At 35.9% G+C, this 72,089-nt stretch overlaps 5 protein-coding genes across 10 annotated transcripts in view; 4 read left to right on the top strand and 1 right to left on the bottom strand.

Moving 5' to 3' along the window:
- Nucleotides 1–17,525: 17,525 nt before the first annotated feature.
- LOC120775576 (hypoxia up-regulated protein 1) lies at nucleotides 17,526–21,741 on the top strand. 2 transcript variants are annotated; one of them, XM_040105810.1, is made up of 3 exons: nucleotides 17,526–17,671; nucleotides 17,797–18,258; nucleotides 18,359–21,741. In XM_040105810.1, exons 2-3 carry the CDS (start codon nucleotides 17,867–17,869, stop codon nucleotides 20,838–20,840), a joined length of 2,874 nt encoding a protein of 957 aa, XP_039961744.1. In that variant the 5' UTR covers nucleotides 17,526–17,671; nucleotides 17,797–17,866; the 3' UTR covers nucleotides 20,841–21,741. The 2 variants fall into 2 exon arrangements, with proteins under 2 accessions (XP_039961744.1, XP_039961742.1); XM_040105808.1 differs by having other exon boundaries at nucleotides 17,793–18,258.
- Nucleotides 21,742–23,041: 1,300 nt separating this feature from the next.
- Nucleotides 23,042–52,760, top strand: LOC120775577 (ubiquitin-conjugating enzyme E2 Q2). Of its 4 annotated transcripts, none has more exons than XM_040105813.1 (9): nucleotides 23,042–23,348; nucleotides 23,502–23,855; nucleotides 45,474–45,590; nucleotides 45,915–46,178; nucleotides 46,246–46,320; nucleotides 49,941–50,232; nucleotides 50,301–50,449; nucleotides 50,529–50,607; nucleotides 50,676–52,760. In XM_040105813.1, the coding sequence occupies exons 2-9, from the start codon at nucleotides 23,694–23,696 to the stop codon at nucleotides 50,705–50,707; spliced, it is 1,170 nt and encodes a 389-aa protein (XP_039961747.1). In that variant the 5' UTR covers nucleotides 23,042–23,348; nucleotides 23,502–23,693; the 3' UTR covers nucleotides 50,708–52,760. The 4 variants fall into 4 exon arrangements, with proteins under 4 accessions (XP_039961747.1, XP_039961746.1, XP_039961748.1 ...); XM_040105812.1 differs by having other exon boundaries at nucleotides 23,042–23,406; XM_040105814.1 differs by having other exon boundaries at nucleotides 23,042–23,855; nucleotides 50,541–50,607.
- A 2,140-nt stretch (nucleotides 52,761–54,900) lies between these two features.
- LOC120775623 (U3 small nucleolar RNA-associated protein 15 homolog) lies at nucleotides 54,901–56,769 on the bottom strand. The gene is made up of 2 exons (XM_040105872.1): nucleotides 56,567–56,769; nucleotides 54,901–56,502 (listed from the first exon to the last, which is right to left on the bottom strand). Exons 1-2 carry the CDS (start codon nucleotides 56,654–56,656, stop codon nucleotides 55,021–55,023), a joined length of 1,572 nt encoding a protein of 523 aa, XP_039961806.1. The 5' UTR covers nucleotides 56,657–56,769; the 3' UTR covers nucleotides 54,901–55,020.
- Nucleotides 56,770–57,928: 1,159 nt separating this feature from the next.
- LOC120775050 (protein kish-A) lies at nucleotides 57,929–58,489 on the top strand. Its single transcript, XM_040105031.1, has 3 exons — nucleotides 57,929–58,042; nucleotides 58,104–58,213; nucleotides 58,275–58,489. Exons 1-3 carry the CDS (start codon nucleotides 58,040–58,042, stop codon nucleotides 58,378–58,380), a joined length of 219 nt encoding a protein of 72 aa, XP_039960965.1. The 5' UTR covers nucleotides 57,929–58,039; the 3' UTR covers nucleotides 58,381–58,489.
- A 9,291-nt stretch (nucleotides 58,490–67,780) lies between these two features.
- LOC120773860 overlaps nucleotides 67,781–72,089 on the top strand; it is a 196,628-nt gene continuing 192,319 nt past the window's right edge. The window contains exons 1-2 of one of the 2 annotated variants that reach the window (XM_040103011.1): nucleotides 67,781–68,247; nucleotides 68,332–68,729. The gene's annotated coding sequence lies outside the window, so the exon portion shown is untranslated. Of the gene's footprint in view, nucleotides 68,248–68,331; nucleotides 68,730–69,391; nucleotides 69,525–72,089 lie in introns of those variants that run through there. The other variant, XM_040103012.1, reaches the window with a different exon arrangement.

Here is a 72,089-nt window from a genome sequence, read left to right as displayed (position 1 = left end):
AGAGGAGACGTAAAATGTCTTGTCACTCCCATGAAGTAATACCTTATCAGGTGGTTCCGTGAGAGTCTTAATTTGGGAGTAGGTTAGGTTTAGCGGATTAAAGTCCCGCACTCCAGCTTTCGATGCTTCCTTCTACTATTAAAAAAAAAAAGCTCTTGTCATTGCTGTTACAGCGGCAAGGGAAGTGGTACCAACAACACAATGCTTTGTCGTCGCGTCAGTCATTTTCTGCGATGAAACACGCTCATCCAAAACATTACCCCAAAAATGTAATGAAATATCGTAAAAAGGACCGCACCGTGAACCTTCTCTATGATATTTATATGTTCTCTGGTTCTAACTTCCAGAAGAAGCTTCCGTGAAAACATATCATCGATACCAGAAGCATCTAGAAGACCCTGGCTTTAAAGCTTGGAGACAACAAATACATAATCAGCTACAGATCGGTACTTTGAGCAATAAACTCCTTTAAGAAATACAATTCGGCCGGAATATATGGATTATGGCCAGCAATCCTTCAAAATAAAGAACAACATTTAATATCCGTTATGGTACACATCATGAGAGAAAGCATGGCATGGGTGAGAGCAAGCGCATCCTCAAACCAGGAAAAAGGACTACACTCCTTATAAGTCCTTCATGTCAATAAGCTTAACATCCTTCAACCTAAAGACGATGGAAAATAGTAATTATATAGATACTCAAAGCAACTAATAGACAACAGCAGAAGATTTACACATATTATTTTCTTTAGCAAAAATAACCTAAGAATATTAACAAGACTTATTACAGGGACTGCGCAAACATGTGCACGGTGTAGAAAAAAGTTCTGAAGAAATATGTGAATTAAAACCCGAGACAACAGTGAATATATTATTGGAATTCGATGCGGTGACTGACTAACTCGGACAAGATGAAGGAGTTTCACCACTGCCGTTAAATTGATTTAAGTTGAGACGACCCCTTCTTTGCTCTGGTCGGCTCTAAACACATAGCCTCATAGGGGGTGCGTCAACCCTCGCCTTGGCCTCGTTACTGAGACTACCTTGGGACCATTAGAGGTCCCACTACCTTTCCGGGGGACGGATAGCAACTCTGAGTGGGGACCCTATCTGCATGGACACCGAAAAAACCACGAACACTGACGGAAAGGTGACGAGGGGAAGTAAAGGGACGTTAAAACCGATATCCAGATCTGTCCCGGGTGGGAGTGCTGCTCCTGAGGCGACGATACAATGGTGTTCCTTCTAGAATGGAAAACTGACAACCCCGCAAACTCGCAAAACACAGAAGAGAGTGACAAAAGGGGGAACATAGCTGACTTATAATATTTGTCAATTTTAAAATATTTTGCCGTGCCGGGCGAAGCTGTTCGAGAGGCTAGGGAAGCGGTGACAATCGGCGATGGTTTGTTAGTTTCTTTCGGCATAGCTCGGATGCACAATGTTGTGATGTTTTGTCGTCGCATCAGTGCGTCGACACATTGACTCTTTGACAAACATGACCACAAGCGCACTTTCAACAGGTAAACTCGCTTCATTCATAAAAGCAAACACCATTACATCTCCCCGAGCATACCTTTGCTTACATTGCGTCTTTTCGCGACGATGACAACAGCTAAAAATCATAAATTGAACAATTTCTGATGTTCGCCTAAAAGGGAAAACCCCCCAAAACCGCAAAGCACAGAATAAAGTGACAAAAGTGGTAACTTACTTCTTGTTAGGGTTACCATATCCGTCTCAGTCAAAATTAGTCCCATTGCGTTGTAATACCGACTCTACTTGAAAACTATCGCTAAGCTGCAACAATCGTCATTCATTAACGTATTTTTTCACAGATTTTTCGGACGCTCCAATTTTTTTTAATAAAAATAAATTTTAACAATATTCTTAACGGTCTCAACTGAGAGGCGGTTGCGCTCGTTACTCCACTGTGTATTGATTAAGGAAAGAATACACTCGCAATTTGCGTTGTGACCAGGGATAGACAACAAATCAGAGATAAAGAGATCCCCAAATCACCTGTCACTGGAAATGTGAGAGCCGCTCACCTACCGAACTTTGACAGTTGACTAGATTTTGTAGGCTTTGACGTTTTGCAATTGGAATGACTGGAATTGCCAGATTGAAATTATACCAAAATATATGTGAACGGAAGGATTTGTTGCCGCCGAAATGCGAAATTTAAATATATTTCATGAAACGTTTTGCAATTTGATGCATAGCATTAATTTCCAGTTACCAATGATTAAAAACATTTGTTAGTTGAGAACTAACAGGCTTAATTCACCTTACTAAGTCTTGAGTCAGTTGTCAGTTGTTTTAATATACTATAAAATCATAAAAAAGGATTTAAGTAGTTTCGCCATATATTAAAAGTCCAATATATAATAATTTACAATCGTAATAAATGTTGGGTATTTTAATTTAAATACCCAAAAATTCTTATTTTGTTCGATCTGGCCCCAATGGAAAATATTATAAAAAACGCTTATTTTGAGGCGCTCTCACACTGGAATTAGTTGGGCATCCCATTATCCCTGCAACAAATACTGAACTATTATCAAGATTTCGGAAAACGACTCAGCGTTCTTATTAGCTTTGAGGAATTGACATCCTACGCGTGGCGCGCAAATTCAAACGCCCAAGTAGACTAAAACGCTGTGATGCTCAGTTTTTTCAAGCACTCACCGATTCAGGAGGAAAGCAGGAAATCAGTGCCGGCTGGAACGCACACAGCCTGTATTGGTCATTATTCTTGACAGAGCATTATAAGTTTTGGTTGCTTTGCTGGAAGAATACTCCAGGTTTAAAACTTTAATTTGGAATCCGATATTACTCCCAGATACTTCAGCTTCCTGGTGCTTATGTGTAAAACTTCTGTTTTTTGCTCCGCCAGTTCCAGACTCACGACAAAAGAACCAATGCCGTAGATCATTTACGCACTGATTACATTGCATATGCTATTAGTTTAACATCTTTTGGTTGCTGTCTTCTTAGCACCCCGTCATACTTGAGGCTCCATAATAGCGGGCCTAATATTGATCCTTGGGGTACTCCACTCGAGAGTAGCTCTTGGCTCCTTCCTCATAAATCAGCTTTTTATTTTTAAAATAACCCGTTATAATGTTTATGACGTATTCTAGGGCGCGAATTTTTTCCAGGGCTTTGATTATGTGTTCCCATTTTGCCGCGTTGAACGCATTCTTGACATCCAGGGTAATCAGCGCGCAGTACTTTATTGTGCCAACCTTCCAACTTTTGCCACTTACAGCACATTTCGCAGTATCGACGACTTCTCGTAGTGCGTCAATAGTGGATCTCTTTTTTATAAAACCGAATTATCTCTTTGATAATCCGCCGGCTTTCTGGATTGCTAACTCCAAGCGGTTTGGTATTATATTTTCGTACACTTTACCCATTGTGTCGAGCATACAAAAAGGTTGGTACGATGCAGGTTCTTCAGGTGGTTTATTTGCTTTTGGGTACTTTCCACGAGTCTGGGAACACCTCTTCCTTTATACAAGCGATGTACATTTTAGCAAACAGTTGAGGTTTTGAGATTATAGCTTCCTTCAGGGCTATTTTAGGGATGCCGTCTAATCCAGACTCTTGGCATTGCTATGGTGACTCTGCCGCTTTGTTTCGTCGCTTGGCATAGGAAATCTGGTCGTGTTTCGGGAATAGTGTTTCGACGTCTTTTCCCATAAAAGATGCCTCTTTAGGTTGCTGCTGCTTATTTTTAAATCAGGACACACAGATTTTGTAAGCGGTTCCCCACGGTTCAATGTTTGCTTCTTCACAGAGCTTCTCAAAACATGATTTTTTTCTCTGGGTAATTGGCAACTTCAGGAGCTTTTTGTAGCTTTTAAATTCTTCTCTAAGTCGATTTTCGTTCGTTTCATTATGGCTACACTGCAGACGACGTCTAGCTGAGTAACAAAGCTTTCTCAGAGAGGCAATTTATTCATTCCACTAATATACCGCCCGCCGCTTGTTGTGATGTCTACACATTGTCGCATCGCATGCTGCGACCAGTTCCTTTCGCACTGTAGATACCAGGTGGGCGGCGTCGTCATCTGATGCTCTTGATGCACTCCAGGCTAGCTCAAACAGGTCTGCATCGAACTCCTGTTGCTTCCATCTTCGCTTTCGGGAAGTGTTTCTGCTGAGGAGTTCCGGCTCTCGGATGCACGAAATTTGAGCTGTAATCGTCATATGATCACTTTTTGTGTATGTATATATTTGACACTGCCCACTTAAAGTGCCTGCTGAGCGAATCACTCGCTAACATAATGTCAATTATGGATCCTTTGTTTCCTTTTCGGTACGTGTTATGCGTTCCACTGTTTATTATTGTTAGGTTTGTTTGACTTAGGCTGCCCCATGCAGTTGACCATGCATTAAAATCACCCGCTACTACAATTGGTGTTTTGCCTCTGATTTCTAAAGTCAGTCTTAAGAGGAAACCTTCTAATTCTGTAATTGCTGCGATGGGACGATGTTGAAATGCAACCCTTTAGCAACTTACATTTTTGAGTAACCCTGATTTTTAGTTTTGTAAGAAACCCAAAAACCAGAACATTCTTTCACTTGCATTTTAACTTTTGAATAAACTACATCTTTTTGTCTTTTTGAGTTGAACATTCCAAAGCGTTTTTCTTGGATTCGTACAGTGCAAAAAGTAAGATATATCCAACAGGTTATGGGCCCAGGTGCAAATTCCTGGGAACCTAGTAAATCGCGTTAAGTAATTAATAAAAGATATGAGTTCGTCGCTTTTTAACATAGAAAAATTGGATGAGTCCAATTATGACTCATGGAACTTGCAGCTACAAAGTGTGCTTGTCCACCAAGAGTTGTGGCCTGTTACGTGCGGAGAATTGCCCGCTCCAAAAGAAGGTGCCGATGAAAAAGCTGTGTTGCTGTGGAAGGCAAAAGATGATAAGGCAAAAGCAACAATAATCCTCAGCATTACGCCTATGCAGATAAGCCACATTAAAAACTGCAAATCGGCGAATGAGGCGTGGAAATGTCTACAAGAAGTGCATAGACCAAAAGGGCCTGTGAGAAAGGTAACTTTGTTCAAGCAGTTACTTGGAATTCGAATGAATGACGGTGAGTGTGTCCAGCAATACGTTTGCAAGTTCACGGCAGTCGTAGAGAAGCTTGCTGAAATTGGAGTGTGTCTCCAGGATGATTTATTCGTTATTATGCTTCTTGCAAGTCTGCCGAAATCATTTGAGAGTTTGGTGGTTGCTTTGGAGTCTCGCGATGAACTACCAAATCTCACTGCTGTTAAAATTAAGTTAATAGAAGAAGGCGAGCGACGTAAAACATGCCAGTCTGAGCATACCGAGAGTAGCGTGCAAGCTTTCGTAGCACACGCAAACACAAACGCAAGAAAAAATATTTTTGAACATACAAAATCGAACGACAGCGCAGGTACCGCAAGCAAACGCAATGACAATAACAAAAAATCAAATTTATAAATGTTAATGTAAAGGGAAAGATCGAGAAAAATCTTCGCATCAAAATGTAACAAGAAACGGACTGTTTGCTGCTGTTAGTAGCAGAATTTTACACAACGATGTTTGGTGCGTTGACAGCGGCGCTTCTTCACACTTATGTTGCAACCGCAACATGTTTGATGAGTTCGAGCCGTGCGAAGAATCAATTATGTTAGCAGCGGAACACAAAATATTAGCAAAAGGCAAAGGTGTTGTTCGATTGAGAACAAACGAGTTTGATGTGACTCTCGTAGATGTTTTGTTCGTGCCGGGTTTACAGTGCAACTTTGTGTCAGTTGCCAGAGCAGTTAACAGTGGCTACACTGTCGAATTCAAGGGAAACACGGCGAAGTTCTTTGACAAGCACGGAGGAATAATATTATGTGCACAAAAGGTCAGAGATTTATATTTACTTGTAATAAATAAAAATAAATTGTTCTTTGCCAAGAAAATTGCTGACGACGTGATGAAGTGGCATAATAGATTTGGCCATCTGAATTTCGCAAGTTTACGGCAGCTTAGTAATAAGCAGATGGTGTTTGGACTTCCGATAAACATACCGACTGATGTCAACTGCGCTTTGTGCATGTCGAGTAAATGCACTCAGCGGCCATATAGTAGCTCACAAAATTATGCAGCCGATGTATTGGGGGTGGTGCATACTGATGTTTGCGGTCCGGTAAATGTTGCATCGATCGGTGGAGCCCGATACTTCTTAACCTTCATGGATGATAAAACGCGCTATATATTCGTGTATTTTTTACGGCACAAAAGCGAGGTGTTCGAAAAATTCAAGGAATTTAAAGCAATGGCAGAGCGTCAAACTGGGGAGAAATTAAAGATATTAAGAAGCGATAATGGGACAGAGTTTGTCAACAATATTTTTGATGAATATTTAAAAGCGAATGGCATTTTACGGCAACTTACGGTCCCGTATACGCCACAGCAAAATGGTGCTGCTGAGAGATTAAATCGCACTCTACTTGAAATGGCAAGGTGTATGTTGCTGGGTGCAGGTCTCGAACAGTCGTTATGGGGTGAAGCGGTATCTACGTCCGCGTATTTGCGGAATCGTTCTCCAACCAAAGCGTTAGATAGTGTAACGCCTTATTAAGCATAGCATGGGCATAAGCCAACGGTGGCGCATTTAAGAGCGTTTGGATCATTTGCAGTGGCACTTGATAAACGGCAGCGAGACAAATTCAAGCCAAAGGGTAAAGAATATGTTATGGTAGGATATTCTGACATTTCAAAGGCGTATAGATTATACGATAAAGAAGCAAAGCATTTAATTGTTAGTAGGGATGTATACTTCATCGAGCAAACGCAACACAAGCAACAGCATGAGGCAATTTTAGACGTATTGAATCCGATACACAATTCCAATGATGAGCAGATGGCTCAGGTACCTGTCATTCAAGTTGATGAGACAAACGATAACGCGAACGCGAACGAAGATGAAGTTCTCGATGATGGTGGCATGAAGCCAGAGAAAAGTGATGACGATTTCAAGTCTGCTGAAGATGAACCAACTCCGCTTAAACGTGGGCCAGGTATACCTAAATTAAGTCGTACTGGTGAATGCGGTAGACCGAAGAACAGTATAATTACTTAAGCTTGTTGACGTATGACGATATTAAAGTACCTGATACAGTAGGTGAGGCGTTATCAAGTGAACTTTCTGGCAATTGGTACAATGCAATGAAAGTTGAATACGAATCGTTGTTGAAGAACAAGACTTGGGAACTTGTGAAGCTACCAAGAGAGCAAAAACCAGTGCGTAATAAATGGGTGTTCGCGGTCCAAAGAAATAAGGATGGAAATGTAGAACGGTTTAAAGCGAGGTTGGTTGCGAAAGGGTGTTCGCAAATTTACGGTGTAAACTATACCGAGACCTTTTCACCCGTCGTACGTTACAATACCATCCGAATGATTTTTGCGATAGCAGCGGAATACCGTTTGCACTTACATCAAATGGATGTATCCACCGCTTATTTGAATAGCGATTTGTCTGAAGATATTTATATGAATCAACCCGAAATGTTTGTGGATAAGCGTTATCCTGATCATTGCTTAAAGTTAAAGAAAGCTTTATATGGCCTTAAGCAATCCGGTCGCCAATGGAATATGAAATTAGATTCCATATTGAAGCAGTTAGGATTCAAACAGTGTGAGTGTGAACCGTGCGTATATGTTATGCACAGGGGCAAGCAGTTGAATATTATAGCCGTTTATGTTGATGACTTACTGATTGCCAGCTCGGATTACAGTCACTTAAAACTTATAAAGAATATGATATCAAATAAAGTTGAAGTTGTGGACAAGGGTCAAGTCCAGCACTTTTTAAGCATGGAGGTTGAGAGAGATGGTGAAACTGGAGCTATTGCCATTAGTCAGAAGGGACATATTAAAAGGTTATTGCGCCAGTACCAAATGGAAAATTGTCGACCGATCGCCATCCCTTTAGATCCAGGACACCAAGTTGAGTGTAATGACCAAAATTGTAAAAAAGCAGATCAGGTGCAGTATCAATCACTCATTGGGTCACTTATGTATCTAGCTGTGTGCACGCGACCTGATATCTTGCACTCGGTTTGTAAGCTAGCACAGCGTAACAATGATCCACATGTAGAACACTTATCAGCAGCAAAGCGCATATTAAGGTTTTTATGCACCACACAAGATATGCAACTGAGGTATAACAAAACCGGTAAACCAATTGAGTGTTTTGTGGATTCCGACTGGGGTGGCGACACGGGTGATCGGAAATCGTATACTGGGTATGCAGTTATGTTAGCCGGAGGAGTGTTTTCATACGAATGTAAAAAGCAGACGACGGTAGCACTTAGCAGCACAGAAGCCGAATACATGGCGCTAGCATGCGTTGTTAAAGAAGCTGTTTACTTGAAGCAGCTATTAACTGAAATGGAACTCGAATGCCCGGATGCGATGATAGTGAACGGAGATAATTTAAGCGCGATGAATTTAGTCAAGAACCCCGTATACCACGCTCGAAGTAAACACATTGATATTAAATATCATTTTATAAGAAATATCTATCGAGGTGGCGAAATCAAACTTAATTACTGCAGCACTAGTAATATGATTGCAGACATATTTACTAAGAACCTAGCCAGACCTAAACATGAAAAATTTACTAAAATGTTGAACTTGAGTTAAATATATTTACTTGTAATGCTCAAATATGTTCGTTGAGGTGGCGTGTTGAAATGCAACCCTTTAGCAACTTACATTTTTGAGTAACCCTGATTTTTAGTTTTGTAAGAAACCCAAAAACCAGAACATTCTTTCACTTGCATTTTAACTTTTGAATAAACTACATCTTTTTGTCTTTTTGAGTTGAACATTCCATAGCGTTTTTTTTTGGATTCGTACAGTGCAAAAAGTAAGATATCCAACAGACGAGCATAGCAATTTACAAAATATATCCTCTGTATATTCGCCCATTTAAAACAGTTTCTCTGGAGCTGGTATTAAAAGGTTGTCCTTTGCAGGACCATTTTGCTGCCTTCCGTTTTTGCCTGTAATCCATGTGCTTTCCGGACGCTGGAGTTGCTCACTTAGTAGGGCGACATCAATGTACTCTTCTGTAATTGTCTGATCTGGCAAATCCTTTGCTGCTGCGCAATGATTTAAGTTTAACTGTTATCCTCATTTTCTTAGAGACTTCATCATCTCCAGGTACTTGGGGCAAGTCATGCTCAATACTGAGTGTTCCCATTGCAGAGCATGCAGCTCGGAACGTTTGTGCATACCTTTGTTAAATGTCCCGCTGCTCCACAACGTGTGCTTTGAGAAGATCTGTCTGTCGAACTTCAGCAATTACGCGCCACGTGACCCAGATGGAAACACTTATAGCATCTGGAAATAGGCGAATATTCTCGAAGGCGACAGATTGACCGCCCAATTTTTATTTTTCCCAGTTTGAGTGCGGCCTTGGCATCTTGTCCTATTTGTGTGCCACTATGAGTTTTTCGCAGACCTTTTACATTACAAGGGAAGCGGTGACAATCGGCGTTCGTTTGTTTGTGTCTTTCGGCACAGCTCGGATTTTCTACCAACAACACAAAGTTGTGACGCTTTGTTGTCGCGTCAGTCCTTTGACACATTGAAGTGCTGAACACATAGAGTGCGACAGACTGCAAGCGACATCTTTCAAATATTAAAATACACATGTTCTTAAGGACATAGTTATTTAGACAGCTGCACGACTACACGACTGCAGGCCGTCAGTTGTCGCTCTCGCTAACTTCAATATATTTTTATATTTGCCGGTGACAGTAGAGACAGTAGAGTTGACAGTAGAGAGGAGTGATGCCACTAATATGTAACATGTAAAATTATTCAAAGCTCTAACAAACCTGACGTTATTTTACAAATAAAAGCATAATATAGCTCTGTTATGTCATTTGTAATAACAATTGATAATTTAAAACAAATAAATTTACCTATTTACTTATTTTTTGCATAAAAAATTTCACTTTGAACAAAATATTAAAATTTCATTCAAGTGAAAGGTATTAGTATGGTCACAACGAAATTGTGTACATGCAAAATGGACAGCTATTACCCGAAACAGCCAAAAACGCTACTCCCTTCCTTCCTTTGCCTTCCTTAGCGAGCCAAATGTGTCAAAAGTTGAGCCCGTGACCCCCTGAAAACAAACTATTAAAAATAGTTTATATTTTTATAAATAATAGCATTCGACTCTGATTTTGAGTCAGTTTAAGAAAATTTCAAACATATTGAAGACAACTTTTATAATTACTACAGTATATCGAAATTGACAACCCTGCGTTGTGAGAGAGCTGACACGTTTCTACGGCAAAAATCCAAATGCCGTGGATTCCTACATTCCTACATTGCACTCCCATAAGATAGGTCGTATCTGCTGACATGGGCCACGGGTTTACGTTTTTGGCTGTTTCGGCTATTATGTCGCTTTACAGTTCACTGTCGTGCTGCCATGTCATGTCGCGCTCTATGTGTTCAGCACTAGACTCTTTGACGAAACGAGAGCTTCGGCCATTGGTTGTCCGTGACAATGGAGATTTCGCATGAAACAATAAAAGTACATGTTTACATACAAAGTTGTGTGTAGACAAATTTACAAACATCATGCGGATCGCTGTTTCAAATTTATTTACAAGCACACACAATTCCATTCAGACGTGAATATGCGTGACAGCTTGGTCTGTTAATATGTTATCAAAATTTTTAATTCCCAGCAAATAAATACATACATATATAAGTATATAACTTATCCAACCTAAATTAATTAATCATTTAGGTAATAATACAAACATGTTTTTATTATATGATTCAAAAGATGTTAAGAAATTCGTCAAGAAATAATTTAATTTGTAGGTATGTATATATGAAGTGCTATCTATAAATTATATGGAGAGTCGTTTGCGCATTTTAAATATAGGAATTTGTAAGCGTACATATCTAAACATTGAAATTAGCATAATCGTTCTCATTTTACACTGAAAATGTTTAATTCCGTTATTTTCGTGCCCCGATGTAAACTTTGGGGAAAGCAGCTAGTAATTTTCTGTGGTGAAACACGCTCATCCAAAACAGTACCCCTTCGAAAAATAAAATATCGTAAAACTGGCCCAGAGAAAGGTTATCATAGAGAAGGTTCACGGCGCGGAGAACGTAAAAATATTTTTGGCTAACTCGGTCGAGATGAGGGAGTTTAACCATTGCCAGCTCAGCAGGAGAAATCTTAACAGTTGCGCTTGAACAGAGCTGAGCATGGAATAAAAATTATGCTCAGAACTATATATTGCTATTACAGTCGTATATTAGCTCTTTTGCTTACATTTTTATACTTTTAATACATTTGAATTAAATTAATTTTCCAAAGCAATATTCGTAGTTAATCTGAACATAAGACCTATTTTTAATTATTTCTTGTATTTGATATATTCATACTTATGTGTATACTTCTTTACATATGTAAAAACTATAATAATATATTAAAGAAATTAAATATATTACAATAGTGATAAATGTACATAAATATGTGCGTATGACATTCGTACACAAATAATGCATACACAACACACAAACTTATATGCGTTCACATGTAGATATGTCACCCGCAAAAATTACAAATATTGTTCTACAAAAACACCAATGGTTTCAAATAGCATCAGCGGCGTCACAAGTCAATAGGCACGGCAGCCAAATAGTCGATGCCAAAATTTGTAGAAAAACACTTAACTTCAACATTTTCATTCCTGAACGCAAGCGCACTTTCAACCGGCAAACTCGCTTCATTCATAAAAGCACATGGTGCCATCTCCCCGAGCATGCCCTTGCCTACAAGTGTCTTTTCGCGACGATGGCAAAGGCTAAAAATCATAAATTGAACAATTTCTGATATTTTTCTGGAAGGGAAAAGTGTCAATCGCGCAAACCCGCAAAACACAGAAGAAGTGACAAAAGTGGCAACATAGCAGTTGTCGATTTATAATATATGTATGCAGGCTCATACGTATATATTCATACATATTTACTCCAGTTTGTTGGCGAAGCTGTTAGAGCAGAGAACTTTAAACATACAGAAGGTGCAAATTGAATCAGAGAACTTAAAGCAGTGGCGTAGCCACTGTCTTATATCTTTCTTAAAAATAGTGATAGAATGCATAAAGATGCAATTTTCTAGCTTTGTCTAGCGACGTGTCACTCTCACAGTTACCCTATGCTTTGAATTTAACAAATACTTTTATTTCTCCAAATTTTCAAAAATGGTATTTAAAAACTCCAATACAGGCAAAAATTCCTGCAAATTGTGTCAAAAATGTACAAGATATAGAGCGAAAATGGGTTTTTTCTATGGCTTTTTATAAGATGTCTTGTATATTTACTATCAATTTCCTCAAAAACCGTATCGTGAGAATTTTAGAACTTCCGAATTTGCGTGGCCTCTAGTTCCTAAATTTTATATACTTAATATCGAAGATATTTTGTAAAAATTCACTTTTGTTAAAGGGGGGCGGCAAAACATCCTTGGCACCGGGCGCCCGAAGTTGTAGCTACGCCACTGACTTAAACCATAGAGAAAGTGCAAATTCAGCAGCTAACAGAGCTGATAGAATTGTAGTTAAGGAATTCACCATTCTCGCTGCTATTTAGCAGAAATGAGCACGTTCAATGGCAAAAATATATGTAAAACGACTGAATTCATGCGAAAATGAGTAAAGAAAAATGCTTTGAAGAAAAATATACAAATTACACAGAGAATGTAAAAAAGCATTATCTGTGTCACATATGCGTGATTATTATGTATCATATGAACCATTTTTTCCGAAAAATGGTATAAATTTTATTTTTTTTTACAAATTCGGGAAAAATTAAATAAAAAATAATTTTAAATAAATTATTATTTCAAAAATTATATTAATTTCGACATTACAAAATGAAGATGTGCCAAATGTACTCAAATGTGCTCATTTAAACACGTCTTGGGTCATTCTTTTTATTTCTTCAAAAAAAATTAATGACCTTCACATATGTCTATTCCCACTATTCCCTTATCATATCTACATTTGTACCAATAGAATTTCTATGGCATATACATATATTATTTCTTTGGCACATTTGTCTGTATGTTTACGAAGCAAATACGAGCCACATATGTACATATGTACAAACATTCATAAGGGAATAACAAATGCCGCACGCATTTCCGTTGTCACGGTCAACCAATGGCCGAAACTGACGTTTTATCAAAGAGTCAATCTGTCGAAGCACTGACGCGACGACAAAGCGTCACAACATTGTGTTGCTGGTAGAAAATCCAAGCTGTGCCGAAAAAAATAAACGAATGGCCGCCGATTGTTACCGCTTCCCTTGCTGCTCGAACAGCTTCGCCTACAAGCTAACGTAAATATGTATGTTTTTGTATGAGCTTGCATACACATCCACGCTGCTTTTTGCGAGCCACGGAAAAATGTTTTAGAATTGACAAATATTATAAATCGACAACAGCTATGTTGCCACTTTTCTCACTTCTTTCTTAGAACAAACACCAGAAAGTTGTTCAATTTATGATTTTTAGCTTTTGCCATCACCGCGAAAAGTCGCTTATAGGCAATTGCATGCTCGGGGAGATGTCACGGCGTCTGTTTTTATGAATGAAGCGCGGTCGCTTGTGGAATATGCGCCTGCGTTTTTGAATGAAATCGTTTTTGTTGCAAAATTTACTATTCGTCAATTTCGCTGCCATATTGACTTGTGATGCTTCTGCTATTTGAGACAATTGTTGTTTTTGTAGAACAATCCTCCAATTTTTGTTGGTGTTAATGTATACAAATATCTTCTTCTTCTTCTTAATTGGCGTAGACACCGCTTACGCGATTATAGCCGAGTTAACAACAGCGCGCCAGTCGTTTCTTCTTTTCGCTACGTGGTGCCAATTGGATATTCCAAGTGAAGCCAGGTCCTTCTCCACTTGGCCCTTCCAACGGAGTGGTGGTCTTCCCTTTAATCTTTCACACAATACGCTCGATAGAACCTTATATGCGATGTTGAGGAAGCTTATCCCACGGTAGTTGGCGCAGATTGTGGGGTCTCCTTTTTTATGGATTAGGCAGAGCACACTTAAATTCCAATCGTTGGGCATGCTTTCGTCCGACCATATTTTACAAAGAAGCTGATGCATACTCCTTATCAGTTCTTCGCCGCCGTGTTTGAATAGCTCGGTCGGTAATCCATCGGCCCCCGCCGCTTTGTTGTTCTTCAGGCGGGTAATTGCTATTCGAACTTCTTCGTGGTCGGGCAATGGAACGTCTGCTCCATCGTCATCGATTGGGGAATCGGGTTCGCCTTCTCCCGGCGTTGTGCGTTCACTGCCATTCAGCAGGCTGGAGAAGTGTTCCCTCCATAATTTAAGTATGCTCTGGGCATCGGTGACTAGATCACCTTTGGGGGTTCTACGTGTCGGGTCCCAAAACCAGCGCACAACCCTATGTAGGGGATGTTTCGCCTTCTCACTTTAGCTCGCCTTCAAACGGATGTTCTTAAGCTACCCAGACGATACTTGGTCAAAGACCGGAAGTTGTGAGCTGCTTGAGCCATGTGCAAAAGAATCGTTTCTGGCCACTCCCAAGTGAATGGCGATTAGAGAACCTTCCTCACTTGCGTGAACTTCTACACATGACTCTATCCTCCTACATATCGTCACCTAAAATGCAAATTAACGTATCATCAAAAAAATCGAAATTGAGTATCCTATTGATTACGATTCACTACTTCAAATTACATACATAATATTACATATGTCCAACATTTTCAGGTTCTGCGGTCATATATGAACCAGTTTAAACCAATATTAAATTTTTTTCACTCTTGTTCCGTTTTGTTTCGTGTTTCATTCACGCCACTGTAAATTTTCGAAAATGTTGTTACGTTATTTTGCATTTTAGGTGACGATATACAAATATATGTACATATAAGTATATATGAATGTATGAACATACAGATCAATGCGCCCACATGTAATACTATGTTCGGACCGACATTGAAAACATTTTGAGAATACATTTGTATGTCGTGGAATCTAAGTCGTTCGGACCGACAATGTGTGTTTTCGATGAGTTTTCACTGACAACTATCAATATCGACATTCTCTTGCTCTTGCAAGATTGCACGATGACACAAAATGCAAAATTCCTATACCGAAATATCCAATGCCAAGAGAGCACCCATTGCAGAATATAGTGATATATGGCGGCACGAAAATAAACGTGGGTTTTGGTCCGACATATTCATAGCCATTGCAAATAATTTTTTGCGTGCGTTTGTTGTTGTGCCGTTGCACCAAGAGGAAAATTCTGCAATTTCTGCACCGTGCAAGGTTTTGCAAGAGCAAGAGAATGCCCCTAATATGAGAATATGAAAGTGTAAACACAATGACTGCGACAGACTGCAGCAGCACGACAGTGAACTGAAAACGTCGTTGTTCATCTTACTACATGTACATTTTGAGAAGCAACAACACAATGGCCGGCATGTACACAAACAACGCAGTTGTCCATTTTGTATGTACACAATTTCGTTGTGGCCATACTAATTCCTTTCACTTCAATGAAATTTTAATATTTTGTTCAAAATGAAATTTTTTATGCAAAAAATAAGTAAATAGGTAAATATTTTTGCTTTAAATTATCAATTGTTATTACAAATGATATAATAGAGCTATAATATAGCTTATTTTATGCTTTTATTTGTAAAATAACGTCAAGTTTGTTAGAGCTGTGAATAACTTTACATTTTACATATTAGTGGCATCACCACTCTACCTCCTCTTTCTATCTTCCATTCTACTGTCAACTCTACTGTCGTCCTACTGTCGGTGGCAAAAATAGGAGGATATTGAAGTTAGCGAGAACGACAACTGTCGGCCTGCAGTCATGTAGTCGTGCAGCTGTCAAAATAACACTGCCCTTAAGAACGTGTGTATTTTAATATTTGACAGATGTAGTTTGCAGTCTGTCGCCCTCTATGTGTTCACCACATCAAGCGACAGCTGTTTTTGTATATGGAATGTAAACAAATATTAAGTGACAATTTAGGGCCGGCAAAATATGTCTTCCAAAAACAGGGCAGGCACCGATTATAATGAGTGGAATGTAAGTTTTCAAGTAGTTTTCAGCGAAAACTGTGTTTTCGTTTGACAGATTTTAGATGGACGAAAACACAAGTTTTCGTGCGAAAACCAGTTTTTCCCACGAAAACATGTTTTCGTTGTCGGTCCGAACATAGTATAGTATATTGATAAGTGATAAAATTGCGATTTGAATTTCTGAACGCGCACATGTTTATACATACATTCATATGAGCAGGTGCAGAGACATAAGATTAATATAATAGAAGATGTACATACATACATGTGTATATATTGTTGTGATAAATTTAATTTATATTAGTAAGAAATATAATACAAAAATGTTTATTAGTATAGTATATTATGTAAAAATCAAATAAAGTTATTAAATATGCAAGTCCAAATTGACTGTAAATATTACTATGCATGCATTCATACACAATTATACTCATATTATAATTATTTTTACATGCCAATATGGAAATGCCGACGGCAAAACGCAAAAGCATACATATTTACTTACATTGCGATTCCCTGGTTGAAAGGAAAAATTTAAGCATGAAAATATCACAATGCTGTTGTTGGGGGTATGTATGTCTCTTCATATTCTTGAGTATGTGAGAGAGCTGTATTTGTACACATTTTTCGCTGTTAAAAATGGAATATCAAAGAACTTATTTTTCTTCAATATTCCCTGATTGCGCATACATGCTATGGCATCATTTACCGTACATAAGTATATTTTCTTTCTCTTCATAGTCACTGGTTGAATATGTCAGAGAACTGTAAACAATGTTAACATTTCACAGCGTGAATTCTGTGATTGTGAGGTGAATTCCTTACTTCAATTCTAACAAATGTTCGCTGTCGAACCTGCACCTTCTCTATGTTTTAAGTTCTCTGCATAAACCTTCTCTATAATACACGTTCTCTCGTGTAAGTGTATAAAAAGTGCATAATGATAATTCTTTCTTTCATAATTACTAGAAATCGAGAATTTTCATAATAAAATTTGCAAAATTTTTAACTTTAAATGAAAATATCTCGAAAATTAAAAGTTTGCGTCGGTTATAATTATATATTTTTTTAATCTCAGCCCTATCTAACCATACCACTTTTAACCCTGAAATCGTGGGATGGTATACTAAAGTTTCCCTAATATTATAATTTTTTTAATTCTCAAATATTTTTTTTACAATAAAAGAAAAAAGTTAAATACTACCTAATCTAATAAACCCAAAGTGAAATGAACAAATTTATTGTGAAAACCCATATTGCCAAATAAACTCTATTATCTGATTAGAAAAAAACGATAGCAACTCTGCTTTTATAGAAAGCGGTAAACTCAGCTGAAAATACAACTGCTTTGGAACACGTCAGATATTTCAGCCGCTGTCATTTTGCTCAGAGATATCAGTTGGTATAAAAGTTGTGAAAGTTCTAGGATTTATTAGTATAAACTTCTTTATTTTGAGATTTTCAGTATTGAATATTTCAATAAAAACAAAAATTAAAAGGTAGCTTCAATAAAACCAATTAAATATTTTATAGTTTTTTTAATCTAACCTTACATGTTTTTTATTTCCTGCTCCTGCCAAAAAAATACTTATTGTAAATTTTGGTAAATCAACGGGATAGTTAGCTGGTGGAGAACTTAAGAATATACAGAATTTTTCCTACTAAGTATACGTAAACACCGGCAAGAAGACAACATGTTAGCCGACACAAGTATCAAAAATGATACTGCAAACCGACAGCGGAGTACCACGTCATTAACATGTATTTTACACTTATTTTTAACCGCCTGCCTGCTGGTATTGGCTAGCAGCCACATATCTGGCATCAATGCTGCGGCTGTAATGTCTGTTGATCTAGGAACAGAATGGATGAAAGTTGGTGTAGTTTCTGCCGGCGTACCAATGGAAATAGCGCTTAATAAGGAATCGAAACGTAAAACACCCGCTTTATTAGCATTTCGTGATGGTGTGCGCACATTTGGTGAAGATGGTATGACTGTCGGCATACGTGAACCTGCTGCAGCTTATGGCTATTTACTCGATTTGTTAGGCAAGACAATAGACAATCCAATTGTTGATTTGTACAGGTGGGTAAATTACGAAGTAAAGTAAATAAAATTATGGATATTCTATTAGAAGATTATTTTAAATTATATTTTTAATATTTCTATTATTATCAATTTATAGGAAACGTTTCCCTTATTATGAAATTCTTGGGGATCCCGAGCGCAACACGGTAATTTTTAGAAAAGGTGATTCGGAGCAATTTTCTGTTGAAGAATTAATTGCGCAAATACTTGTTAAAGCTAAGGAGTTCGCACAGGAATCCACTTCTCAGGTTATAACTGAATGCGTTCTTACGGTTCCCGGGTATTTTGGACAGGCAGAACGTGAAGCTTTGTTGACTGCTGCTGAATTGGCTAATCTAAAAGTTTTGCAACTGATCAATGACTATACTGCAGTAGCCCTTAACTATGGAGTATTTCACCGGACAGAAATTAATGAGACTGCCCAATACTTTATTTTCTACGACATGGGGGCGTACAAAACATCGGCAGCCGTGGTCAGTTATCAGTTAATGAAGGACAAAGTAACAAAAGAAACGAATCCGGTTATACAGGTGTTAGGTGTGGGTTACGATCGCACTTTGGGTGGACTAGAGCTACAACTTCGTCTTCGTGACTATTTAGCTGCTGAATTCAATGCCATGAAGAAAACAGAGACTGATGTAACAACTAGCCCACGTGCACTTGCCAAACTATTCAAAGAGGCGGGCCGTGTTAAGAATGTTCTTTCAGCGAATAATGATCATTTTGCTCAAATAGAGAATTTACTAGAAGATATAGATTTTAAACTGCAAGTAACTCGTGAAAAATTAGAGGAACTCGGTGCAGATTTATGGCCAAGAGTTGTGAAACCACTTGAACAAGCTCTCTCCGCCTCAGGACTTTCCTTGGATACTATTTCTCAAGTTATAATTTTTGGTGGTGGTACACGTGTACCTAAAGTTCAAGAAATCCTAAAGCAAGCCATTAACCAAGATTTGGGTAAGAGCTTGAATGCTGACGAGGCCGCAACAATGGGAGCAGTATACAAAGCAGCAGATTTAGCTACTGGATTCAAAGTAAAAAAATTCATTGTAAAGGACGCTGTCATATTCCCAATTCAAGTTACTTTCGAACGCGATCCTGGTGATGGCAGTGCAGTGCGCCAAGTAAAGCGTGTACTCTTTAGCCAAATGAACTCTTATCCGCAGAAAAAAGTTATTACTTTCAACAAGCATACCGAAGACTTTGACTTTAATGTTCATTATGGCGACTTAAGTCATTTATCTGCCCCAGAAATTTCCTATATTGGTTCATTGAACATATCTCGCGTGGAATTGTTAAAAGTGAAGGAACTGATTGAGAAACACCAAAATGATGTAATTGAATCTAAGGGTATTAAGGCTTACTTTACCTTGGATGATTCAGGCATATTTCATTGTGCTGGTGTGGAATATGTTTATGAAAAACAAAAGGAAGATGAAGGAACATTAGCTAAGCTTGGTAGCACCATAAGCAAACTTTTCTCAAAAGATGATGCAAAAGACACCGAAAATAGTGAGGGCGAAGATGCTGAAAAGCTAGATCCTAAAAAAACTAAAGATGAAACAGCTGAAAAGAAGGATGAAAAAGATTCTAAAAGCGCCAATAAAACTGAGGAAACTAAATCAGACGACGAAAAAGACAAAAGTGTTAAAAATGCCACTATTAAATTAGTTACGATTAAAGAGCCTGTGGAACATAAAATAACACAACTCGTCACCATCCCCCTAACAGGTGACTCATATGAAAAATCTGTAGAAAAATTGTCGTCCATCAATGCTGCTGAATCCATCCGCAACCGCTTAGAGTCGGCTTTGAATGCACTTGAATCACATGTAATTGAAACACAACAAAAATTAGACGAAGAAGAGTATGCTTCTTGTGCTTCGTCAGAAGAAAAAGAAAAAATTCTTGAATTGTGCTCGACAATATCCGATTGGCTTTATGAGGATCATGAAAATCCTACTCCGGAAATGTATGAGGAACGTTTTAAAGAGTTGAAAAAACTTACAAATGTCTTTTTTTCACGTCATTGGGAACACTCGGAACGTCCAGAAGCATTAAAGGCACTGGATGGTATGATTGATGGCGCAAAGAAATTTCTTGACAATGCTAAAAATTTAACCAAAGAATCAAATCCTGAGAAAGATGTATTCACACAAGTCGAAATCGAAACACTCAGCAAAGTGATAGGCGAAACCAGTGACTGGAAGAAGTCTGAAAACAAGGCTCAAGAGCAACTACAACGCCATGATGAAGTTCGCTTGACAGTTAAAGACATTACCGATAAAATGTCACTACTTGACCGCGAGGTAAAATATATGGTTAATAAACTAAAAATCTGGAAGCCGAAAGTAAAGCCAACTAAAAAAACTAAAAAAGACAACAAAACTGAAACCACCGAGAAAAATGGTGAAGAGGAGAGTACGTCTGGTGCCAATAATGAAGAACAAACAAAAGAGGAAGAACCTGAATCTGAAAACACAGTAAATGAGAAAGTAGATCAGACCGGAGATAAGGAAGATAAGACAACAGAAAAACCGCCAAATGCGGAAGAACACACTCCGCGCTCCGATTTGTAAGAGTTTGAGAGCTGAACAGTATGTGATAGTTCATATATATATAGACACCAATTGCAGGTCTAATAGTGCTAAGTGAATGACTGCATCAAACTCAACAACTTTTTAGTATACAGCACTTTACAATTTATTATAAAGAAAACAAAGTAAGCATTTTCCATTCCACCCCAAATCCGTTTAAAATGTCAAAATAGACGTATCTCTACAACTAAGCCAGATTGTTTACGTATTTCTAAAATGTATCTTAAATGTCTTCTTAAACTCACCTGTCACTACAGATAACATTAAAAGATAATTATCTGTGCTATTTTATATACAGAAAGGGTCTGTGCACTATAAAACATAAAAAGCACATTTAGCTTTATTTTTATATTCTCCAATAGACATTGTACGTGCTATGTATCTAATTTATTATAAAATTAATGTTCAGAAAGAGAAAAATATAAGTCTGGATAGTTATGAATACTTTTAGACCATTCTGTAATTTGAATTACAATAATTTATTTTGAATTATATGTTTATAGCAACAAATTTAAAAATATGTGTACATACAAAAAGATAAATCTGCAATTTTAATTGAGTTGGAAGGTCTTAAAATATATAAATATTAAAGTTCAATTTCATACTTGGGATAGAAAAGCTTCCAGGTCAATAGTGACGGATTGTATGTCCCAATATTTATTTATGGAAAACACTTTCAATATATACTTATTACCGAATTTATTATGTATTTAATATTTTCAAAAGTACAATAGATCTTAATTTTTTAATTAAAAATTGTCAGCTTTTGAAATAATTTGGGCGGAATTTAAAAGTTTTTCGCAGTGGTAACCCTATCGGCAGGTTTAAAAATTATATATTAATATAACAATTAAATAAAGTTTCGTGATAATTAAAAGTTTAATCCAGACATGTTAATATAATTTTTTAGTCGCCATTCTATTACACATAATGTTATAAACTATTTATAATGGATTTGTCAGAATTAATAAAATGTAGGTGTTATTCACTGCTTTACATACTTACTTTTATGGAACATTGTTGAAAAAGTCATAAAATATCACCAATGAAAAAATAATTCATCAATGTTGCCGTATTACTAATGCAACATGACTTTCCCAGGAGGCCAATCCATTGAAAAAATAGCACTCGTACACACCGTGCAATTCATAAAACCTTTGGCATAACCGATCGCTCGAACACAAGAGTTTCGTTTATAATTGTCAATTGAACCTTAAGCACCTCATAGAAACTTTAACTGGAATATGTGGTAGAGCTACATGGTGGATCATAGTCATAGCCCTGCAAAATTTTTTTAATTATAATGAACAGTACATCATATAACATATTGATCTAGTAAAAAAATGTTTTATATGTAAAATTATTATAAAAATATAATGTATTTCAAACTATTTTTTTTAGTAATAAGCTTTAAAAGGCGAAAAAACCAATGTACTTTTTCTTTTAAAGAAGGGAAATAGTAACTCTTCAATATGGTAAGGCCGAAGTTGCGTCGCAATTGTCGTCTCCGTATTCTCCTTTTGGTAATTTTTTGTCTTCCTTCTTTCACTTTGCTTCTTGTATTTGTTGGCGAAAGTGATTTTTCGGTTTGGTTAATTTTCACAGCTTTGTGAATCTTATGTGCTCTTATAAATAGAAACTTTGTTTGCGTGTGCGGATAATTGACTATGAAAAGCTTTTTCAGAAAAATATGTTAATTTAATTATAATAGAACTTTGAATTTCAATTGGTGAAGAAATATAGAAAAAAATATATAAAAAAGTGTATGAACAATGGAAATAGGATCCCGTACGATGTGAGGGATAGATGTTGGGAGTCTGGTTAAGAGACATCGTAAGCGGTATTGCAGTGCGAAGGGATTGGTAGACCAATGTGGCCAATTCCAAGTTAATGCTCAGTAATTTCCTTCGATTCACTTCGATTTCTTCATTGCAATTTTCCCCTCTTGTCACCATGTACATTTCATGTCGTCGTTTATCGTTTCTTATACTTTCGTACTCTGGTGGTCGATTTTGAGTTCTTGTTTTATTAAATTCGCTTCATACAATTTTATGGCCAGAAAAAGTCGAATGTGCTTGTATTATCAAAATTACTAAATGGAACTATAAGTGAATTAAAAATTATTCTAGAAAAAGAGGAAAATTTATAATTTACGAAAAGTGTTAAATATTTGTAAATTTTAGTGTTTTCATGTGATTAGAATAAAAAAGTATTGAAAAAAAATTACATTTAAAAGTGAAATCCGCCCCAATTTTACCTGAAACAACGATTTCAAACGACTCTTACTGCGCAGTCGACAGAGATACAAGCGCTAAGGTTGACGCTGACGTTGCTTGTGACGACAGTTACGGTTTTGGTGAAAAAGTGCAGTGTACCTGAATGCCCTTTACACCCGTATTTTCAGTGGATCCCGCTGCTGCGTTCCTTCTTGCTTGAATTTGGCAACAGATTTGTGCTTTCGTTTCGTCGGCGCAAATCGAATCGTCAAAGGTACACTGCGTAATACTCGAGAAGCGAACATACACGAGCTTCCCAGCATCAGTAGTCAGTGCGTTTACAATTTAGAAGAAAATATAAAGCAAACATTAAATTTAAAAACACCAATTAAAAGCGATGAAACAAAAGCAAACTAACTGTCTATAGTTTCAGCATCAGCTGAAATAACATCATCCAGATTCAAGACAACACCAATAAACAGTAGACGAAGAGTTTTAGCGGAAAGGAGTGTCTCCGACACCCCCCTTTGTGGTGTATTTCAAAGTCTATAGTTGGTATATCCAACTGAATTGCACAACGCGAGGTAAACGTGCACACGCTGACGCTGACAGTTTCGAGATGGCTTGTTTGAACACATTAAAATTGGAAATAAAAACACTGGAAAAAATATTTAACAAAAACCACGAACGCTTTCAGATACTGAATTCCAGTGTCGACGAATTGACATGTCGCTTCATTGGCAAAAATGGCAAGCGATATGATATTCACGCAAATATTACGGTAAGTAATGTTCATCAATATAAGAATATACTTGGATAAACATACATACATAAGTGAATAAAAACGGTTGGGTTTTAGAATATGTAGCATCGCTCGGCACAATTCCTATTTCTTTGGCGCCGCGATTTGAAGGTACCGTTGGAAAGAGGAAGTCCTCCTGATTAAAAAATATGGGTTATAAGTACCGCAAACGCTTAGTTTACGAGATATTCGACCTTAAAGTTCGAAAATTCCCAAAATTCGAACATTTCAACAAGCTATTTTACCACATTACACACTTTACTCACGTTTTTCACTTCAAATAAATTAAAATAAACTATAAACTTTTAAATAAATCCACATTTTACACAGTTTTTTTTACCAAAGAAATCTTTATTTTAACAATTACATTTTACACTCGTAGTGAACATCATGTTTGTGCTAAAAATTACGACGAAATGGAGCGCTGCCATGTGATAATAAGGAAATTCGCTGAAATTCCTTTTTTCCCAAAAAATTCCTCTATCCATTCATGTGGATATGTTCTTTATTTAATTTAATAAACAAATAAGTAATATTATATAATAATACTATATATATTGTCACCTAATATACAAAACAACGTATTATCAAAAATAAATGGAAAGCGCTGACAGATATAATCAAAATTTAACCAGTTTATAACGAAAACTCAAATTTTGTTTCAATATCAGTGCAAGATATCCAAAAAATATAACCACTCTATAACGAAACTCAATATATAAAAAAAGTAAAAGTTCAAAAATTTGCACTAATAACACATGGTATTTCTCTATGTTTCACTAATTTTTTTCATCCCTCTGTATATTTAATTATACACTCTAAACATTTCACTTTTATTGATTGTTTACAATTGTGAGGAAAACAAGCCTTGCCACATCTTAAACAGCAAATTTGTAGGATTTTTAACAATTTTTCTTTGTTTGTTTTTTCGCGTGATTCTTTTTTCTATATCAACTATAAAAAAATACTTTCTACATATGTATGTATATGTGTAATATGTGATTTATGTGCCTGAAACTTTCGCGTAGTACTCCTTTCTGCGTTGGCGGCCTTTGGCGAATACCCGGGGTGACTGAAGTACTTTCGCATAGTACTCCTTTCTGCGTTAAAATAAAAAAATATATTGAGTTTTGTTATAAAGTGGTTATATTTTTTGGTTATCTTGAACTGATATTGAAACAAAATTTGAGTTTTCGTTATAAAATGGATAAATTTTGGTTATTATATCTGTCAGCGCTTTCCATTTAGTTTTGATAATACGTTTTTTTGTATATTAGGTGACAATATTCATATATAATATTATTATATAATATTACTATATAATATTACTTATAATTTCGTCGTAATTTTTAGCACACACATGATGTTCACTACGAGAGTAAAATGTTATTTTTAAAATAAAGATTTCTTCGGTAAAAAGACTGTTAAAAGTGTAAAGTGTGGATTTATTTGAAAATTTATAGTTTAATTTAATTAATTTGAAATGAAAAATGTGAGTAAAGTGTGTTTAATGTGGTAAAATAGCTTGTTGAAATGTTCGAATTTTGGGAATTTTTTAACTTTAAGGTCGAATATCTCGTAAACTAAGCGTTTGCGGTACCTATAACCCCATATATTTTTTAATCAGGAGGACTTCCTCTTTCCAACGGTACCTTCAAATCGCGGCGCCAAAGAAATCGGAATTGTGCCGTGAAAACTATTTTTAATTATCGAAACTATGCAAAAACTTTCGAAAATTCATACTCTGTTATTCCAAAGGTTTAACGTGGCGATCATCCCGCTGCTGTAATGGTTTGGTGTGGAGTCTCTTTAAAAGCTCTACATCTTTTCACTTCTGGTTTAGAAGCCGGGGTTAAAGAGTTAAACAATACTTTCTTCGATTGAGAGCATTGAATTTTCCAGCAAGATTCTGCTCCATCACAGTGTCTTCAAAGAAAAATTCCTGGTCTCAAAGCTGTAGATTAGTCGTCTGGAAGACCATATTTTCATCCACCGGATTACAGTTGGGGCCAGAGGCCTCACGAATACCTAACAGAAATTTGCAGAGTCTCAAAAAATGTTTGGATCGAGCAACGGCGTCAATGCTAGTAGAAAATAGACAGTTATGCGGAAGCAAAATAAGAATTTCGAATAAATTTATACATCGCACATTTTACGCATAATTAAATAAAATTAACTCTATTAAAAAATGTATTATATTTTCACTTTTATAACGGCCTGAAATAAGATTTTGCAAAATCTAAAAATATATCCCCGTTTGATCCTTGCAAATTGCAATAACTTGTTATAGCATCAACATCTTGGAATGTTGGAGCTTAAAATTGAATTATTTTTTTTTATATTATTAATTCAGTTTGAACTCATATTATATTGGACTAAAGAGAATTTTCGTATTTAATGAAATAAAAATGAAAATTAGTTGCGTTTTGCTTTAAAATTAATATCACAAATCTTTTCATCGATTTTAAAAAAATTTGCAGACGAATTAGTTAAAAGTATGTGGTGTAATTTTATATTCGAACAAAAACTCCAAATTTAGAACACAACGTTTATTTATTTAATTTTCAACCTAATTTTTAAATTTTCTAATAAGCAAAAATACATTTTTTATAATCTCACCTTTTATTTAAAATTAAATTGTTGAAATAGACTAGTTCCCGAGATATTGCATTTTTAGTAGGAGGGTGTCGCGGAATTATACTCCTCCCGAAGCGGAGAAACATGAAAAAATTTACAAAGGCCATTCAATTAATTTTTAATTTTCACGGGAAAAAGTTAATATGAGAACTGTTATTTGATTGTAATATATTATTCTATATTGCGTCAGCCCTTTTTTCTGTCGGATTGTTACCCTATTGCAAAGTGTTGAATGTTGAAAATATAAATACTGGAATTACGCTGTCGGCGAGACTTGTATTTGTAGTATTTTCTATGTGCTCATACCTGCAAAGAGGTTTAAGAATGGGAGAACCACTGAAGGAGAAAGGAGTGAGCTTTCTTACGGGTAAGCTCACGGAAGTTTGGTGGAGAAGCTATTAAAGTAGCAGTAGAGGCACCTTGATCTTACCTACCGTGCATTCCATATTAGTCTAACCAGACAGATCATGAAATTGTAAGGTTAAAGAGGTTGAAAGGATGGGGTTTTCCGCTTTGCTATCACTAGCATGGAAATATCTCGCAAGAACAGCAGCTCTATCTTCATGCGATTTTTCTCGACTGTCCCGTCATTGCGAAATCAAAGTTAAATACCTTGGGCCAAAAACCACAATCATCTAGGTGTACCAGCCGGAATTCAAATTACAATCTTAGCAGGTTAGTAATGGGTTCAAGGTGTTTTGTCGCAACTAAACTTTAGGGAGTTTTTCTATGTAACACCAGAATATGAAAAATTAGTCTAATTAGCGAAGCGCTGAACTAAATCAAAATGACATTACATTTCCTTCACAGGAGATCAATCAATACCTTATTGGACTTAATTCCACTGAATGGCCTTCTATAAGTTAAACCAATACCAATAGCAGAGAAAAGGTCGAGTTACCTTTATAAAGCTGAATAAAGCTTGGACATTTGTGTTAATTTTAGATGTGTTAAAAAATCGCTTACGTTACCTGTTCTCCACATAGATAACAGGTGTGGGGTAACATAGCCTCAGTTTTTGTGATTGCATCTCATTGTTGCTAAGTTTTTTTACAACAATCATTCTCTTGAGTTCTGAAAAATGAAAATGTCACTGGCGGCCAAATTGAGAGAATACGATGTTTTTGTCGGCAAAAGCCTCCCGGATTTTATCCTGCCAAAGGCTGTTTTTTCGACGATCTAACCGCGTTTGGATAGGTGAGCATTGTTGTTGTTTTAACGGAAATCTAAAAATCTAATCCCCGTTGGGATGGTAAATGTCATTTGTGTTGTCGTCGATGTCATCTAACGGTAGGCCCAAGAAACGTGCTGTTTCGACGGGGTCGGACCAAAGGGAGGAGGGTGTTAGATGGGTGGGGTTTGTGGGGCATGCAAAGAGGTGGTCAGTATCATGCGGAGACTCGTTGCATGCAGGACATACGTCGGGTATGTCAGGATCTATTCTGGATAAGTAGGATTTTAACCTGCTACAGTATCCAGAACGAAGTTGCGTAAGGGTCACACGCGTTTCTCGCGGCAGCTGGAGCTCTTCGTCTGCGATGGGTGGTGGTTTGACTCCAAGAACGCCATTCACGGGAAGGGAGTCGGTGAAGGTGTTGATGGCTCCACTGTGAATGGCGGTCAGTACCTGTCTGAAGTTAGTTGCGTCCGAAGTCCGGTCGGCGTACTGTACGACGTCGTCGACGTAATCCAGGAATGACCTTTTGATGCTCCTAGGAGGCGGTTCCGCTCCAAGCAGATGACTGCAGGGGTGATTTCTAACTTTAACAAAGCTAATTGGGTCGGCTTCACAGAATTTACTGAGAGCACCTTCAAAGCTCTACCCATTCCTATGGACGTATGCGTTGGCGAACGTCAATTCCGCAAGGTAATCGCAGCAGCTACCGCTCGCTTCATCCCGGCTGGAAGAATCGCGGAAATCCGCCCCAATTTCCCAGCCGAAGCAGCCGTTTTAGCTAATGAGCGCGACACCTTACGCCATGCCGATCCCGGGGATCCCCGGGTGAGTATTAAACGTCTTCGGTGGTCATTTCGCTTCGTTCAAATTCAGCAAACCACTTTTCAACGATTGATTTCCCTGGTGCAGAGTTCAAAAAATGTTGATCAACGCAAACCTTGCTTTAACATTATTATTTCCAAAAAAGCAATGCACACTAAATTCCTTTTAACCAAATTTTTGTAAAATAATATAAGTAGCTTCATCTAAAATGCTACATCTCATACTCTAATAGTTCGATAGCTGTCAATTTGTACACGGATTCTTCAAAGGTAGGGGCTGACTAAAAATCTTATGGATTTAATATTAGTAGTACAATCTACAGTCATGGACAGAGAGATAACACACTTTCAAAATAAGTTTTCAGATTTATTAAGTAAGTAAATCGTAACAATTTTTCTCGTTAGTGTATGGCTGACATCACCGCCGTCCAAGAAATGCCATGGACGGGACAAGGACTGAGACGAGTAGGTCCTTGTGGCATTTACTACAGTCGCCATATAAAAGAGCGCAAGTTTGGTGTGGTATTCGTGGTGGGAGAGAGACTCACTCCGGTGAATGAACGTCTAGTCACAATCCGCTTCAAAGCGAGGTTCTTCAACATATCGCTGATTTGCGCCCACGCCCCGACGGAAAAGAAGGATGATGTGACCAAAGATGCCTTCTATGAGCGCTTGGAGCACACCTATAAGCGCTGCCCCCGCCACGGTGTTAAAATCATGCTTGGCGACTTAAACGCCAGGGTGGGCAAAGAAGGTATCTTTGGCATGACGGTCGGTAAATTCAGCCTCCACGAGGAAACATCCCCAAATGGGTTGACGCTGATTGACTTCGCCGGGGCCCGAAATATGGTTATCTGTAGTACTAGATTCCAGCATAATAAGATTCATCAAGCCACCGAGCTGTCTCCGGATCGAAAAACCACCAACCAGACCGATCATGTTGTGATAGACGAAAGACACGTCTACAGTGTTTTAGATGTACGTACGCTCCGCGGTCCTAACAGCGACTCGGACCACTATCTTGTTGCAGCCAAGATTCGCACCCGCCTCTGTCCAGCAAAACACGCACGCCAACAAACACAAGGAAGGTTCGACGTCGAGAAGCTGCAATCACAACAGACAGCCGAACGATTCTCTACTCGTCGTGCACTCCTGGTCTCTGAGAGCACTCGTCAATAACACGGTATAAGAGAACTGTGGGAAGGCATTTCAAGCTCCTTATATAACTTTTGTACAGACTAACAATGTCAAAACCAACAGATCGCAATGCAGTTGCTAATATCTTGAAGTCTTCTGATGAGGGTAAAGACTTTTCGGGCGTGAGTAGTGCTGATAAGCCTACAGATCGTGAGGAGTCTACTACTGAAAGCAGTGATGCTGAGCATATTGATCATCAAGGCGAGGATATAGGAGATAACTTACAAGAATTAAATTCTGCACACAGTTTTCAGAATACCTCAACTATTTGGTCTGCACCCACCCACTGTGAGTTTTGTTCCAAGAAAACCTGTGAGCAGCCTTCGAATTCCAGGTATAGGACAACGTTTTAAAACGATGCGTATTACGCAATGTACCAACGAACGAATAGAAATTTTTCGCAAATCTAAGCCGGTGCATAAAAATACAAAGCTTACTGAAAAGGCAGAGGGACCATCTAAACTATTCTATATTGAAGACGTGTTGGAGTGCCTGAAATCTCGATTTTTTAATTCAAGGGTGGAAAGTGCATACCAGAGTTTTTTATAGACTAGTTATGATGTCTGTTGGAAATTCTTGGATAATTAGTTCTCAACTGGGACGAAGACAAAACCCACTCATTGATTTTATGATAGTTTTGGCTGAAAACATGATTAAAGAGGGAAAGAAGAAGGCATCTGTTCGTCGTAGTAATATATCTGGTAGAAAAAGAAAAATAGTCGCTGGGCACCTACTGGTACAAATTCGCAATCGGAGGCGTTGTGCTAGTTGCGCAGAACAAAAAAAAGGAATATGCGAAGAATGTCAGAATCCTCTCTGCAAGGATTGTTTTGCACCTTATCATAAATAAATACTAATTTTCAAATACATATTTTCGTTCATTTCAAATTTATTTTATTTTATAGTCTAACATGGGATATGTACTTATTTCACTTGTGTTTACCTAAAATGTTCATTGTATTACAAATAAAACTAGCTTTCATATAAAAACCAGTTGAAATAATATGTAAGCCTTGGGAGCATTAAGTACTGATCAGGATAAATATGTCCCAACCAAAAATACTGACGGGATCTATTTGTCCCAACCCCTCCCTCCGCCCCTGATTCATTGAACTCGTTTTTTTAGCGTAAAATACGTTTTTACTAAGCCTGTTATCTCGATTAATTATGCGAAATATGTTTTATTTACTTCAACGGCTTATCGGATCGAAAGGGTTAAAAGTGATCCAAATTTGATCAAAAATAAAAAAATCCGCAAAGCTACTGGAATTGAAAAAACGGAAATTATTTATAGAGTTATCATCAGGCAAAGCAAGGCTGATTCTTTTAAATCATCCCGGAAGATTATGGCGAAAATAAACAACGAATTTGGGCTTAACGTATCCAGTAGACTTGTACGAGGGCCTCTAAATGATGGTTAGTTGTATGGACGAATAATTAAAAAAAAAAACACTCCTGTCCAAAAAAAAACATAAGAGCACGGCTGGACTTCCCTAAAGAACATTTAGAAAAGAACGTCAAATTTTGGAAAAGTGTTCTGTCGAGCAATGAAATTAAGGTGAACCATATCGGATCGGATGGAAAACCATTTGTCCATCGTTTCAGGTGTCAGGCGTAAAACTCCAGATACACTACAAAACTGTTAAGCATGGCGGAACGTTTTCCTGTTACGGTGTTTCACCATTAGTAAGGATAGATGGCAGAATGGACCAATTTGCATACCTAAATATTCTCAAAAATACCATGGAACCATTCGATTTGGAATCGATGCCAGTGAATTGGATTTTTATGCCTGACAATGATCCAAAGCACGCAGCTTAAAGTGTGAAGAACTGGCTCCCTGCAGAATGTATTGATGTCCTTAGCTATCCAGCCTAAAGTCCCGTTGCAGACACGATTGAAAATTTATGGAGCGACGTTACGATACAGATTGCCAAGAAAATTTTCAAAAATGCCGAATAACTTTGGACTGGAATCAAGGAGGTGTCAAATATTAGTGGAGAGCTTGCCCCGACGATGCCAGGCAATTTTGAAAAATTATGAGCACACAAAAAAGTATTGACGTTCTAAGTGCTTAAACGCTATAATACTTATTAGATTACTAATAAATTTATTTAATTTCCGCAGAACCGGCCTATCGTGCTATTTCTGTGTCCAGACCTAAACACGCAATGGAAAATTAATCATTTTTTTAAAAGAACTATTGAATAAAACTTTTAAATTTTTTGTAAATAACTCACTTATTACTCACTTTATGTGATGCTATTGATTGTTGATATCAAAAATGTACATGTTTTTATTACATGTATTATGTATACATCAGCCTACGAACTTTTCAGCCCACCTGTTACACGAAATGAGATCTGGACAACTGTAGTCAACATTATAAGTAATGTAATGTAATATATTAATATTGGCTAAGTGAGCATGGCATGGAAAATACGTACTTTAAGTATATAAGAAGAAGATGGACACTAAGAATAAAATATTTCCAAGGAACCCTCTGTTCATGCGTTGTATTAATCTTTATGTATTTATATAGGTAAATCTATCTACATACATATATCTATATTTTCCCAATGTCAATTAATTGTAGCAATCATTTTCAAACCTTTGTGCCTCAAGTGCAATCCCGACAATACAATTTTTGACTTAATTAGTAAGTAATTATTATTTCGCTGTATTGATTAGTTTATTGAAATATATTTTTAAGTCATAGCTACAACTCGTCGCCGGATTTCGCAGTATGGATATATGCATAGTTTCATATACATACATATATGTATGTATGCTAGCATGTACATACATACATATTAATTATATGATGCAGTGATAATAAAACGTCCCACTAAATATTATTTTACGCGTTAATTTCTTGGATTTGCTCTCTAGACTTAATTGTACTCTCTTTCTGCTACATAGCTCTGTTGCTAACGCTCCTTGACATTGCACTTTATTCTTTAGTCGCATGATATCTATACACAACCCATTCAGTCTGACCCGAAACCTCAATCTCTCGCCGCCTCACTGGTTACAGACTTTTGTAGGCTGCTTTTTGTTTTTAATTTTTACGACTTCTATTCCAATGCAGGCCTTTACACATCGATTTACACATAAGCAAAAAAAGGTGACATTGTCTACATTTTGGGTTATCCTTTACATGTTCTTGATACTAACTGCAAATCGTACCACCATTTTTAAATATATATTTATGTATATCCAAACGTACATAATCTTTCAACTTACTCTATTTTACCCCTTCCTTGTAGGCCTTTATGGATTGTTTCAATGTATGTGTGCAGCCTTGCTGCTATTTTTTATTTTGCCTCTACGTTCTTTTTGTGGGTGTTATTTACATGTTGTTTCTCTTAGCATGGCGTTTTTCGCTCGTCTTTTACAGTTAATATTCTCGCCAGATGTGTTATTTTTTTGCAGCTTCTTACAGCCTTTATTGTTGCAGTGGCTTTTGTTTTTTGCGTTGCGGCGTTTAATAAATTATGATTCGTTGCACTTTCTGCCTCGGTCCGGTTCAATGCTCCAATAAAAGGTTAAATTACTTTGCACGTTTTTTACTTTTGTTTTTCCCTTGGTCTGGTCTGGTTTTGTGTGTGTCCTCATTCCTGCTCCAAAAAACAAAACACCATGTTCCATCTGAATTTTTAGTATATACTTAAACTCGTTTATAAATTTTAACTATAGTTTTTGAACATACATATGTACACACATATTTGCATAATTTAATACTCTTATTCATTCTCGTATACGAAGTATGTGTGTGGTGCTTTTTCAGTTTTTTATAACTGGAATTTTGTAATTTAAGAACAGCGTTTAAGTTATACGGTCAAATATGGTGGAATTCCTTACGCTTAATTAGTATGTTAGCTGAAATCCTAAATAACTGTTTTACTTACGATTAATATTTAACGTAAGCATTAAGATAATTAAATTAAGAGGAATTTATCAATGCACAGTGATGAAGCAGTGTACAATATTTCCCCGAGTAGTGTACTGTTTGTTAAACAGTAGCTAGATTATTATCGTCAATTTCGCCTGGCCAAGATTAGGTATTTTACAGCACTAGAGCGAAAAGATGATATTGATATCATCGGCCTCAACACCCGCGCCGTTAGTTCTGCTTTCTCCAGACTGGACAAGGAAGCAAAAAAATGGGTCTGGCAGTGAACGAGGGCAAGACAAAATATCTGCTGTCATCGCACTCGCGACTTGGCACTCACGTCACTGTTGACAGTTATAACTTTGAAGTCGTAGATAATTTCGTCTATCTTGGAACCAGCGTGAACACTACCAACAATGTCAGCCTTGAAATCCAACGCAGGATAACTATTGCCAACAGGTGCTACATCGGACTGAGTAGGCAATTGAGAAGCAAAGTCCTCTCTCGACAAACAAAAACCAAACTCTATAAGTCACTCATAATTCCCGTCCTGCTATATGGTGCAGAGGCTTGGACGATGTCAACAACTGATGAGTCGACGTTGCGAGTTTTCGAGAGAAAAGTTCTGCGAAAGATTTATGGTCCTTTGCGCGTTGGCCACGGCGAATATCGCATTCGATGGAACGATGAGCTGTACGAGATATACGACGACATTGACATAGTTCAGCGAATTAAAAGACAGCGGCTACGCTGGCTAGGTCATGTTGTCCGAATGGAGAAAACACTCCAGCTCTGAAAGTATCCGACGCTGCACCCGCCAGGGGAAGCAGAGGAAGAGGAAGACCTCCACTCCGTTGGAAGGACCAAGTGGAAAAGGACCTGGCTACGCTTGGAATATACAATTGGCGCCACGTAGCGAAAAGAAGAAACGACTGGCGCGCTGTTGTTAACTCGGCTATAATCGCGTAAGCGGTGTCTACGCCAATTAAGAGGAAGAGCGAAAAATTATTAGTCAAAGGTTCCCATTGAATACAACATTATGACCGGCGTTCTTAGTGGTAGTTCGTTGTTTTGCTTTGTCACCTGTCCAGTAGCCTATGATCTCTCGGTTGACTTTGGCACTTAAAGTTCATGGGATCTCTCAACAAGCAAAGAGAGCAGTTTCGTATCATGGTATGAATCAAGTAACAGCTTTTAAAAAGACCAACTCCAAAAAAAGTATTGCTTTCTTGAAAACCATATGTCTAAAAAAAAAAGTCTTGATACAAAAATTACGTGCCACGGTTTTTGTCCAGAATATAATCTTAAACCACTGAACCGATTTTTATAATATTTAACACTCTGTGTCCAATATGATCAACTTAATTGATAAGATAATTTATATCTCAATTTATAATCGTACAATTATATGTAACTGTTTGTTATTTGCTTATTATGTAACAAAGGGTTACAGTAACATTCTAACAGTTGACGGTGTGAGGAAATTTATCCGCTATAGTAGACTATATTAAAAGCTTAGCATTTCCTAGGTATATGCTCCGAAAAATCGCATTAATAATTGCATCGCCATGATAGGCGAATGATACAACGGCTTTCAAATCGCAATTAAAAATGAATAACAAAATAATTGGAATAATAAATAGCGAAGAAAGCAAATTTTTGTCCGGTGATTTCAGACAGACCTTGTGATAAATCATGTTTGGTCATCAAAAAGATCGCCGAATATATTTTTGAAGTCAAATTTTCGGCTCGAATGTTTAATATAAAAATGTTTCTGTTCCAGCGTATTTCAATGACGCCGTAAAAATCTATGTAACCATTCAGAAGGCTACGATTTTCCATTGTTTTAACATTCGGCAGGTCTGTAAATAAGTCTAAATCTTATCAATCATTTTCAAATTTAGGCCATAAGCTCCGTCAAAGCTGGATGCACACTAGATGCCTTTAGTGCTCGCGTACTAGACAGGTACGGTTAATATGTGTATATTTTGATGACATGAGTAATGGGCACAATGATCGCTGAATTCGGCAATTTAAATACGGAAGAAATTCGTAAAAGTTCAGAACGTTTAAAGAAAATTTACAACTCGTACATCGAGTTTTCATTGATTGACGAGTTGATGCACTTTCACGCCTATTGTTCTGAGAAAAGTGGGAACGAAATTCAACATACGACTGAAACTTTTACCGATGAACGAGTTATACTACTATAAGCAAAAAAATAGTACGACTTTGTTTATAATTTTATAATTCTTAATTAATTCTTCAAAATCTATGTCGTCCCCGTCAAAGTAATCCCCTTTGGCTCCAATAAGCTTGTGTCAACGTTTTTTCCAATCTTCGAAACAGAAATTAAAGTCAATTTCCGGAATAGCCTTCAATGCGCGTAGCGTTTCACGTTTAATGTCTTCAATTGACTGTACTTCAGAAAGACAAGCTTAAACTAATAATTATTTTGATGTGACATTTAGCACATAGTCACTTTCGCACGATTAAGTCGGATCTGCTTGAACCCTTGGATTGAGAAAATAACATCAATCAGTTAGGGAAATCGTCAGGAATGATATATGTATGTATGTAGATGATTTTATTCGTCATTAAATTGTCAAATTTTAATTATTTTAGATAATACGAAATGATTCACTACAAAAGTCCAATTCAGTATAATAACTGTGTCTAACAATTACCACGTAAGTGACATATGTATTTTTTTTATGCGGAAATAATATAAGGGACATATAATGAAATAACTGTAAGTATGATTCTCCTAAACGAACATAGTAGGTAAACTATGTGTTTGTATAAAACTGTACTGTTTCTTATGAGGAAAGAATTTTTGGATTTTGAACGAAAAAAACTGTCATATTTATAAGTTTATACTCACATAGTTGCACAGGGAAAACCCGCAAAAAAGCCATGTTAACCATGATTGGCTTTTTTATAAAATCATCCACATTCAGTCTCCTTCTGCTTCAATACAGCTTTTTCCACGGTCCAAAAGCATGTCGAACAAGTGTTTTAGCTCGTTTAGCCTTTTGAATGGCCTCTACGCCTGCATAACGCTTTCCTTTCATGGGCAAGTGCATTTTTCCGAAAAGGAAGAAATCGCACTGTGCCATATCAGGTGAATACGGGGAGTAGTTAAATTAAATCGCCCTTCGAATGTTGGATTCTGAGCAATTTTTGGTCGTCAGTCAATTTTTGCGGAACAAACCGTGCACACACTTTTTGTAAGCCCAAATGTTCGGTCAAAATGCGATAAATCGATGTTTTGGAGATGTTCAATTCCATTTCCATGAATTTCAATTATGATTTCGGCTGATTTTTGATGAATTCACGCACAGTTTCGATAGAATTTCCTGTTGATCACGGATTTTGTTTGGGCCACATGTTGATTGTCAGTTATGTCCTCACGACCATTTTGAAAACGTTGAAACCACTCATGCACTCTGCTACGGGATAGGCAATCATCGCCATAAACTTGTTTCATCAATGTTTGCTCTTTGTTCGAAGCTCATTTTCGCACCGATAATACAAGCATACTAACACTTAAAACACAATAACTTCACTTCCAATCAATGAAATGTCATGAAATTATCACTGGACAATCGAAAAAGATAGCAGATTCTACCGCACCAGTCGACATATAGATGGCGCCACCAGGGGGCGCTAGATATAAAAAGTCCTGTTTACTTTGGAAATCACCTTGTATTGTGATTCGAGTTCACTGAAATCCGTCAATCAACATTCATTTACACTTTAAAATACCGTCTGTAAAATTAGATTTTTGGTGGCTATTGGTTAATCTTCAGAATCAAATTTTTAAGAGACCTTCGACGGACAACAGTTATTCTATGTACTCGGCTTATTTGATATAAATCGCCTTTTTCTTTAAAACTTTGAACAATAAACTGAATATTTTGACTGCTGACCAAAATCTGTGGCTGGTTTACCAATGTTTTGTGTTACATGATAATATTATATGATAGCAATTATGTTAAATAATATATTTATTTTTACGTGCGATAAAATATAGTTCAACCTTGAGATCATCATTTATAAGTTTATAAGGTCGCATGACAAACGTATAGTAAACGTATCAAGTTTTATAACGATTAAACCGCCAACAACCGCTGAGAATGCGAAACGCCTAATATCCGACAGATATCAAGATTTCAACTCACTTAAGGTTGTAAATATATTCGCTTCTTTTTGGATTTCAGTTGTAATTTGTTGAAAATTGTGAATTATATTTTTGGTTTTACCATGTATTAATTTGAATACTGAAGCTCTTTATACATATATCTCGCTTAATAGACTACTAGATAAGATGAAAAGTCTTTCGTTTCGAACACTTTTTAAAATGAAATTATGGCCTTATTCGTCGACATATTCTCGTTCTACATTAAGGGATTTGTTTCGGTCTTCAAATCTTCTTGAGTCTGCAATAGATGAAATAATCAAATATTGCAAATACCGGTTAGATAGTGTGAGCTTTGAAACCTTCCAGATATCAACCTTCTTCAGTCTGCAATAGATGAAGTAATCCCCCAGGGCCTAATATTGCAAATGCGGTGTTTGGGAAACTAGCTGAAGTGGCATCAATTTTTACAGTATTCCAGTTAAATATTTTTTTTGTTTTGTGGCTCTGAAGTAATTTGAAAAAATTTTGCCGAGCGTTCTTTTATTAAGACCAGGTCTTTTCAGAAAATATACTTTACAGTTAAATGGACTAACTCGATTGTTATAATTATCTTACTTTATCAGAGTTAGGGTATATACGTATGTTCCAATATTACTAATTTTTGATACCATTCTTATCCAATTTCTCCTTCGCGAAATTTTACATTAATATTTTTTTTTTTACTTAAAAGATCAACTTATTTAATACTAATACATCTATTGTGTTCTCGAACAGAAGTAAAGGACATGTATTTACTCCTTAATTATAACTTATAATTACTCCTAAACAATTATATTTTTATCGCCATTTTTTGGGTTTAAAATAATGAATTTGGTACTTACATACATACAGTGCATCACAAAAATAAGTATGCACTGTGCTTATACGTTTTGTTTTGAGAAACAAATGCCTCAGAACAAATAATAATATCCATTTTTTTATTTTTTTCAGTTATTTCATATTTTTATTAAAAGCATTAGCAAAAACAGAAACTTAAATTAATAATTTTTCAAATTACAGAAAAAAATGTTTAAAACGCTAAAAATTACGTCACTAGAGTATGTGTGCAATAATAATACATTCCAAAAAAAGTTCCAACGGTTTTATTTTTGAGCTTTGATGGACCGTTAATATTTTATTGGATTTTTTATTGCATTCAATCTGGATGGCATGGACTTTACCAGTTTTTGGGTCACTGAAGTTAGAATCTTGCCACATTCTTCGATTAAAGCAGCTTTCAAAGGTTCTTTCTCTCAATCTCTTAATCTCACAAATATTCGATAGGGTTCACATCAGGAGATTGGGCTGGTGTTTTTAATTGTTTGGGTGTTTTGTAAAGTAGCCATTCCTTAACAATGTGAGCGATGTGTTCTGAATCATTGTCGTGTTGGAAGACAAATGATCATTCAAGTCCTAATTTGGATGCACTTTCGTTGAAATTCGATATTAATATAATAAGGTAATCATATTTGTCCATTGTGTGCTCAATGAATACAAGATTCCCTTCAGTGGTTGCTGCCATACACCCCCATAGCATGTGCGACTGACCACCATGTTTTACCATGGCAGCCTGTATTTAATTTCTCCATACTTTTTTCATGTCCATCTGAGCCAAAAATATTATACGTACTTTCATCTGAGAAAATAACAGATTTCTAGAAGTGTTCTCTATGTTTAATGACAACTTTAAAAAATTATTATTTTATAAAAAAAACAACTACTTATTGTTTCAGAAACGTATGAACACTGTGTATCAATCGAAACCATACTGAAATAGCAAATTGCATACATATTTATGTGACGTGATTTTCGCTTTTTACTGAGAAAATCTAACGGTTCTTAATAACGGAATATGTCAATGATATCAATCTGTCATATTCGTGAAGGCAGTATTATGAGTAATTGTTTTTGTAAATTTTTTGTAATTTTTGTGCAAAAAATGTAATTTTGATTTGTTATGTATTCTATTGCTAAATAAAGATCATATAAAACATAAAATATGTATGTAAATACTTTGTTTAAAAATTACATTATTGTCCATAACAAATTTTAGTTGGGGTTTGTTATGTGTGTGTATTTATATTTTTCACTAAAACAAGTTTTAAACTATATATTTTGTTATATATGTTATGTTTTTAATATAAAAATGCTTGAAACATGAACGAAATAAAAGTGGTTGACTCTCAAAGAAAAATATTTAACTTAGGACAACATGTATCTAAGTTTTGAGCTATTTAAAGCCACTCTGTAGAGTGCGTGGGTTTTTTTCCCCCTTATTTAAAAATACATAGGGTTATACATAGGTACCGCAAACGTTCAGTTTACGAGACATTCGACCTTAAAGTTCAAAAATTCCCAAAATTCGAACATTTCAACAAGCTATTTTACCACATTAAACACACTTTACACACATTTTTCACTTCAAATTAATTAAATTAAACTATAAACTTTTAAATAAATACGGATTAGCCTGAACCTCTGTCTTTTATTATCTTTTAGTCGTCCATCTTTCCTTATTTTTTGTATTCCCTCTTTTTTGTATTTTTCACTATTTTTTGTATACAGGGCTGCTCCATGATCAACATGTAATTGCAATTACCGATGAAATTTAATGAAAACTTTGGAAAATTATTATTCAAAAAAAAAAAAACAACTACTAATTGTTTCCCCAGAAACGTATAAACACTGTGTATTAATCGAAACTATACTGAAAATGATAAATTGCATACATATTTATGTATGTATGTGACGTGATTTTCTTTACTGAGTAAATCTAACGGTTCCTAATAAACCGAATATGTCAATGATATCAGTCTGTCATATTATGTAAAAAAACACAAAATATATATTTTTTTATTTTGCAAATAATTTGACTTTTTTAAGCCAATATATAGTGCATACTTATTTCTGTGATACACTATGTTAGTTATACCTTTAACCATTGTACCGAAACCTTTGCAAATAAAAAAGTTTCCGTATGAGAGTTTGATTTTGATCGGTCTGTTTGTACAGTAGTAATATAATATAGTGGTCTGATGTAAACAATTTGTTCGGAGATTATATCGTTGCCTTGAATACTAATACATGGCAAATTTTTTGAATACTTATCTTGTCAAATAAAAAAATTTTCCATATTTTGATCGATAAGTCTGCATGGCAGCTACACTCGGCGAAAAAAACCCACGCAGTCGACAATTTTCTAATATTCCTATTTTGAACTGTCATTATTTGCTCAAAATTCGCTATTTGTCTTATTTGGCTTTTTTGTTATGTGACTACATTAGTTTACCGTTATTTCTAAAACCATTAGCCACCGCACGTGTTCGTTTCAATATTTGCGGTATTTTCGTTTGAGTTAGTTGTGAAAATAACTAAAGTTGAACATGGTGGGGTCAACAGAAAATAAAGCAGAAATAGTAGCTTTATTAAAAATAAAATATCCAAACGTCAAATAGCTCGTGAAATGGACATAAGTGATTGGAACATGCGCAATATAACTAAAAATTATACGAATTTTAATTCATTAGCTGAAAAAAAGAGCAGTGGACGTCCACAAAAAGTAAAGCCCCGTCACGAACGACAAATTAAACGGATGTGTGTTAGTGATCGCTTTCAACATGCTGGAACAATCAATGCAACATTTTAGGAAACCACTGGGGTAGAAATAACTACACCTCCTGAATAATCTTGGATTACGAGAGCGACGTCCAGCCAAAAAGATACTTCTCATTGCACGAATGAAGAAACAGCGACTAGAGTGGGCAAAGTCACACAAAATATGGAGTTCAACGGATTGGGGAAATGTTATTTTTTCCGACGAATCCAAATTTAATTTATTTGGACCCTACGGAAAGGCCACAGTGCGCCGTAAGGAAGTGGAGCGTTTTTAGGAAAGCTGTGTTTTGCCCAACGTAAAGCATTCGCCCTGTTTAATGGTGTGGAGGGCTATAAACAAGTTTGGTGTTGGGCAGCTTATTATTCTAAAATGATCTATGAATACCGAAAAATACATTGGAATTTTGAGAAAAAGCGTTTTGCCAACTATTGAGCAGCTGCCCGAACACACCCAAAAAGTTAAAGCATAAAAATATTGAAATACATTTTTCAATAATTCATTACAAACACTTACAGGTTACAAAACAAAAAGTGTTTTATGGAATTGCGTCTCTCACCTGGCCAGGAAACAGTCCAGATCTCAATCCAATTGAGAACTGTTGGCATAACATATATGGGAAAAAGGATAAAAGAAAAACGTCCAAAAAATCTAAAAGAATTAAAAAAAAGGATAAAAGAAAAGCGTCCAAAAAATCTAAAAGAAATGGAAAAAATTATTGAAGCTGTGGGGAATGAAGAAATTAACAAAAATTATCTTCAATGTTTGTTTGAATCCATGCCTAAACGAATAGCCGAGGTTATTAGGAGGAGGGCGGTCCATAACAAATTTTAGTTGGGGTTTGTTATGTGTGTGTATTTACATTTTTCACTAAAACAAGTTTTAAACTATATATTTTGTTATATATACTTAGTATGTTATGTTTTTTTTATATAAACTTGAAACATGAACGAAATAAAAGTGGTTGACTCTCAATGAAAAATGTGAAACTTAGGACAACATGTATCTAAGTTTTGAGCTATTTAAAGCCACTCTGTAGAGTGCTTGGTTTTTTTTTCTCCGAGTGTACATATGTATGTATGTACATATATGCTAAATCGACTCAGCTCGCCACGCTGCTCATTTATACTCTTACTTCTTTTTAATTGGCGTAGACACCGCTTACGCGATTATAGCCGAGTTAACAACAGCGCGCCAGTCGTTTCTTCTTTTCGCTACTTGGCGCCATTTGGATGTTCCAAGCGTAGCCAGGTTCTTCTCCACTTGGTCCTTCCAATGAAGTGCAGGTCTTCCTCTTCTCTGCTTCCCCCGGCGGGTAGTGTGTCGAATACTCTCAGAGCTGGAGTAGTTTCGTCCATCCGGACAACATGTCCTAGCCAGCATAGCCGCTGTCTTTTAATTCGCTGAACTATGTAAATGTCGTTATATATCTCGTACAGCTCATCGTTCCATCGAATGCGATATTCGCCGTGGCCAAAGCACAAAGGACCTTAAATCTTTCGCAGAACTTTTCTCGGAAAACTCAACGTCGACTTACCAGTTGCTGTTATCGTCCAAGCTTCGCTCGTCACGCTGATCATTTATACATATTTATTTTTTTTTGACCTCACAATTTGCGAATGAATTGTGCAATTATAATTTTTTTCAACCGCATGAGACACCTTGCAAACCAGCATTGATTGTCTAAGTCACAAGTTAAAATTCAAAATTATAATTTGGGACAGGCAATGGAGTTTTGAAATTTTATGCAGAAATAAAATAGTTAATTCCCCATTAATGTAAATATTTCACAAATCACTGCCGCTATATCAGGCGTAGAAATTGATAAAAATCGGCTGATAGCCACGCCCTTTGTCCAAATTACGACTATTATTGAAATTGGGACAGTATTTTCATGGTTAACTTTATACCAAATACCTATGTATGGTATGTATACTGCGCTTCATCAGGGCAGCACCCTTCGGCACTAATGAAGCTACAGTTCTAAAATTATTAGCGTTTATTAACGAATAATTTTTATACCAAATAAAACAACAATTAGTACTTTATCTTTTTACCATATTTTTAATAGTACCTTTTCGAAATCAACAAAAAAATGTATAAAGTTAGGTTACATTTCATAGCACATTTTATAATTTGTATAAACTAATTTAAACTTTTGTATATTATTTTAATAATGAGTCAATCCCGCCTTGTTGAGAATGATTTCAAAGATCCGATTGGGTAGCAATTCGTACAATTTTCAATATAATTTATAATTCCTCTTTAGTGAAATACTGCAGGTCAGACTCGAAAACTTTGCGAGCTAACCATCCACACACCATTTCTATTCCGTTGATGTTAGGTGAGTAAGGTGCCCACTGCATTAAATCGGCTTCTGTTCTTCAATCCTAGGCATAAATATCCGGGCAGTGTGAATTTTGCAGTTCGCACGTAATTGCTCCAAATATGCTCACACAGCACATACGACTATGTAGTCGGTCCAACTTGTGTTCCTCCTTCCGAAGATCTTAGAAATAAATCGACCCCATACAAAACTAGTTTGTTCTTCTGAAATTACAACATAGCTCCAATCAGACTTTAAGGCCACATGCTTAGGTGTAAAATGCAATCGTGTTTATTTTCGGTGAACCTGAGGTGGTAGTTTTTTTGTTGAAAAAATGGTTTCAAATATGCAGCATTCGTTAGCACTTTTACTCACAGTAGATAAGCTCACTTAAACACCAATATGCGATGCTTTTCTCAAAGTTCTTGCTTTCTTTTTTCATGAAATATGATAAAATTAGAAAACAAAAAAAAATTTTCCATAACTGTAAGTTCATAATATCATATTTTCACAAATGAGTTATTTTTTAATAATATATAATATATTATAACTGGATTTTCAATAGGTACGGTACAAAAGTAGACTGACAGAGACAACCAACGACGTCATATTTTTCCGCTCTTTTGACATTTTTCTTAAGTAAAGTTTGTTTGGCATTTCATCATGGAAAGATATACTATCCAATACCGAGTCAAAATTTTTAAAATTTAATACCAAAATTCGGGGTCAGTGGCCTTACCTTTAAAAGCGGGTTTTTCAATAAGAGCACTACAAAAGTTTTTTTTAATAAAACTAAAACGGTTTGAGATATCAATAAAATTCTTAATTTCTGTGAAAATACATTCATACGTACTAAATGAATCACCATTGCATCCTGAAAAAATTACGGTTTGGTTCGGTTAATGGGCCGGCGTCGTCATTGGGCCGTATTTCTTCCATGATGATCAAGACCGGCACGTTACTGTGATTGGGAATCGCTACCGCTCAATGATAACCGAATATTTTGGCCCGAATTGGATGATATAGACTTGGACAATATGTGGCTCCAACACGTCACAAGCCACACTGCGAATGTCGCAATCGATTTATTGGAAATCAAGTTTGGTGAACGTATTATTTCATGAAATGGCCCAGTCAATTGGCCGCCCCGGTCGTGCGATTTGACGTCGTTAGTCTATTTCCTGTGGGGCTACATCAATTGTATGATCTATGCCAACAAGCCAGCGACGTTTGATGAACTTTGTATGAATATCGAACGTGAAATTGCAGCAGTATCGGCTGATTTATGCTTGAAAATCGTCAAAAATTGGGTTCAGGGTCTCGTCTTCTGGCAAGCGTACCCGTGGTGGCCATGCAAAAGAAATCGAGATCCATAAATAATGGAATCGAATGTACTTTCATAGGAATAAAGAATTTCATTGATATCCCAAACCGTTTTTGATCTATTTAAAAAAAAAAAACTTCTGTAGCGCTCTTATTGAAAAACCCTATATTTATCGTAAATCATAATGCACAATAGATAAAAAATAGGCTATAACACATTTATCAATCTTTTATAAAATACAAAGTGAATACAGTTGTCAAAAAATTCACCTTCTTTTCACACACATTGATAATAACAACTCATAACTTCACACACACGAGCTATTTTTATTATGCTATTCATAGTCGCTATGACTTTTATTTTTCGCTTACCTAATTAATATATAATTTTTTATGATTTATATCCTCTTTTTGCTTATTTTCAGGAAACGTATCCATCCTCGCCGCCCGTTTGGTTTGCAGAGAGTGAAGAGACAAGCGTAACAAATGCCGTACAAATACTTAGCAATACGAATGGACGTGATAATCATGTTATAAATCAGGTGAGTGAACTTTGTAGGGAATTTACACCGACCACCACTATCGCCTAGTTAAACATCATGGTCACAGCTGTACCACCGGCAAAGCAAATGGTTTTACATACACAAACATATAAATATGCTTGTATGTAGTGTGTAGCATATAGAGTAGCGACCATTAGTAATAGTCTAACAGCAAAATCAACACTATTGCGTTGGTGTTTAATCTACTTTTTTATTTAATCCGTGCGTTTGTTTGTTTTATCAGTTTGGCGTACTCTTCGCTTGACGCTTTTGTAATGAATTTATGCACCTGTTGTTTACCCTTGTTTCTTGGTTCGTCCGTAGGTTGGCATATTACTACGTGAACTGTGCCGCCTGCACAATGTCCCACTGCCACCCGATATCGATAACCTCACAATACCGTTTCAATTGCCACCCCCAAGTGCGTCACCATTGCATCAGCAGCCGGCAGCGCAGCATCAGATCGAGGACATCGATTCGGATCAAGATGATGTAGAAGATCTTATATGCGAGAGCGAGCAGGAGAGTGAGGGCGACGAGGATCTACCATTGGAAATGGACGACGGACGCAGCGCGAATAAAGTTGAGGTAATTTTACACAAACACAATAAAATATTTACATGAATGCACTTGACTGATTTTTTTTGTTTCGCAGAAGGATGAAATGGAAGTGGAACATCTGGCCACATTAGAAAGACTACGACAAAGTCAAAGACAAGACTATTTAAAGGTGAGTTGAATATATATGTACGAGTATAAGTATACACATGTATTTCTATACATACATACATATACAATGTTTGTTCCAAAGTAAACCGGACTTTTTGAATCTAGCGCCCCCTGGTGGAGCCATGTATATGTCGACTGGTGCGTTAGAATCTGCTATCTTTATCGATTGTCCAGTGAGATATCATTGATTTCATGACATTTCATTGATTGGAAGTGAAGTTATTGTGTTTTAAGTGTCAGTATGCTTGTATTATCGGTGCGAAAATGAGCTTCGAACAAAGAGCAAACATTAAATTTTGTTTTAAAATTGGTAAACCTTTTACCGAAACGTTTCAATTGATGAAACAAGTTTATGGCGATGATTGCTTATCCCGTAGCATAGTGCACGAGTGGTTTCAACGTTTTCAAAGTGGTCGTGAGGACATAAATGTCGATCAACATCAAAATCCGTGATCACCGGAAATTCCATCGAAACTGTGCGTGAATTCATCAAAAATCAGCCGAAATCATCATTGAAATTCATGGAAGTGGAAGTGAACATCTCCAAAACATCGATTTATAGCATTTTGATCGAACATTTGGGCTTACAAAAAGTGTGTGCACGTTTTGTTCCGCAAAAATTGCTCAGAATCCAACATTCGATCGAGGCTTGTGACCGATTATTTGACCAAAAAACACATTTCAACCATTAACTACTCCTCATATTTACCTAATATGGCACCGTGCGACTTCTTCCTTTTCGGAAAAATGCATTTGAGCATGAAAGGAAAGCGTTATGCAGACGTAGAGGCTATTCAAAAGGCTTGCACCGGCATACTGGCCAACGACTAAAACACTCGTTCGACAGGCTTTTGGACCGTGCAAAAAGCTGTATTGAAGCAGAAAGAGACTATTTTGAATAAAGTAAATTGATTTTGCCGAAAACTATTTGTTTTTTTTTAAGTCCTGTTTACTTTGGAACATACCTTGTATGTACTTTGTTTGTTTAGCAAACCAGCAAATACGAGGATGTCTGCTAACGAATAAAATATAATTAACTATGCTATTAGTGCAGGAGTGCAGGGAAAGGCTGAACAGCCTTGCAGAACGTAACCAGGTACACCTAATCTGGGTCACAGAGGTATAGCCGGTAATGAACTGGCGGATGAGCTAGCCCGCTTCGCAGCCTCCACCAAGATGGTGGGACCAGAACCCTTTATTGGGGTAGGTCCACACACCTTAAAGGAGCTACTTCGCAAGGAAGAAGGAGTGGGCAGGGAAGAGCACTGGCGGCAAACGCGCGGTATGAGACATGCCAAGCTGCTAATGGGAGGATACAATTTGAGTAGGTTCAAGGTTAGAATAAACCTCCCCAGGAAAAAACTCAATCTACTGGTCGCATGGTATACCGGTCACTGCAAGTTGAATAGGCACCTGTACAACATGGGCCTATCGTCTTGCGTTAACTGCCGGTTCTGCGACTTGGAGCCTGAAACCCCGGAGCGCCTGCTGATTGACTGCACAGCAGTCTGTAGACGCAGGACTAAGGCCCTTGGATCAATGTTTCCAGATAGGGATCGCGTAGCCTCACTAGCGCCAGGAAGTCTATTGAACTTCATCAATGCGCTGGGGCTAGGTGAGTCTATGTAAGTTAGGAGAGGGCACAATAGACCAAAGGTCGCGGTGCATTCCTCGTATTAAATCAATCAATCAATCAATGCTAAAAAGTGACTATAAAAGAGATTCAGAATATTTATAGAATAGCTGAGCAGCTTCGCCATATCCCAACGTCTGAATATAAATCGGCCTCCTTCCGTTACTGAAATCGTTTTCTTTTTATCGGTAGGACCTACTATACATTAAAACAACAAGTTTATAATATTTTTATAATTTAAAATGTAATATGAAACATAGGTCAGTCAAACAAATTTTCTAAGGGATTGGTCGCCGTTCACTTTTAGGAGAAGTTTCATATCCACTTTTCTTTTTAGTCGATTTGAAAATAGTTTGGTTTGTACCACTGCATAAATACTATTTACTTCCCATATAACGCCGAAATGAGGAGCTTAAGAATTATTTTATTTTACACTTGTGGTATTCTTCTAAGTAACATTACTTGCAATATAAGTTAAGACGATACGAAAATGCCAGCAATTGGTCCATTTGACTCCTAATATATAAAATATAGCACATACGATTAATTATTAGAAATTGCGATTGTACATAGCTTAATGATCGACCACAATTAAACTTGTTTTTAGTTTGTTTGTTTCTCTCATCAAAATGCAAATCTGAAGAGTATTTTTCGCTGTCCATTACCAGTGCATTATAATTTGCTACAAAGCTGATTCAGTTTGCCAATAAGAACGTTTAGCTATTATATGATATTAAACTTTTTCTAACCCTATTCTTTATTGTTTTTGTAACAAAAATAATAATAGTTATGTTGTTTTCTAGTGTGTAATATACAACAATTGTTGTCTAATTAGTTACCTTTACAATTTATCCATAATGCGATGAAACAGGACCGTTTTGATTTCATAGACCCAGCTGTTTTAAGAACGGACGTTTTTTTTGTGACTTTTATTAGCTTCACCTGTTATATACATATATCTTTAAGACAGACTCATTTGGACTCGATTTTGACCCACTTTAAATGAACAAATTCAATATAATCTGATCAAGAATACCGGGATTAAACATTTTCCTTACACAATCTTTGTATGAGATCAAATGAGACATTGGTATTAATAAATATAGTTTTAAACGCCTAAAAAGTACACTTTTACAAAATATCTAACAAAAGTATCAACCAGTAGAAACTTCTACTCCAGTTATTTTTTTTAAATGGACTTAATGATTACGATGAAAATTATCAGAAATTCAACCATATCAATTACCACATACAGTTGTGTTATTTTTTATCCAAAACGCGAAAATGCTAAAAACTTTTTTACTGGATCAGTAAAATGAAATATGAAATACCTAACAGTAGAGCAAAGCTACTTTATTGAAAACTAGACGTTTAGCCTGCAAGAATTTCTTTATTGGCCGTTAAGGCCATTAAAGTTAATGATTGTTCCGGTGAAACTTGGATACGTTTTGTGTTGGTAGTCGAAAATTTCTTAGGTAAAGGGGAGTTACCACTAAATTCTTGTGCAAAATATGCTGTCAAACTTTAAGGCTGTAAGAGCAAATATGAGTATCAGGTTACCCTATTTCGGATCATTTGGGGAAATTATACTGAGGAACTTGGTTCCACCAAGATTTAAAAGTTATAAAAAAATAACATCTACTGCTGGTCCTTAAACAAAGAGGAAGAAGAAGAGGAGAGGGAAACTCATAAAAGCCGTTGAATTTAATTATACAAAACAAAACTGACATTGGTGTTCATATATGTTATTTTGTTTCATGTTTTTCAATTTTTAATAAATATTTTATCAAACTAAAACGTAAGTTGTTTTTAGTTTTTTTTTACTCTATTTATTAATGAGAATAAAGCTACAATAGTTTTTGTTTCTATTCACGTAGATGCTTCCTTGAACACCTCTTAATTTAATATACATACATACCTATAACTGCAAAGCTCTGGCTGCTTATTTCGAAGTACATTATAAGGATTTTTTTATCATTATATTGCAGGGTTCTGTTTCTGGTTCCGTTCAAGCAACCGATCGTCTCATGAAAGAGCTACGTGACATCTACCGTTCCGATTCCTTTAAGAGTAATATGTACTCCATAGAGTTAGTAAACGATTCGATATACGAGTGGAATATACGCCTGAAATCTGTTGATCCTGACAGCCCGCTACACAACGACTTGGTCATGCTCAAAGAGAAGGAAGGAAAAGACAGCATATTGCTGAATATTATTTTCAAAGAAACCTATCCATTTGAGCCGCCATTCGTACGAGTAGTGCATCCTATAATATCGGGTGTGTTGTATATATAAATTTCTAATAAACCATTGAACATTTGTTATTTTCATGTCACGCTTTTTTAGGTGGCTATGTACTCGTGGGCGGTGCCATATGTATGGAACTGCTGACAAAACAGGGCTGGAGCTCCGCTTACACTGTGGAAGCTGTCATCATGCAAATTGCCGCAACCCTCGTGAAGGGTAAAGCCAGAATTCAATTTGGCGCTACAAAGGTAGGTTCCATATTATTATTATAAAAATTTCGCTATTTTTTTTTTTTTTTGTTGCGGAATTCCTAAATTCCATCTTTAGGCATTATCGCAGGGTCAGTACAGCTTGGCGCGTGCACAGCAGAGCTTTAAATCCCTGGTGCAAATACACGAGAAAAATGGTGAGCAATTGACATATTTTTTTCACCAACGAACGCGAATATTTAAATTTGACGTTTCTTTTTTGCAGGGTGGTTCACACCGCCAAAAGAAGATGGCTAAAAACGCATTAACGGCATCGTCTCTTTCTCTACCCTAAATAGCGAGTAATTCATGCATATTAATATACGTTTTTATCATTTCCTTCGTTAAAAAAACAAAAAAAAGCAAAATAATTATATCTTATAAATATACTTAAATTATAGTTGATATAAAACGCAAACAAATCTATCCATGTATACATAAAAGGCACTAAACATATAAGAGAACTAGAAAAAGTTAGTAAAAACTTAAAGTATAAGCAAATAATTATAACAATGATCACATTTGGCAGGAAAGCGCAAATATTACTAGCATAGTTCTAAAACCACTTTGTAAATCAACACAATTGGAACAGTAGCATATTTACTTGGTAAATGACCACATGCGAAGCGTATGAGAATCCAATACTAGACATTTGTATGTATATGAACTGAAGGTTTTTGAACACAGGATATATTCGTTTACCATTCGTCAAAAGACCGTATGCTATTAATATATTTTACGTATGTACTTATGTAAATGCATGTCTAAACTAAATGTGTGTCTATTTTGGGTGTAAAAATAAGCGTCTACATTAATGAAAAACAACTATGCTAGGCCTTGTTGCAGTTGTGAAAAGAAAAATTTGAATAAATTAAATATTTAGTTGTATTTATGCAGATGTGTGAGCATATGTTTAGTTCCAATTACACTCAGCTAGAGGAGAGAATTTATGTTCCGAAAAATTTAACGCACTACCGTAGGTTAGGGGATGTATCTTATAATACCAAACGTTTGTGGAAATATTTATTTAAATAGTTGTAAAAATATAATAAATAAAGTAATTACAAAATGCCACATAATTTATATAGAAAATATTGCTTGTGAATAAATTTCGATTAAACGGAGTGACTACAGTTTAATTTACCAGTTGTACTTTTTCAAAACAGTTAATACTGAGCTGAAAAATTACAATAAAGAAAACTCTAAACTGCTTTTAAACAATCGCATACAATTGAAGAGAACCTTTAAAGTTTTTGTTTTGATAAATTAAAAAGTTTACTTTTGCTATGAAATCGAAAATTGTCGAAAGACTTTTAAAAAATTTGATAGAACCTCAGCACAGTCGGCTCCATGGAATTCTAAATGCTTCAAGTTTATATTGAGGCAAGATTAATCCCCTCCGTAGTATTCACTTAAGCTATTTGTGGATTATTACAATAAAAACTAGATACACATTATTGTATTATATTTTCCTTATAAGCAGTATTGCAAATACTCAATAATATTGGCAATAAGAAACAAAATTTAAAGTTTATTAAAATGTTTTTTTTTTTAGATTTTTGTCACAATCAGGAGAATTTTATTTATTCGTATGTTATGTTTTCATTTCAATCAGTGGTCTCACATGTGTTATGTGCTATTTATGGTTTTCTCTTTTATGTTTCTTTTCCTACTAAATACAAATATCTCATTCAGAAGTCTAGTAAATAATCATAAATAACGTGTCCATATTAATCAAGTTTTTAAGTTTGCTAAGAACTACAATTAAATACGTACAACAATTGCAATACAAAAACAAGGAAGTTTAATCGTAATTGAAATATTTAATAATGATTAAATTAAAGTGATCCAAATTGCAACAATAAGAAATGTAAAAACCGTATAATCATAAAAAAAACATTATTTAAGTTTGTATTGTATATTCATCAAAATCACATTCATGCCATGTAAACAAACATACATGCTGACAAATGATTATGCGCTAGTAGTTATACTAAGAAGTTCTGTACGTACACCCACAATACATGTTGTTAAAAAGGCTAGTTGTAAGATCGCTATCATTTAAGTATTTATAAATTACTTGAAATGATAAACGAACTTTATATTCAGTTTAGGTTAAATATCAACAAAATAATGGGCTTACAACTACATAGGTAGCTACGTATACTATGTATCATATGCATATGCTAAGAATTTGTAGCGTGTAATGTATGTTAAGATACACATACATATAGTATATATTGTATTTTAAAATGTCGAAGTAAATATAATAACTACCTATATAATACATTGAATACCCACATATAAATAATATAGCTGCATTATTATTAATATTACAAATATATTTTACAGTATATGATATGTGAATTATTTCATTGATAAAAATATAAATGCAACATTATTTAAGTTAAAGTACATGAACGTGAATAAATTACGGAACGGATTATCCAACTTTCAAACGCATCTATGTATATTTCATTCCTTACCTCTTTCAACACAATGTAAATTCTTCCAACATATTAAAGAGTTTCGCCGGTATTGTAAGGGCAAACGACATCTGTCAAATATTAAAATACACACGTTCTTAAGGACACAGTTATTTTGACAGCTGCACGACTACGCGACTGCAGGCCGACAGTTTTCGCTCTCGCTAACTTCAATATATTTTTATACAATATTTGCCAACGACAGTTGAGTTGAAAGTGTAAACACAATGACTGCGACAGACTGCAAACTACATCTGTCAAATATTAAAATACACACGTTCTTAAGGGCAGTGTTATTTTGACAGCTGCACGACTACACGACTGCAGGCCGACAGTTGTCGTTCTCGCTAACTTCAATATCCTCCTATTTTTGCCAACGACAGTAGGACGACAGTAGAGTTGACAGTAGAATGGAAGATAGAAAGAGGAGGTAGAGTGGTGATGCCACTAATATGTAAAATGTAAAATTATTCAAAGCTCTAACAAGCCTGACGTTATTTTACAAATAAAAGCATAAAAAAGCTCTATTATATCATTTGTAATAATAATTGATAATTTAAAGCAAATTCATTTACCTATTTACTTATTTTTTGCATAAAAAATTTCACTTTGAACAAAATATTAAAATTTCATTGAAGTGCAAGGTATTAGTATGGCCACAACGAAATTGTGTACATGCAAAAAGAAGAGCTGTGTTGTCTTGTGTACATGCCGGCCATTGCTATGTCGCTGCCTTCTTACAAATGTTCATGTAGTAGGATTCACGACGCCATTTTCAGTTCACTGTCATGCTGCTGTAGTCTGTCGCGCTCATTGTGTTCAGCACTTGAAGGAACAGTTCTATATATATTCTTATGGAAGGCATACACGCACCAATTATTGTACCAATTTCATCGAATTGTACAACTGGTTGTTACGTATATGGGGCAATTGTATGAGTTGAACCAACTGATTGGATGAAAATCAAATTTTTTTGATATTTTGTCAAGTTGGTTGTGTTAGTTGGATCGTGTTTGGGTTGGTCGTGCGATTTCAAACGATTTCCCCATTTTATTTCGGCTGTCGAAGAGAGCGCGTCATATATAATAAGAAAAGCAACAACTTCCGAACTCATGTTTAAGCAACGAAGTGAATATTCAAAATGAAGTTGGCCTCAAAATTGTATTAAAAGTTGTGTCGTAATTTCTAGCCCAACTCAATCAACCGACCAATTGTTGTGTGTATGCCTTCCATTATAAAAATTACGGCGCGGCTGCTACAATATCAAAGCTTCGAGTCGTTTGTCGATGTCTCATTAGAGAGTCTGTTTGGGATTGCTTTAGTATGTCTGATACCTACATAGCATCTACACGAAAATGACACCTTAATCTTAGAACAGCATGTGTGCCGTAGAATTTGCTACGTAAATGTATTGTGTAGCAGGAAATGAACGGGCTTATGACCAAACTTAATTTCAGGGTGGAACTCCATTCTTTAAGTTGTTCTTGGTAGTAAAATTTTGGCCTGCGTCAGCCAAAATTTAAACTGGGAAGATATGAGTTCAACAAGTTTTGACTTATAAATATTAGAGAAAAAATTCACTGCTCGCCGACACCTATACCAAATGGTGATAGCCTCTTCTGCGAATTGTCGGTTCTGGGACATGGACCCGAAAACCACATACATAGCAACTGCTTCTGGGACTTTCATATTAATGTAAGGACCACATTGCCTCGTTGGCGCCTAACACAATGCATGAATTTATATTGTTTTAAGAGGAAGAGGGAGGGAACTCCCTATGGTATTTACAGTTTTCAATTCAATTGAGGTATACAAAATTGGTTTCATAGATTTTCAATAGAGATAGAGAGACATTTTTGGAGCAAAGCATTTTTCTTTGAGAACGACGTTGGTTTAATGTCCTTAATGTTGCTGCCAAGATGCCTTATCAAAGTTCCCCATATTTTTAGAAATAAAACTAATCAATTGTTTTAAAATACTTATCTCTATTTAATTTCCATTACGCCATGAACTATGGAAGTTTGAGTGTCTGTCGGTACTTAATTTACACACAATATATTTACACTATTTGATGACATTCTAATGCTATACTGTCAGAATTGACGACTCCTTTGCTTGAGCAGACTGTTTTAGTTGATCATTATCGGCTTTCACAAAACGTATCATCTCATCAATGCTATCAGAACCTTCTGTAGCAGTTTGAAGTAATTCTAAACACCCCTGCAGTTCTAGTAAATCGTAGGTTAGGTTGACTTCTCGACGTAACACTCCAGCTAATCTTATAAAATCTTTGCCTAATACACCAGTGAATTCATGAAACTTCGATCCATAAACATCCAACAATATCATTGCAACATCAATCATGACGCGCATAAATCGCTGTTCTCCAATGTAATTACATATGAATGATATCATCCGTGAGAGAAATTCATGGCTTCGTCCGGCTAATGCACGATGTAAGCCTTTGCGATGTATGAGCTCTTGCATAACACTAATTGTCACTTCAGGATTACGTCGTACAAAACATGTCTTCATTACAGTGTCCAAACATTTTACATACTCGTACCTTCGCAACAAGTTATCATATCTTTGTAATTTTTGAAAGTCGCCAGTACGGATTTCATGATCTACTTTAACTGAAGTTAAGGGTGGAGGTTTGTTAGTTGACCTCTTAGTTATTTCGTCCTTATTACGATCTACTTCCATATTTTGGATTGAAATTAGACCGTCAACCATGCCAGCAACAACCGTCTGATCCCCCGGTGCTACACCAAGACTCAGTACAGCATTTGGGAAATCAAGCGTATGTACAGTTTGATAAGTGGCAACATCATAGATCTTAACATGGCGATCCAAACTGCCTGATAACAAACGTTTGCCATTGGAACCAAGACGCAGACTTGTTATTGTTTTATGGTGCTGTGAAATTTTCGTGAGTAGTCGACATCCTGCAAAAGCATCCCAAACACACATTTCTGTACCGCCGGCGCTGATAAAAATACCACCCGTAGGGAGAAAAAGCAATGATTCAACAGGACTGCCATGATCGATACTGTATGAAATTTGTTGCGTACGAGTGTCGTACATCTTTATTTTACCATCATAACCACCTGATATTAATGTATCTGGTGACATGGGATTTATTGCTCCGGCTCTTATGTAGTCTTCATGTTCAGCAAACGTCAATGTAGCCTTCTCAGATGCAATATCCCATAACTTTACAGTACGATCATCTGAAAAACTTGCAATATGCAGCAAATCTTGTGTAAACTGCGCGCGATGTACTGGACCTCTGTGTCCCTTAAACAACCGCAAAACATTTTTGCTAGAGGGATCAAAAAGTTTTACCAAACCTTGCTCATCACCTGCCACAAGTAAACGACCATCTTGGCGAAAAGTTCCTCCGTAAGCAGTTTCTTGAAATCGTGATAAATTCTTTACAACCAATTTCGTAATGGGATTGTAAATTTGTACGCGTACAGAACAAGTCACAGCAAAATAATGCGGCTCAATAGGACTGAAGTCTACATAGTCGATCGCACCAAATTCTTTCACAAGTGTAGGCACCTAAGAAAGCAAAAACAACACTCTTGTTTAATATTCGATTGTTTATTGTAAACAGCAATCTTACACTCAATTGTTTCCAGTATATAGTATCAGGCGTGACAATTTTACCGGTTTTGAGGTACTTTTTAGTGTTCAATCGTTTAAACTGAGACATTTTTGCACTTAATAGATCACTATTAATTCAATTTGTTAATAAATCCACCGAACAAATAAATTGATACAATGTTTTGACTTTTTGCTGCACGTGTAGTCTGTTCACATTTCGCGTTGCCACTTAATAAATATATAAATAAATAATACCGGGGTAAATGTTCAGCAGAACGGCTTTTCCGAAAACGTGCACCAATTTTCACGGGAAATGTCTTAAAATACTCGTTTTTAGTTCTACTTTACGAATATGTTAGGCGCGTGCTTTTAAAAACAAGATTTTCTTTGTTTTAATAGAAAAACATCGTATTTCCCGAAATGAAAAATTTGGATGTTAAAAATATGTTTTCTATCAATTATATACACATTATTATTGATATTGTTTAGTTAATTAATAAGAGAAATTGGTTTTTTTTTGTTATTTTCATAAAAAAATATGAAAAACTTCATAATCACTTCACTTCAACGAAAATGGCAAGTTCTTAATTACTCACCTGCATCACTGTTGTAAATTCGAATGGGTTCATGAACTGATCGTTTTGAATTATCGATACTCTCGATATTCGAGACTGATCGAGAAATGATAAAAATGAGAAATACATAATAGAAAAATTTATAATTCATTATTATTGCAGAAAGAAGAAAATAATAATGAATTATAAATTGTTCTATTATGTATTTCTCATTTTTACCAATTCTTTTTCAGACTCGAATATTGAGAATATCGATATTTTAATTTCTTTTATATTTCCAATTATTATTATTTTCCTATTATGTATTTCTCATTTTTATCAATTCGCGTTCAGACTCGAATATTGAAAATATCGATATTTCGATCCCGATCACTGTTTGTATCACTAGTGCTCAATTGAATTTCGAACAGTGATGCCATTTATAGCGTAAATATCGTGCAAAATCGTAATATTTTTTATTGTTTTTATTGCAAAAAACAGGAAAATACATGACGCGCCATATATATTCGCAAATTGGAATTAAAAACACGAATTTTAAGGCATTTCCCGTGAAAACTGGTGCACGTTTTCGGAAAAGCCGCTCTCCTGAACCTTTACCAAAACACGAATTTTAAGACATTTCCCGTGAAAATTGGTGCATGTTTTCGGAAAAGCCGCTCTCCTGAACACTTACCATTTTTTTCACAAGTGAATGCCTAAGGACAAAAGATTAATAACATTTAAAATATTTTTTTTACTAACATTGCTTAGACCACGGTACAAGGGTTTAGACATTATTGTGAATGCATTATGCCTCTCTGTTGTGTTTTAATTTGACATTTCGGTAACTAAACAAATGGAATTATTATTGATGCACGTCATCTTTGAGAGAATAATATATTGGTATTACAACGTTTATTAAGAAATATAAAATCAAAATGGTAAGTAAAGAGGAAAATATTTTATTACGTTACTCCGAGTTAATTAAATCTGTTTCCATAGAGTGCATTATTCAACTTTCAAAGTTTGCTATCAGTGATTTTACTTCTCATTTGCACTTGTGCATATTTACGATCTCTATTTCCTAGCATTATGGACCGCAATAAGACGGGGTAAGTTAAACTCATGCAAAGTTTAAGGAGTAATAAATGTAAAAAAAATATTTTATTGCAGCTTGCTTGGTGTTTTTTGGAAGTTGGCAAGAATAGGAGAACGAAAGTCGCCTTATGTTGCCGTGGCATGCGTGGTTATGGCAATCTCCATATTGTTTTGGACGTGATACTAGCAATATAATTCTTTTCGTTTAACTGTTGAGTCGAGATTTGTTAGGAATAAAAATAATTTTTTGTAATTTTGTGGCATATAACATGATTTATATTAAATTTGGACTAAGTGTTTGTGTGACAAGGATTAAGATATGCCAATAACTAATTCAGGTTAGAACTATGGCCAGTTGCGACTTAGAATAGCATTCCGGGGTTAAAATGGGTATGTATAGATAGAGGAGTTCCTCCAGATCAAGAATATATATATATATATATAGTTGCCGCTGACTTATGGTTTTTGAGATATTTGCATTTAAAGTTCAAAAAATCAACTATTTAAAATGCGTGTTTCTCCGATTTATATCCACTAACACTTCACTAATTCCTTTCTAATCATTTATTTTATTTTAACTATATACATATATAAAAGAAAGTTTTTTTAGTTACACCTTTTATAGCTCAAGAACGGCTAAACCGATTTGGCTGAAAATTGGTGGGGAGGTAGCTTACAACCAGAGTAAGGACATAGGATACTTTTAATATCTTTATGTCAAAATTTAATACAACTCATAAATACATTACACATACAAGCATTTGTTCAAAATTGATGTTTGTATGAATCATTTGAATATATCCGTACATTTTTAAACAGATTCTTCCTCAAAAATAATACAATTGCTAAGCATTTGAAATAGTAGGAAAGAACTGCAACCAAATACGCAGTGAAATAGATTATAACTTCCTCAGTAATCAGTCGTTGAGTGTGTATTATACCACGTGCATCCCAAAAGACTGATGTCATAACCTTTCCAGACGACTTTTTCGTCTTTCCTCGCCTGAGAACTGGTTCATCATGTGCAGTCCACTACAATAACTGTCGATTGGACTCGAGTGGGAAATAATAATAATTATTACGATTAAAGAGCAGTTATTCGTTGTTTTTGTTGGATTATGAACTTGGGAGGCACCCACCTTGCACAGAGCTTTCGCCTCTTTATTCTCTCTCGCTGCTCATTTCGCCTGATTCCCGCTTAGCAAATATCTTTTCAACGGTGGGTTTCCCTGAGCCCAAATTCAACAGTATTTTACCCCAAAAAGCAAAGCTTTATTAACACACGAAATGCTTTATGATCAATTTTTTTGTAAACTAACACAAGTTGTTCACAAAAATGCTATAACTCATTAACTAATAGTTATAATCCAACTAATAGAAATCATATAGATGGTAGTAGTAGTATTATCTATGTATCAGCCACAGTGAAACGTGGACGGGTCCTCTAGTAGTTATATATACTTATACATATATATAGTGATATATATATATATACATACATATATGTATATTTTCTTGATCTGGTGTCATGCTGTTTGTTTGAGCTCCTATGACCGTAGGAATCCTTCATTGGCCACTTGTGGCGAAAACGAAACACATTTTAATGTCTTAAGGAACATAACGAACTTTTCTCCAATCAGTTTCTGCTGGGCTATTCTCGGAGCAGCATTTACTGCCTCACCTGATTCGGCTGCTTAGGGAAAGCCTCTCAATGGCGTACATCCCTGAAGTATGGAGGACATCGAAGGTGATCTTCATACCCAAGGTGGGTAGGAAAGACTACTCATTGGCGAAATCCTTCAGGCCAATCAGTCTAACGTCTTTCCTACCAAAAACCATGGAGAAGATCGTGGACCATGAAATAAGGTGGCCTGTGCTGAAGAGAGCACCCCTGCATGCGGCTCAGCATGCCTACAGAGCAGGTAGATCCACCAATACTGCTCTGTACCAGATAACCTCTGAAATAGAGAGTTCACTGAAGCATGGAGAGGTGATGCGTTGCGCGTTCTTGGATATCGAAGGTGCCTTTTACAACACGTCTCATAAAAGTGTAGCCAAGGCACTGGAGAAAAGAAATATGGCAGCACCGGTGCGCAGATGATTCGAAGCCGTGTTGCGTACCAGAGTTGCTGAGGTGTGTTTTCACCCCTGCTATGGAGCCTAGTCGTGGACGACCTGTTAGTACTGCTAACGAACAATGGGATTCGCTGCCAAGGGTATGCGGACGACATTGTAATTATAGCAAAGGGCAAATACGAAGACACTCTCTGTGACCTAATACAAAGAGGTCTAAACCTGGTTGTGGTGTAAAGAGGTTGAATTGAGCATCAATCCCTCCAAGACGACCTTAGTCCCGTTTACGAGACGCAGGTCTTTACCCAGTCTCAGGAATCTTACACTTGGGGGGCAGAGAGATAGGAATGACCAGCAGTGTCAAATACCTAGGTTTGAGGCTAGATTCTACTTTGCGGTGGAAGCAGCATGTAAACCTGACCCTGGTCAAGGCAACAAAAGCGTTAATGGTGTGCAACTGGCTGGCGGGCAAGTCCTGGGGCTGTAAGCCAAGGATCCTCAGGTGGTTGTACACCATGATAGTGCGACCAATAATCACATACGGGGCGGTGGCCTGGGCCTCAATAGCGTCGCAGACTTCGGTTAAGACCAAGCTATCGAAGCTGCAGCGGCTAGCCTGTGTCTGCATGACGGGCGCAATGCGCACCTGTCCAACGGCAGCACTGGAGGTTCTGACGGAGCTTACCCCGCTTCACTTGGTTATTGGTCAGGTAGCCAAGCACACAATTCTGCAAATAATGGCAGAGGGGTGGGGCAAAGGTAGGGTAATCTCGTCCCAGAGGATGGAAAAGATAAGTGGCGATGTACCATCAGCCCTCCTCCTGAGGGACAGCACCACCAAAACAGTTATCTTCAAGAAGAAGTTTAAGGTCACCCTCGGCAGCAAAGACGAGTGGAATGATTCCAATCTCGAACTGATGCTGAGGAAATCGAAAATGTCGGAGGGAATCGGTGCAGGGATCGCGGGTCCACGCTCTAGGCTCTCCATACCCATGGGAGAGTTCCCAAGCATTTTCCAGGCAAAAGTCTTTGCCATAAGTCGGTGTATAGAAATAAACCTCCATCGCAACTATCGTAATGAGAGAATAGCCATTCTCAGCGACAGTCAAGCGGCGCTAAATGCGATCTCTTCTTACGAAATCAAATCGCTATTAGTGCAAGAGTGCAGGGAAAGGCTGAACAGCCTTGCAGAACGTAACCAGGTACACCTAATCTGGGTGCCTGGTCACAGAGGTTTAGCCGGTAATGAACTGGCGGATGAGCTAGCCCGCTCCGCAGCCTCCACCAAGATGGTGGGACCAGAGCCCTTTATTGGGATAGGTCCACATACCATAAAGGAGCTACTTCGAAAGGAAGAAGGAGTGGGCAGGGAGGAGCATTGGCGGCAAACGCGCGGTATGAGACATGCCAAGTTGCTAATGGGAGGATACAATTTGAGTAGGTTCAAGGTTACAATAAACCTCCCCAGGAACAAACTCAGGCTACTGGTCGCATGGTATACCGGCCACTGCAAGCTGAATAGGCACCTGTACAACATGGGCCTATCCTCTAGCGTTAACTGCCGGTTCTGCGACTTGGAGCCTGAAACCCCGGAGCACCTGCTGATTGACTCCGCAGCAGTCTGTAGACGAAGGACTAAGGCCCTAGGATCAATGTTTCCGGATAGGGATCGCATAGCCTCACTAGCGCCCGGAAGTCTATTGAACTTTATCAATGCGCTGGGGCTAGGTGAGTCTATGTAAGTTAGGAGAGGGCACAATAGACCAAAGGTCGCGGTGCATTCCTCATATTGAATCAATCAATCAAGAGGTCTTTCCTTGACTACGTCGACGACATTAGACAGTACGCCGACCAGATTTCGGATGTAACTCACTTCAGTCAGTCACCAACAACCATTCACAGTGGAGCTATTAACACCTTCACTGATTCCCTTTCAGTGAATGACCCCGACATACCGTATACTATGTCCAGCATGCACAGAGTTCCCGCATGACCTTGACCACCTCATTCAGTGGCGTAGCTACAACTTCGGGCGCCCGGGGCCAAGGATGTTGTGTCGTCCCCCTTTATCTACCTACATACCTACAAGTTTCATGAGGTGATTCGAACAAAAGTGAAGTTTTACAAAATATCTTCGATATTAAGTATATAAAATTTAGGAACTAGAAGCCACGCAAATTCTGAAGTTCCAAAATTCTCACAAAATTGATAGTAAATTTACAAGACATCTTATTAAAAGACATACATAGAAAAAACCCATTTTCCCCCTATATCTTGTACACTTTTGACACAATTTGCAGGAATTTTTGCCCGAATTAATTTTTGAAAATTTGGAGAAATAAAAGTATTTGTTACATTCAAAGCTTAAAGTAACTGTGAGAGTGACACGTCGCTAGACAAAGCTAGAAAAGTGCATCTTTAAATTTTATCACTATTTTTAAGAAAGATGTAAGCCAAAAGATATAAGACAAATTCAAAGACTGAAGAGTATTCGAGTAAAAATTAATATTTTTCATTGTTATTCAGATTATTTCATTGTGAGTGTACAACTCTTTATCTTTTATAATAAATTTTGTAAAAAAATGTGTTGAAGTTTTTTTCTGAATATTAAAAGATTGCCGCCCCCCCAAGATGTTGCGCCCGGGGCAGCTTATAGGGAGATTATTAATACTTCTTATACTAAGGTGATTCGTAGCCTCATCCTGCTTAAAAATGTAAACTCATATGCAGAATTTAAATAAATAATACTTCAATCCCACGAAAAACTTTTACACCCAGGCATACAAAATATGACCAAATTATTTAAAGAAAATCATTATTTCCCAAAGAGCCAGTTATTAATTCAAAGCAATATAAATGAATGCAATGTGTGTAACTTGATCAACACAGAACACAGAGGCACCAAAATGCCATTTAACATAACCCCAGGCCTGAATATTGTCGCGATAAATTTGTAGTAGACATCTATTCGTCTGAAGGAAAACATTACCTTAGCTGCATAGACACCTAGTCGAAATTCGCCACTCTTGAACAAATTAAAACAAAGGATTGGATAGAATGCAAAAATGCACTTATGCGTATTTTTAACCAACTGGGCAAACCCATACTGTTAAAAGCAGATAGGGACGGTGAATTCTCCAGTCTTTCTCTTAAGCGATGGCATTGAATTACAACTAAATACCACAAAGCCGGGAGTGGCAGATGTTGAGAGATTAGATTAGAAAATCCATTTAAAGAAAATAAAAATGTTGAACAAACTGACCCTGACCATTACAAAATAACTAACCGAAATATAATAACTAACTATTACAAAACACAGTTTAAAAAACAAGAAAAAAATTTATGAAATCCTAATTCCACAGGTTCCTGGGGAACATTGACGATAATATTCCCATTATTCACCATAGGCCATGCCCAACAAATTCAATTAAACAACATTGATACCGATCACGGTTATCTCCTTTTTTCTAGCAAACCAGTTCAAATGCCATCAACTTAACAGAAATCACTGCAATAACGACATATTTTGGCAATAAAATTGAAAACAGTACAGACACACCTCGGATAAAATATTTATACAATAAACTAATAAAAGAATTAAGTGGAATAACTTTGAATAGGGAACAAAGACAAAAACGAGGCCTTCTTAACATTGTAGGCTTCGCTTTCAAATATCTTTTCGGTACACTTGACGAATCTGATCGAGAAATAATTCAGAAGAAATTAAACGCGGTCGCTGAAAATTCAATTACAAGGCATGGCTTTAACGACGTAATAAAATGCGTTAACATTAATTGTTTTGAAAATAATAGAAACAGTATTGATACACTCGTTAACGAACTCATGCAATTTATTGAATATTTTGAAGACTTAGGAATGGGCATGCAGCTTTCGCGACTGGGACTGTTTAACCCAAATTTATTAAATTACGACAAACTAAACAACGTTAACAGCCAAAACATACTACTAATAAAAACATCCACCTGGATTAATCATAAAAGTAATGAATTACTAATAATATCACATATCCCTATTCATTGCGAATTAATCAACACAATTCAAGTAATTCTCTATCCCGATCATAATGATTATCAGTTATATTACTCAAACACACAATCATACTTTGAATAGGACAATAAAGTTTATAACCAAGAGAGTAAAGAAATAAACAGCGAGTGCATTACAAATATAATTAGACGTAAGAACCCAATTTGTAATATTATACCGGTTTCCACATATAAAATTATTAAATATATAGAACCAAATGTAATTATTACGTAGAACTTAACTGAAACCACCATCAAACAAGATTGTCAAAATTTAAATAACGACTTAAAGATAAATGTAAACAAAATTATAAAAGTAATTCAATGTAAAGTAGAAATTGAAAACATCATTTTAAGCGAAAATTATTTAAAGCCAAAAATTGACTTAACACCATTGTATCCACCACTAAACCTAACTAAAATTAAAATGTTAAAATATGTGTTAAAGGAATGTGTTGTCTCTTCGAAATTTTTATATAAATGAAAACTGGTCTGTCAAACTGCTGAAGTGATAGTTCATTGCTTTCAATATACGGCATACTAATTAGTATTCCATATATTGCATTCCATAAGCAATATGGAGTCTCCACAGGCAATACGCACAGCAATACAGTTAGTATACAATAAATGGATAATATAATTTTAATATAGACCTATATGGCCCTATACAGCATTTGAATTAAATGAATGTTTTCGAAGATATCACAGATTTAAAAATTGCGGGATGTAGCGTTTGCGGCGGTACCGGCCGGCCGGGACGCTTAGAGCGTACCTATAAATAGCGCGTCGGAGGCCGTGGTTCTCCCTATAGCACTTTGAATTTAGCAGCAATCGGACGCGTTTATTATCGGAGTTCTCTAGCGAGAAATATTTACCCCACTTTGCACAGAGCTTTTACCTCTTAAGGGCACCCACTGCCTTCATTGTCCGCTATGCTCATTTCGCCTCTTTTCAATTTAGCAAATCTCTTTTCAACGGTTGATTTCTCTGGTGCAGAGCCCAAATTCAACAGTATTTTCCCTAAAAAAGAAATGCTTTATTAACATACGAAATGCTTTTATAATCCATTTTTTTGTAAACTAACACAAGTTGCTTCACAAAAATGCCATATCTCGTTAACTAATAGTTATAATCTAACTAATAGAAATCATATACAAGGTGTGTTCCAAAGTAAACAGGACTTTTTGAATCTAGCGCCCCTTGGTGGCGCCATCTATATGTCGTCTAGTGCGTTAGAATCTGCTCCTTTATCGATTGTCCAGTGAGAATTTCATGACATTTCATTGATTGGAAGTGAAATTAATGCGTTTTAAGTGTCAGTATGTTTGTGTTAGCGGTGCGAATATGACCTTCGAACAAAGAGCCAACATTAAATTTTGTTTTAAAATTGGTATAACTTTTACCGAAACGTTTCAATTGATGAAACAAGTATATGACAATGATTGCCTATTCCGTAGCAGAGCGCACGATTGGTTTCAACGTTTTCAAAGTGGTCGTGAGGACATAAATGTCGATCAACATGTGGGCCAATCAAAATCCGTTATCACTGGAATTTCAATCGAAAAAATATGTCACAAGCACCCCACGCTTTTCTCACAATAATGCAGGAATTTTTCCTTCATTATTATTGTTAGTTTATACGAAGAATTATTTTTCCCTTTTTAGTTTGATATGCTTTAAAAGCGTGTTTTTTAGTTTTTTTAAACTATATTTATTTTTAATTTTTTAATTTGATGTGAGAAACCCCAAATTTGTTAAAATATGAACTATGACCAATACTTCATGGTTAAGTAAATCGATAATTAGACAGCATTTAATATCTACTCGTAACCTTTCATTGACTAATTGTTATATTAATTGTGACCAAGTTCTATTGACGACTTTACGAATTATTACTTCTTAATCGAATCATTTCTTCTAAAGCTTCACTGTTACAATCTATTTTTTCTTTCTATTCTTCGCCATTAGATTCTTTGGCAATTTTTGAAAAGCTAACATCGACGTGAGAGCAGTTGCTCTTCGGAGGCGTTTTGAAAACTGGTATCTGAATTTTTTTACTACAAAAATTCTATTATAAGTATTAATTTTTTTATTACCTAAAAGTCACATGTTTTGCATTATTTGATATTATTTCTTCTGGTGCGCGGTTATATTGTATGTATACATACATATATCTATATAAAGTATACTTTCTTTAAGGATATTCATATATTTCAGTATATACATACATATGCTATTCAAATGTCACCAAAACTAGTTTCATATAGATGTTGCATACTTTTAAGCGCATCTTTTTGGTGAGCTGCTTAAAATTATTATCGCCTTCCTACAGTGTCGCTCAAATATTCTAGGTTTCAGTACCACTTAAGAAAGTTACAAACAGACATACATACATACAAGTGAAGCTAATAAAAGAGTATTAAAAAAAGACGCTCCGAACACGTAGAGAGCGACACAACATGGCAGCACGACAGTGAACTGTAAATGGCGTTGTAAATCCTACTACGTGAACATTTGTAAGAAGGCAGCGACATAACAACACATCCATTTTGCATGTACACAATTTCGTTGTGGCCATACTAATACCTTTCACTTCAATGAAATTTTAATATTTTGTTCAAAGTGAAATTTTTTATGGAAAAAATAAGTAAATAGATAAATTTATTTGTTTTAAATTATCAATTGGTATTACAAATGATATAATAGAGCTATAAAATAGCTATTTTATGCTTTTATTTGTAAAATAACGTCAAGTTTGTTAGAGCTTTGAATAATTTTACATTTAACATATTAGTGGCATCACTCTTCTCTACTGTTAACTCTACTGTCGTCGGCAAATATAAAAATATATTGAAGTTAGCGAGAGCGACAGCTGACGGCCTGCAGTCGTGTAGTCGTGCAGCTTTCAAAATAACTGTGTCCTTAAGAACGTGTGTATTTTAATATTTGACAGATGTCGTTTGCAGTCTGTCGCGCTCATTGTGTTCAGCACTTCAGTGATAAAGAGATACCGTTACCGACGGAAATTTCCACGGCTTACTACAAATGAATTTTTAGTTTTGTTCTTATGCATCCCTGTCATTATTTTTCTTATATAATGTAACTGTATCTGAAGTGCATATTTTCCCCATAGTTTTTTAAAAGTGCAAATATGATTTTTATATCGTGGCTAATTCAATAGTTCATCATATTAAATTTTCGCCGTGCTTATGTCTTTTTTGATCTTAAGGCTTTCCTTAGTACATATTTTTACAAATATAAATACATTTTTATTTAGTTAAGAAAATATGAGAAGTTATTATAGTAAAGTAAAGATTTTTTTTACATATATTTAAAATAAATGTTCACAATAGACTATTTGGATGTGTAACCTTGCATCTACAAAATTAGTGGTCTCCAAACGTAAAATGAAAATATTAGTCGTCCCTTTCATCAACAAAATGCAATTAGAAAAAGCGGTAAATTAAGTACATAACTGACTTGCATTAGTTTCATTCATGAAAAAATTACAAGCAGTTCACTAAAACGTAGTTTTTATTCAATGGAGCCCGTAATGCATAAATTGACAACTATTGTGGAAATAATCACTTTATTTGCTCAGCAGTATTTATAACTTAGGCAACATTGATATCCCGACAAACTACCGAATACGAAATGCATCGACATCAACGAGTGGGCGTGCGAAGTGCTGTCCTGCTTATGCACGTTGTTATGTTCTCCCCTGGCGGGTCGTTGAGCCGATGAACGCGTTTTGACAGCACTGCTCTAGTATAGAAAAGTTTCATATTTCGTGTTGGTCGTCAACAAATTTTCACAATGTAAAGACTTTAATATCTCGTATAAATTACATTGAAAATCGGCTAATGTGATTAAATAATATATTTGAAATGATTATTGTCTAAAGACAATAGAAAAAAGCGGATTTGGTGGTAATTAATAAACAAATATATGATTTCTAAATGTAACTAAAATCATGTCAGCAAGTTTTCATTTGATTGTTTTTTTTTTGTAAGTTAAATGAATGAAGCTCTAAAGAAAAGATTGGGCTCACACTGGCGCAAGTCGAGTTGAATCTGTATTACGTTCTATTGTGTTCGATAAGTGCACATAAGCCTGGTGGTGACAAGCACATTTGGAGATTACAAAAGTTTATAAAATTCATTGAGATCAAAATATTTATAAAAGTGAAGTAATTGAAAAGTGAATTGTGTACATGCATGGCGATAAATTAAGTAAACGAAAATTTTTTGTATGCGCACATGAAAAGACTAGTGCAGTATTGAAGTTTATTGTGAATGAGAACTGTGAAAGCGATGCGTTCTACCATTGAATGAACCCCTCTAGAGTTAATCAAAATATACATACATATATGCTTCGTCAATGACAGATTTTGGATATTTGGTAGCTTGTGGTAAGTTCAGATATTTGTAATTGACAATATAAATGATATTTTAAAAGGCAAAAATAGTTGTATAAATCTCACGAATTCCTATGAAAAATATTCAATGGGTTGACTAAGGTTAATGTGCATATTATTTGTGCTCCATCTCATTACCGATACGTGTGTTTATTACATGATATCAACTTCCGCATAATGTGGATACTCTGAAATTAAGGAGTTCACGTCGTGAATTAATAAAAATAATTGTTTTAAAAGGAGCAACTGTCAGAGGTGAGGAAGATGGTAGTAATTTAAGTACATTTCATAACAACAGTTTAAAAATCAATATTTCGATGGAGGGAGGTGTCATTTAATCAATGCTAAGTTTATATTTTGTTGAGTGCTTTAAAATGTTAGCAACTTTGCGATGAATTCTCTACATACTTCAGTTATTATTTTTATACTGCAATGAAATAATTTATCTCTACTAGATGTTCTCATACGTTTGCAAATGCATCACTGTCCTTTTTGACCTGACCATTAATTGCCCATTCACAATTTATACATTTTTGTGTTTGATTTTGTCTCTTTCGTGTGCGAGGTACAAAATAATAAAGTTCGAAAGAGATAGTAATGGGATTTTTGATTTGCTTCTCGCCATTTCCTTTTAGTATTAGGAATTATTTTTCGTCTTGAGTTGAAGGAACGTTTATCTTACATTAATAAGAAAGTAGTTTTACGTTGAAATAAAGCTGAGAAATAGTACGAATATTTCAAATTAAGTGGCTTAGAGAAAGTGCAGTAGCGGTTTGATCTAAAATAAAGGTGAGACTTTGTTTTATCAGTTTTAGTTCTCTCATTGAATAGAAGAAAAATTTTTCATGCTTGATTCTTCTTCCTTTGGGTTAATATTTTTCCTGTTTTTTGGCATGTCAACCCATGTAGGTAATGCAGTTATTCAGTCAGCCATCTGACTTCCCTGGACTAATCAGTGTATATGGTGTTTTGAACACGTTTCTTTGGTTTAGACCAGTTGTTGCTTTCTTGGTGCAATAGAAAATATGTATATAGTAAGCTTGCCCGTAATGGCGAACCAGTGGTAAAAACAAGAATGGAAAAGCAATTTTGTTTTGATCGTCCCTTGCTTACAACTCAATGTTGTCAAAGCAGTGTGTTTTATATAGGGTGTAAAAAAATATATTTACTAAGATTTTAGTAAAAATGTTAATTAACGTTTTTAATATAAAAATGTTGGAAAATAACTTTCCATGTTTAGTTGCGATAACGGATGTACAGTGTGCGACAAAACTAAGACATGGAATCTACCTTTTCAATATTTAACTAAATAAAATCATAAAGTAAGCATTAACTGATGTTTTATTTAATTGTATTAATAGTTCATGTAGTCTGTTTTTTTTTTTAATTAGTAAAAATTAAACAAATTCACTTGTTAAAAAAATATAAATTCCGTATATGAAGAACTCCAAAAATCTGGTTCGACAAAACTAAAGCATATAACCAAGAATTCACAATAATGCTCTGAAAACAAAGCGACACGGCATGACAGCACGACAGTGAGCTGTAAATGGCGTCGTGAATCCAGCTACATGAACATTTGTAAGAAGGCAGCGACATAACAATGGCCGGCATGTACACAAAACAACAGAACTGTGCAATTTGTATGTACACAATTTCTTTGTTGCCATACTAATACCTTTCATTTCAATGCTATTTTAATATTTTGTTCAAAGTGAAATTTTTTATGCAAAATATATGTAAATGGGTAAATTTATTTGTTTTCAATTATCAATTGTTATTACAAATGATATAACAGAATTATTTTATGCTTTTATTTGTAAAATAATATGTGTTCAGCACATGATTGTTTGTCTAACGGTTTTTAATGATCAGCAAATGTTGGATTGTGTAGTTATTAGCTAATTGAAAAATATTAGTGCATATTCGGTTGCAGCATGGAAAAGATGATACGAAACTCTCGCATTGGCACTAATTTTTCTCTCAAAAGCATTCCCTGATTATTTGACAGAGATGGAGATCAGGGAATTTCGAACAGCTGATATAAGAAAAGGCCAGAAATAAACCACTATAATTAACTGACAAAATCAGTGTGAAATGAAATTTCATTAAACTTTGCGAACATAAATTTTTATGTAAATTAGTTAATGATTTTGCCCTTTAACATTTATATATGCATTTTCAAAGTGTTTAATATAGTGTTTTGTATAATTTAGCGAAAATTTCAATAGTAAAGAAGTTTGTGGTCAGAATATATCCAATAAATCTGTAAATTATATTTTAAGTTATAGCAATTAAGTATGTATATACTATATATGGATTGTTATTATGAATTGTTTTGTTTCTCTGTTTATTACGTATTTTAAATAGTTACATTAATTCTTCAAAATGTATTTACATATCTGCGTACTTAATAGTGCTAGCATACAAATTGTAATATTTTTTATGAATTGTTTTGTTTTTTGGAAAAGAAATGGGTAAGAATATATCTTCAAGATATAGTAGAGTGCTTGAGTGTTAAATAAGTGATAAGAAAGTAAGTTGGCTTTCAAAACGATTTTTTCATGTTTATAATAGGTTGTCAAAAAAGTCTTGCGGTATTTTCGCTAGATGGCGCTGAAAGCGCGTAGTTCTTGTTTTATCGCATCGGGTCATGCTATACCTTTTTGGAAAGCTCATTTCACGTGCTAACACTTGTTTGATTGATTGTCGTTTCTTTTAAGTCATTCGTGAGTTATAGCGTCGCAAACATGGAGCAAAATAAAGAGAAAATACGTCATATTTTACAGTACTACTACGATAAAGGTTTATGGACCCATTTCCACCGCACAACGATGGTTTCAACGTTTTCGTTCTGGTGTAGACGTGGTCGAAGATGCGCCACGCTCCGGAAGGCTTGTCGTCGAAAATTGCGATAAAATTGCTGAATTGGTCGAAAGAGACCGGCATAGGAGCAGCTGTAGCATCGGTCAAGAGCTGGGCATGAGTCATCAAAAATTCATTTCAATTTCAATAAAAAAAAATTCAATAAAAATACCGCAAGACTTTTTTGACAACCCATTATATATAGCAGTGTGAAAATTGCAAAATTCCCAAAAGTTAATATAAAAAAAAAGGCCTAATGTAATATTTTTCAGCAGTGGCATCATTGGCAAATGTTATAAAAAATGCGAGTTTTGACAGCTCTTTCTCGAATCAAAGAGTTTGGTATCATATAATCCATGGTTGCGGTTGGTTGTATGTTAAAGTGTTAAATACAGTGAGTTCAAAAAGTGTTCACGTATAGTTAAAAATAGTGCATTGCTGCTGATCTTTAGAAAAATAAACATTCAAATAAAAGTTTGTTTTACGAAA

Source organism: Bactrocera tryoni, chromosome 4 (assembly GCF_016617805.1).
Source record: "Bactrocera tryoni isolate S06 chromosome 4, CSIRO_BtryS06_freeze2, whole genome shotgun sequence".
In the NCBI taxonomy this organism is placed as follows: Eukaryota; Metazoa; Arthropoda; class Insecta; order Diptera; family Tephritidae; genus Bactrocera; species Bactrocera tryoni.
The sequence above is the reverse complement of the archived record's forward strand: the minus strand, read 5'-3'. Positions and strand labels throughout refer to the sequence as shown.

Bases quoted from the DNA above. Each gene is read 5' to 3' on its own strand.
- LOC120775576 (XM_040105810.1), top strand. From the start codon at position 17,867: ATGTTAGCCGACACAAGTATCAAAAATGATACTGCAAACCGACAGCGG. The intron at 18,259-18,358 runs GTGGGTAAATTA...ATCAATTTATAG, and splicing joins CCAATTGTTGATTTGTACAG to GAAACGTTTCCCTTATTATG.
- LOC120775577 (XM_040105813.1), top strand. From the start codon at position 23,694: ATGGCTTGTTTGAACACATTAAAATTGGAAATAAAAACACTGGAAAAA. The intron at 45,591-45,914 runs GTGAGTGAACTT...GTTCGTCCGTAG, and splicing joins ATAATCATGTTATAAATCAG to GTTGGCATATTACTACGTGA. The intron at 50,608-50,675 runs GTGAGCAATTGA...TCTTTTTTGCAG, and splicing joins GCAAATACACGAGAAAAATG to GGTGGTTCACACCGCCAAAA.
- LOC120775623 (XM_040105872.1), bottom strand. From the start codon at position 56,656: ATGTCTCAGTTTAAACGATTGAACACTAAAAAGTACCTCAAAACCGGT. The intron at 56,503-56,566 runs GTAAGATTGCTG...TTGCTTTCTTAG, and splicing joins TATACTGGAAACAATTGAGT to GTGCCTACACTTGTGAAAGA.
- LOC120775050 (XM_040105031.1), top strand. The intron at 58,214-58,274 runs GTAAGTTAAACT...ATTTTATTGCAG, and splicing joins ATGGACCGCAATAAGACGGG to CTTGCTTGGTGTTTTTTGGA.